Consider the following 72,089-nt stretch of genomic DNA (forward strand, 5'->3'; position numbering starts at 1 on the left):
GACTCATCACTAAGACGGTCCTAAGCGAGCATTGCTAGATGCCTTACACTAAAAGGAAACTACAAACAATGGGAGATTCATCTCCTAAATTCTTGTTTAATAGTGGCAAGCACCATCCCTCATCTTTTGTTTTAGCCAGGGGTTGCCACCATGTGCTACTAGAAGAGGAGGAAGATACTTTTATGGTTGGAGGTTGATCCTAATATGGGGAAGGTGTGCCTAATATGTTAGCTCTACCACCCTTTATATAAACACACATCAAACATGCCTCGCAATCCTAAGCGAGCATTGCTAGATGCTTTACACTAAAAGGAACTACAAACAATGGGAGAATCATCTCCTAAACTCTTGTCTAACAGTGACAAGTACCATCCCTCCATCTTTTGTTCTAGCTAGGGGTTGCCATCTAATATGGTATCTCTTGCTTGAGCTAGTGCCTCTCGTGTGAGAGGATCCAAGGGAAGGTCACAGCATGTTCCAATGCGGGTGGCGAAAAAAAAATAGGATCTGTTATAAACCATACTAAAACAAGGCATATCCCTTGGAAACTAACATATTTGGGTAGACCAAAATAATGATCCCATGGATAAAGCCTCCTTGTGCATGCTCTTATGAAATGTTGGAGGTTTGATGGACCAGTTCGTGCACCACCACACAAATTTTTTATCACCTACCATTGATCATTCAGACAGTTCTTGGAAGAAAGAGAACTCTAATAGGAGGGCCCTGTTAGATCTTGTGGTATAGAAAATTAGTGAGGGTCTATACCACAAGTTCCCATTGTCTCTCTAACTCTAGTGTTAGGCAAGGTAGCAAACCCAATGAGGGACTCTAATCCCAGAGAGCTATCCTATTTAGAGAGCCTCTGGGGGGTTCTAACTCGCATGTCTTTCTCACCAATCCTCTACAATGGTTGCATCAATCTCCTTAATCCCTCGTCCGACTCTTGACATATGCCTTAGATTATTGAAGCACTTTTTTCACTATTGAGGTACATGGTTCCATGCCCCATGGTCTAGGTTGGAGCTGTCCCATTGTGGAGTGCCTAGGCCCACCAACCAATGTGCTTCTTGGCCCCCAACAACCTGAAATCATTCAAATCTCGAGCCTCACAGTTCGAGATAGGCAATTGTTGCTCAATTTCCTCAACACCACATACTAGCAAAAAGATGCTTTCACACCCTCATCACAATTTACACAATCTAAGAGCCCTAATTAGTTAGGATTGTTTTTCTACATATTCACCTATGAGAAGGCTAAAAAGGAGACCCCACTATAGAAGCATCCATGGATTAAACTTTGGGTGAGGTCTTGCACAACTTATTGGCCAGCCCAGGTACCAACACCTTCACTTTCTATGAGGATCACCAAGCATAGCTATATCTCATAAACTAACCATACATTGACATGGTCATCAAAAGGATACAACATGAGCTACCTAATTCTATACTCTTCCATATCAATATTGCACCTTATTGGTGTTTGGAAATTATTAGATATTCAATATCAAGAAGGCTACCCTTAGAGCTAGCTAATAGAAAGATGATTATCAAGGTAGCATTGTCTTTATTAATTGTAGTGAAATTGCATAGAATGGGGAAATATCTTATCCTTTGTAGACGCTTAGTGCCACATGAAACCAAAAAACACTATGAAAATGTCAAGAAGCGATCGCAAAAACCTCCAAGAAATGGGAAATTGATTATGTAGGACCATTACACCTTGTAGACAAAGGGACCCAATCCAGTATATATATGTGGCCATAGACAAGCCATTGACCATAGTAGTTAAACATTTAGATGTCAAATGCATGATAAATTTCTCCTCGAACAAATTATTACTAAGTATAGCTATCACTTATGTGATTAGGAAATGCACTTCATCAAGAATGTAATCCACCATCTATCACATGTAGCCTCAACAAGCAACAATGATGATGAAGTATCCTAAGTTTGTGGGGTAGCAACTAGATGATGTTGATGCTTATATTATTCTTTTTTAAAATGCTTGGTAGGTCAATGTCCTGGCCATGGTGCATGCTGATCAAGTGAAGAAAGCGACCTTTGTTTTGACACTTCACGGAGCAGCAATGGTTTGGGTAGCACAACATGGCAACACCTATCTTGCTACTTATGATGCCCTATGAGATGCATTTTTGGTAAGGTATCGGGAGGAAAAGTTTATAGTCCATGTTCTAGCAAATTTAGGCTAATGGATGAGAAAGATCTCATGGTGCATGAATATAGCCAAGTTTTGGGACCTCCTACACCATTTACCTCAAGCAAATTGACCAAATCTGGAGGTGTTGAATTCTTACTTTGTTCATGATCTCTCAAAAAAATTTACACATTCCATGGCCTTGGCTGATATCACAAACCTCACTCTGGAGGAAGTAGCTAAATCGGCCATTCAAGAAAAATAAGTATTGGTGCATAAGGCCAATCATACTTGCAAATAAATTGAAACAACTGATGAGTCAGCTCGAGTGACAATGATTTGGAAGATGTAGAGGACAAGCACCATGAACAGAGACAAAGGAGCAGGAAAGCTAAGAAGACGAATTTTGAGGCATGCCTCACTAAAGCTCAAATCTCTTAAGATGGCACAGGTACCACACAATTCTTTGACCAAATGTCTAGTGTAATCAATGCCTAAATAATGTAAAGTGTCTCTAAAGAATGTGGACTTAACAAACTATGGCATGCAATCTGCAAGACAACAATGACCACATCAAAGTCTTGTTAATAATGCTATGCATGCACCTCAATAACCTATTAAGGTTGTCATCCAATCATAGACATGGCTTTGGTACCGACACCAGTGGCTCAATCTGACAAGGCATGCCAATATTACCTTTATAGCATTCAACCAATGGTAGCATGTAAGCACAGGTACCACACAATTCTTTGACCAAATGTCTAGTGTAATCAATGCCTAAATCATGTAAAGTGTCTCTAAAGAATGTGGACTTAACAAACTATGGCATGCAATCTGCAAGACAACAATGACCACATCAAAGGCTTGTCAATAATGCTATGCATGCACCTCAATAACCTATTAAGGTTGTCATCCAATCATAGACATGGCTTTGGTACCAACACCAGTGGCTCAATCTGACCAAGCATGCCAATATTTACCTTTATAGCATTCAACCAATGGTAGCATGTAAAATGGCCAGTCATGGCCTTTATAAGTTATCTACTATTATTGCTAGGTTTTGGGACATTAAAAGTTAGAGTATGAACTATGGATGAAGCATCAAGTTGAGAAAGAGTGGGGCCAAGCTCAACCTAAGCTTCAATGGTACCAGCACCCCAAATCAACGTGGTGTGGTCCTTAAGTTGAGTAGGTGTTGGAGTCTTTAGATGATGTCCATCAATGGTTATGATGGAGGTGTGAAACCTTTTGCCGATTGATTGGTAGGAACAAGTAGTCTTCGTGCCAAGGTTTTGGAGTGGGTCCAGGAAAGGCATTGAGCAGTGTGTAGAGCTAGAAGAGACATGAGTTTGATACTTGGTGTGGTCTCTACGACTCCTTGATGAAAGATTGAAAACACTCGATGAAATGACAAAACACCCTAGTTTGGGGGAAGAATCCTATTCCATATCAAATATGATCTTTGGGAAGATCTAAAAAACTAACCCATTCACATGACAATTGATCAATTGCTACTATCACTCATTCCAAAATTTTGTTACCAATTGTGCCAATTGATTTTTGCTATGAGGTAGCCTATGGAACCACTATTCAATGTCCTTGGGGTAGAACGCATCTATTTTTCTTAGGTCAACTTCTTTCGATGGGCTAGAGGTAGTCATCTATAAGGAAAATATGTGATTATCACATCAACATTGCATAGACAATCAATAAATTGCTCACTGGAGGTTTAAGAGGCAACATATTTTCTGATCCTTGTAGATGTCATCAAATACATCATTTGACCATTGCTTGCTAGATCTAAAAATGGGGCACTTGTTAATTTTTAAATATTAATGCATAGTCTCAATAAATGTTCTTAGAGGTGAGTTAGAGGTGTGACATCCAATTTGGAACTACTCCAATTTGGAGTCTATGCATCTAGTTTTAAAATATATCTTCCCTTGTTTACTCAATCTCAAGACCTAGAATGTAATGTAAGAATCCAAGATCATGCATTTCAAATTGTCTATAAAGACTTCCTTTGATGAATTTATCCACATTTAAGATCATTTCATTTCTCTAACATGCACCCATGATCACTTCTTGTGGACTATTTTCCTTGAAATAAGTGTCAATAATGTTGTACTAGTCTCGTGTTGGCTTGATTGAGACCATAGAGCTCCGAGTGTTCAAATCCTTTATCATCCTTTGGGTGCTTCTCTCACACAATTATCAATTAAGAAAAGTAGACTTGGCATCCAATTGATGCAAGTGTAAACCCATATTGCATGCAATCTCTCTTGAATGAGCTTATGACTCTGCACGCTTCACACATAGACTTGCTCAGTACATTAGGCTAATCTCGAGTAGTTCTTTCAAAGGTACACTAGGAAACCATAGGTACCTAAGAAGGTTTGGATCACATAATGCATCTATTCCTTGGTCTCTAATGTATACTTGACCTTTTACAAATGTTAACAAGCCATTTCTTTGACTCTGTCTCACACGTATATCACGTTGATCATTATATACATCCTGATGTTATAGGTCCATCATACAAACAAAGATTGACTAATGTAGCCATTTAACCCGATAATATAAATAAGGTGTCAATTCTACTACCAAAAAGGGGGAGCCCATATTCATCTTCACAAGCCATTAGTGGTGAAATCAAAACTTTCAAGAACATCGTGGGGATAAGTGCATTCCAAAGCTTGTTTCTATTGCTCATGGCACCCTTAAAATGCTTGATCTCACTTTTGGCTATTTATGATGATAAATTTAGGCTCTCATTGGATGGCATAATCAAATTTGGTCTTCCATTTTTTAATACCATAATTGCCACCATATTATGCCCATTAATTAGCTATGTAAATACCAAGTGGGCTTGGTAGAACTAACCATGGGAGTTCTTGACTTGGAAGAGGAAAAAGAGTGTGTGAAAGAGAGAGCCAGTGGCAAGTATGGCGTGTCTCCCATTTTGGCCCTCGGGCCCATCATCTCCCTAATCCTTATTGGTCAGTGCTATCTAGATGGAAAAACACTATGTGATCATGCTTTGAGTTGAGTTTGTCTATGCATCCACATCTCCCTTGTGTGTCTTAAGTCGATTTCCTCATGGATAAAAGTCGTGAGGCATATAAATAGGATAAGAAACTAGATAGCTGTCCAAAATCATCCTTGAGAAGAGAATGTTAGTGACCTTGGATCACATTGTATGTAGGGCATCTAAAAGCAAAATGCCCCTCCAAGCTGATCACGTAAGGTGTAGATGCGACCCTCTCTGGAAACTCATTCACTCTTAATGTGATATCCTTAAGGAGGGAGGGAGATGGATTGTGTATCGCAATGGATCAATGAAGTCCTCTGCTAAAATTTGCAAGCAATGTTAACTATAGTAGTTGAGCCTCATAGGAAGCTCAGGAGGTGCCAACAGGTCTTGAATGTGTGTGGTTGTACAAGATCCTCTCGAATCACCTATGATATATGAGTGGGATGGAGGGAGCCCCAATGTTGTACTCAAAGAGGGGTAATATAACTATGTGAAGCTCCCATGCTCCCACCACCATCTACACATACATGCATACCAACAGCTTTGGTCACCCTCAACTACCAAAGCCATGGATGAAGATAGGACCAACCACGGTAACCTGCATCACCTCGTGGTGCAAGATCCATACTCTTTAATGTACTAGAGGTAAGTGATAACCCTGAACATTGTATCAAGCTGTAGTGCAGATGCTTTGAACTCATTACTCAACCAACCACAACTATTTGGTGTGGGACTGAAGACTTACTATGGATCATCTGCAAAAGAAAGGGAGTTTGAAGCCTCTCCACTCGAGCCCACCAACTTATCTCTGATAGGTCTGGCCCCCAAGAAGGGTTTCCATACATACCCATTGGGTGGAATAAGAAGTCAAAGAGAATAGACTTGGTCTGAGGATCCTAAAAATGAGAGTGAAAGCACTGCCACTCAAGTCTAACAAGTGTAGCACATCACCTAGGCAAGACTAGTCACATCGTGAAGATCATGCCGAGCGAAGGACCCCCAAGTATGTATAGGATGCAACCACCTCCACAATTAATTAGTGTGAAGTGCTCTTTGTGCATAGCTACCGGGATGTATTGAAGATCATGACCTTGGTGTTTTACCAAGGTTGAACTTCAAGTGTCTTGTAAAAAGTATAAAGTGCACCCAAGTGTCGTAGGAGTTCCTCTACTGAGGATGAGTAGGACCACATCATCTACATATAGAATAATATGGACCACTGATCTTGCTAGAGGGCAAGCACTCCCAATGAAAGTCTCATGCTCATCTATATAGAGGCCAAACAACTCTAGAGATAATGGAAAAGCTTGTCTGACCACAATAGTACTCATAATCTCCTCTGTCCACCCTACTCAAGACTTTCCCCTGAAGTTCCATAACTGGTAGATGATGTCCTAATCATACCCCCAAATCTTGTAGATGTCTGATGACTTGAGCTCTCAAAGGCTTCACAAAAATTAACAAAGCAACAATAAGCCCTCTATCTTAATAAGTAGCATGTGCAGATGGTGTCAAGGTTTGTGTCATAATTCGTGGGATTGATATACTCAAAAACAAATAAATAAACTATTAAAAAATTTTGGACTTTCTTGCTTCGTTCGAACTTCTTTTTTGGTCTGGTCACCTCCACTCAATATCACTTGGTAAACTCCAAAATTGGGTATTTAAGGACAAGGGTCACCTCCACACAAATATGGCCTACTAAGGCTAAAATTTCCCAAAAGTTGTAAGTGGGGACCTTCACTTAATACATCATGGTAAAATTGTAACTAAATGGGTCAAGTCCACATAAACAGGGCCTATTGAAGCTAAAAATTCACCAAAGGTATAAGTGGTGATCTTCACTCTATAATGATATAGTAAGCTCCAAAGTTTAATTCCATTATAACACTATCTAGCTCATCTCTACCCCTTTCTACAATGATTGATAGTGAAAATATAACATATGGAACACATTTCTTGAATTCAACATATATAGGTGGTGTATAGATACACCATCTAATTGAAAAATATATAAGGGAGTACAAAGATACACCATTTCTTTGGAACAAGGCATAGAATATGTTATCCAAATTGGCTCTTGAATCTCGTTCATAGTCATTCAACTGTGATTTTGTACTTTTACCATTGAATTTTCACCTATGATATTGCATTTTCACGTGTTAGGTCTACTAGTACATTGTTCCCATATAACACCACATGTAAACCCTCTGTTAGGGTGAATACCTATTTTAGAAAAAATAAATTAGCAAATTTAAACAAAAATCCCAACAAATCTCTAGTTGTATTCTTTAGCCCTAGAAATCCTCATTTTTGTATCAGGTTGAGAAAAAAAAACCTTCTCAAACCCTAAATTCTAAACTCTAGACCCTAAACATGTTGCTTAACCAATAGGTTGGGGATGCACACAACCTGCTACTCAAATCAACATATTTTCTTGATTTGAACAATAGGCTGTATGGACCTTAACATATTGCTAAGCAACAGGTTAGGACTTTTCTCAACCTATAAGTTGGGTGCAGCACAACTTATTGCTCAAATCTAGAAAATATGTTGCTTTCAACAAAACCAGTTGGGGGTGCACACAACGTATTGCTCAAACCAACATATTTTTTTGATTTGAGCAACAAGTTGTGTGTACCTCAATCTAATGCTTAAGCAAAAGGTTGTGACTTTTCTCAACTTGTTGCTTAAATTTATTGGTTTGAGTAACAGGTTGTGTTGCACCCCCAACCTATTACATGAGGAACAAGTTAGAGTTTCCCCCAATCTATTGTGTGAGGTTGGGGGCTATTGCTCTAATCAACATATTTTCTTGATTTGAGTAACAAGTTGTGTGCACTGTGTACCTCCATCTATTGCTTAACACAACCTATTGCCCTAATCCAAATATTTTATAAATTATTGCTACTCAGTCTAGTATTAGCTAGGATTTAGGATATCAAGTCTAGGGTTTAGGGTTTAGGGATAAGGATCTAGTGTTTAGGGTCTAGATCCAAGGTCTAAGGTGTAGGGGCAAGGGTCAAGGGTCAAGGGTTTAGGTTCTAGGGTATATATAATATTTATATTAATTTATAGATTAATAATATATATTTTTAGCAAAATTATATTTTAACATTAGTTAATAAAAATTTATTGGTTTTGGGCATAAAGCTTACTGTCTACAGTCAAGAGTTTAGAATTTAGAATCTAGGGTCTAGTGTTTAGGATCTAGGATTTAGGTTCTAGGGTCTAGTGTTTAAGGTTTCAGGTCTAGGGTTTAGTGCTTAGGATAATTTTATAGAGTATAAGATAGTAAAATATGCATACCAACCTATGAAACTGATATCTGATGGGTATGATACTTTGTACATGCCTTAAACTAAGTAGTTTTAAGGCCTATAGAAAGTATCATACCCATCGGAGTTAAGAACATAGGCTAGAAGCACATATTTGTCAACACCTATGCATGATGCATGGTAAGAAAGGAGGAAATATGCATTGCAAACTATACAAATGATATCTGATGGGTATGATACTTTTTATAGGCCCTAAATTTACTTAATTTATGTCCTATACAAAGTATCATACCCATCCAAGATAAGAACATAGGCTAGAAGCACATCAATGCATATTCTTAACACTCATGCTCCATGCATGATAAAGTATAAGGAAATATGCATTCCAAACCATGCAAGTGATATCTGATGGGTATAAAAATTTTCATAGATCTCAAAATAATTAGGTTTAGTACTTGTGCAAAATATCATATCCATTGAAGACAAGAACATAGGCTAGAAGCACACTTATGCATATTTTCATTATACGCACAATGTGTGGTAAGAAACAAGGAAATATGCATTCCAAACCATGCAAATGATATCCTATAAGATATAATACTTTACACAACCCTTGAAATTATGTACCTTAAGGCTTGTGCAAAGTATCATACCCATCAGAGGAAGCACATATGCTAGAAGTACACCGATGCTTTTTTTTAAAATCACCCAAGCATCATGCATGGTAAAAAACAAACAAATATACATTCCAAGCTATATAATTAATAGCTGAAGAGTATAATTGATATATGAAGGGTATAGTAATTTGCAAAGGCCTTAAAATAAGTAACTTTGAGACTTGTGCAAAGTATCATACCCATTGGAGATAAGCACATAGACCAGAAGCACTTTAACTTAATTTTTTCCAAGACTCATGCATGATGCATGGTAAGAAACAAGAAAATATGCATTTCAAACCATGAAAATGATATCCAATGGACATTATATCTTGCCTTAAACTAAGTAATTGTAAATCCTTTACAAAGTATCATACCCCGAAGACAAGTGCATAGGCTAGAAGTGCACTGATGCAATTTTTTAATACCCAAGCATCATGCATGGTAAAAAGTAAGAAAATATGTATTCCTAACCATCAAATTATATTCAAAGGGTATTAGGCCTTAAACCAAGGAATTCAAAGGTCTATGCAAAGTATCATACCCATCGGAGAAAAGCACATGAGCTAGAATTCTAGCACACTGACTTAATACATACTCCTTAGTTTATGTTTCACCAATATTCTTTAATTAGTTTACGATTTACATATTTTTCAATTGTTAGTTTATTTATTTTAAATAAAATAAAATAATATTAGATAATACTTTAAAATTAATTTAAATTATAATTTATTATAAATTATAGGTATTTAAATGATTCGTATAATTTAGTACATTGATAGATTTTAAAGGCTTGTTTTTTCACACTAACCCATCCATGGAGCACACATGTCAAACTTATGGTTTTTTCGTACTATATCTACGTGTTTTATATGAATAATTTATAATTTTAAAATAATAGTATTCATATATTTTTAATAAACACATTAATTATTTATATAAGATCATTTTTTATATAATATTATTAATCATTTATTTTTTATATAATACTATTTTATTATTAAATATTATTTAATTTTTTCAATATGATATTAGTTTCATGCTTTGTGACAAATAGAATTGGAGCAAGAATGATCATCTTGTATATTTTATTATATTTTAAATAAAAATATTATATATACATATTTTTATATTAATAATATTATTTTTATAATGTTGTATGATTATACAATTTTTTGAATTTAAAAATTTCTCAAAAAGCGCTAACCAAAGCTTTTGAAAATTTTTGTGTACGTACGAGGTTGGAGAGAGGACTTTTTGGGAGAAATCTTAAAAGTTTTCAAATGTGCAAACAAGAGCAAGCTTATGGAAGTTGTTGCTTATGCAATAGGTTGGGAGAGAATTGACTTCTTTGAAATTTTTAAAAAAAAATCAAAGAGCAGAATAGGTTGGAAGTTGTTGCATACGCAATAGGTTGAAAAAACCAATCACCTATTGCCACATTTGGAAAATTTTGTCAATTCGAGCAATAGGTTGAGATGAAGAGAGAACTAAGACAATCGAAGAACATAGTATAGAATGAAGGGTGGACTAAAGGTTATGCTACTTATAGTGTAAACTAAAAAACTTACCCTAAAGCTAAATTTTTTCCACCTCTCCCTTACAATCCCTTCCTCCTTCAAATCAATCCTCCTTTGCTTCCCACCTCCTCCTCCTTTGCTGCTTCCCACCCGCCGCCGCCTCGTAGGCAATCCCTCTTCCTCCTCCTGCCGCTTTCCTCTCCTTCACCTTAGTCGTATCCTCTCCTCTACCTCTTCCTCCTCCCCCCTCCCCACCCTCTCTCCCTCTCCCTCCCTCCCCCCCCTCCCCTCTCCCTCCCTCTCTCGGCATCTCCTCCTCCTCCTCCTCCTCTCTCTCTCTCTCTCTCTCTCTCTCTCTCGTTCTCTCGTGGGGGGTGGGAGAGAGGTGGGGAAACCCCCTCCCCACCCAAAAAAGCATGTTGCGCACACAACATGCTGGAAGGTGGTTCAAGAGCTTTGAACTTCAATGTAAAACAAATATTGGAATGAAGCAATCTACCTTTGGATTTCATTAATGTGTATGATCAAGTACATTGTTTTTAGTTTGCTGTTTTCACTAAAATTTGGCTTAAAAGTTAGCTTTAAAAACCATATTAGCAGAGTATTCATCATTTTGGGACTTGTCTTAAGTCCAATTCTGAAATTAGATTTTATACAAGTCCAAAAATTTTGAGTAGTGTGTTGATAGTTGTGATTCAGGGTGGTAGTAAGACAGAAAAACAAGTAAAGCCAAACCAGGGCTAGGGATCCAAGCTATCATAGATCTAATAGTGCATGCCCATAGGATGTGCTTAGAGATCATCTATCGATAGAGGTTTGGGACATCCCAACCTCATCTAGATCAGCATCTGATAATAGAAGAATAGAATCATCGCGAAAATCTAGAATTGATACTTGGTGTGTACCTATCCTCGCATTGAAGTCCCCAACAAGGAGAACTTCCTCACAGCTTCAAAAATCCGAAGTCTCAAGCTCCTCATGCAGGTCTCGAGGAAAGTTTGAGGTCTCAGGAGGAAAGTAGCAAATTACTACATGAGCTTGTCACATCATCAATCGGAGTGGCAGGTGTGCACTCATACTCTCGCACTAAGTGTCGTATTAGCTCTTTGTTGTTGCTCTCCTTCGCAAGCTCTTGTTTTGCGACATCTACGCATCTAGACATCTCTGTGATCGCGAACATGCATCTTGCATGGTGATTATCTATGCCTATACTACTGGGGCCTATCACTACAACTACCACCTCTTTATGGAGCTGTGATCTCTCCTGACCCAGGCTATGAATGAGACATTGCTGCTCTGCCTCTTGCGTACAAAGGCGATGTACCTCCACGATAAGGTGTTCCCAAGTGCCAGATAGGATTGTGTGGCCATGGAGCGATGAGTGGAGGTAGGGCCTAAATGGAGTTTGAGGGACAAAGGGTAGGGACATGGGGGCAGAGGACTGAGAGTGGTGAGGGGACATTTGGAATGTGGATGTGGTGAGTCTAACTGAGGAGGGAAACGGTAGTTGGTTGTAGTGTAAGAGTGACACAAACATGGCATGCTGTGCGGTAAGGCACAGGGTGGTACGATGGCAATCAAGTTTAGAGGACATGTCAATGCCATCATTGGTGTCGGTGTCGAGACCAACCCTGGTGGTACTATTGCCATCTTAAGTAGGGGGAGAAGGATGATGATGACAGAGTTGAAGCTGAGACTGTAGCTAGAGTTGAAGCTAAAGCTAAAGCTAAGGTTGCAAGTTTGTATGTGAAACTGAATTCGAGGCTGATAGGAATGTGCTCGCTCCCTTCTTAATAGCAATGCTATCTATCCATTGCAATGGTTATCTTGATCTCTCATTTCAACATTAGTTTGATGTGTCTTTTCTGCTTGTCTTTCTTCCTGAGGTTGCCATCAATTGTTTCCATGCCTTTGTTTGCTAGAAATCCCTTTCAATTTGTTTTTCTTATCCTTTGTAAGTCTACCTTTATGGGGAGACATACTCTCTCAACTTTATTATATTCCTATTTGTTTTGGATCATAGAGGTTAATTAACCAATGTTTGTCCATGGATTAATTGATTTATTTGGGTTAATTAATTTATTTTAAGCTATGTCTAAGAAGAGTGCACATTCTTTAAGAGGGTAGGACTAGAACCCACAATGTTGTCTTTCCCACATGTGAGCCCTACCACTAAGCTATAGAGTGGAAGAGTATACATAGCGCTATCTAAAATATTATAAATGGTCCCTCTTCCCCCTCCCCCTTTAATAGTGCCTTCTCTTTAAATCCCCCTTCAAATGGTCCCCATTCCCCCTCCCCCTTTAGAAGGAGCCTTCTTTAATGTTCCCTTCTCAAGTGGCCCCTCTTATTTGAAACTTCTCCCTCCCCCCTTATCCCTTAGTTTAATCATGCCCTTTCCCTCTTCCTTTTCACCCCTCTTCTCATCCCAACTCACTAATGGGAATTTCCCATTTTTCAATGTATGGGGGGACATACTCGAGGGGAGAAGAGCATGTATCCCTCACACCTTCCATTTTTTAAAGGGGGCCACGATGCTAGCTTCAAGGAGTGCCTAAGACGAGTATCCTGAAATAGAATTCCCTTGAAATTGAGCCGCCTATTTGGAGCAAAAAAAACTCAAAATGAACCAAACATTGGGGGCTTGCGATAGGCCCGCAACCAAGCAAAGAGTGGATATGCTAGGCAAGGAGGCCCCTAGGGTGGGAGAGCTAGGTGAGGAAGCTAAGAGAGAGAGAGAGAGAGAGAGAGAGAAAGAGAGAGAGCACTTTAATCATCCCATAAATGACCTCCAAGATTCGAGTTCACCCTTTTACCCATTCCACTATTGCAAGCACCTCTATTAGCATTGGCAAGGATTGGTTTCTTTCCTTCTCGTCAAAATAGTGATGAGATTGCAAGTGATAGCAAGATTGGCATATGTAGTACATCACTCTTTAAACCTAAGGGCTGAACATGTAGGTGGGAAGCAAAACAAGTGCCAAAATACAAGCAAGGCCTCCCCCAACAAAACAAGTGCCAAAATACAAGCAAGGCCTCCCCCAACAAGCTAGCAACCAAAGAATCTGAAGTGAAGGATTTTGAGCTATAGTCACTTGCTCAGCTATTAGCACTCTACATTCCATTTCAAGCTCCTTTGTCTCAATGTACTCGCTCTAGTCATTTACCACTAGACAATTTCAGCCAAGCTCACAAATTATGACTTATATCCACAAGGATCACAATCACACACATGCCCTTGGTCAAAAGCCTCCTCTTCAAAAATTTAATGTCCAAATGTACCAGCTTTTCTCCACTGTTCATTCGTCAAAGAAAGATTCCATTGCAATCATTCCCATTTAGCATGCATTGGTCTCCATTACAATGTTTTGCATTACTATGACAATAGTTGAGACTGCGAGCAAACGACAAGCCAAATCAGGTTTGCTTGTGAATATTTGGTTGCAACTCAACCCACGATCATTTATAAACATCCACCTGCAAAAAATGATAGTTACCTATGCCATCTATTCGTTATCATAGATCAGCATTCGCACATCCCATGTGAAACCTTTATAAAAAGCACCAATTTAAGCATGAATACCAATCTCCATTCTAGTAATCCTTAACCCTTGAGGTTTCAAACATAGTTAATGCTAAGGTGAATCAAATTGCTACCTGGCCATTGCATCCAAATATGCATAGCATTTATTTCTTAGAGGTCCACTCAAGCTAACCCAAAATCATGCTAGCTAGCCTATTGCAACATGCAAAGGCTGCTAACCATGGTTAAACCTTACACTAATTGCACTTGAGAGATCTAGCGAGATAGAGAAAATGTATATCTGACAAAAGACACGCGAATTGGCATGCAATGCAATGTGCAATTACTAAATGAACACTATGTACTGATTACAACGATTAGCCCCTATACGTTTGGGCTATGACTGACTCCATATGCTGCTGCTAACACTGATGAAGAGGCTGTAGTGCGTGTTGTTGATAGAGGGAGGCCTGCTGGATCTGAGAAGAAGCCTTCCCAATGCTACTCCTGACTGCAGGACGCAAGACTCTAGATGAATGTGGGACTTGTTGTATGTTGATTGTTGAGTGGTCTGATTGCTGAAGACTGAACTGCATGAGCTGAATGCTGAAATGAATGCTCCTTTTATAGTCTTTTAGGGCAGACCGGCCGACCCTGGCCAGTTGGTCAATGCCGACCGTTTGACCCTTGTTGACTGGTCACCATGGAGAGTTGACTAGGTCAATCAGAACTCTATGGACCTGCATTGTCTTTTGCTGCCCAAAACCATGCGAATCTGCTGTTAATTGATGCTAGGAAATGATGTCTGTGCAGCCATGTGTCACTACCACCTGCGCCTAGCACTGACACCTACATGAATGGATATCAACAAGAGATGGACTAAACTAAAGGCTGTTAGACTAGACGATCAAGGCCTCACATCCTTAACCAGCCGAAAGGGGTTTATTTCCCACCTAGAGGAATCGGGGGGGAATTAGAGATGAAAAATCAGACCGAGAAATGCCCATGCAAAACATAGAGATCCCTTATTATGTCATCAGTTCCACATAGTCCCTGCCTTTCACCATTTTTGTACCAAAATGCAGATTTTTAACTTCTTCTTCAAGCAAGAAGCAGACCATGTGGCAGTAAACAGCATCGCTTATTAAATACATTTATATGAACTCTTTAAACATCAGCATGGTACAAACACCCTTACCTGATGTGACATTTGCTGGCAGAATTTCCAAGAAATATAATTAGAAAAAGTAATCCTTAAAAACATACTACAAAGAGTTGGCATGAACAGCAGGCACAAATTAATGAAATAAATTTGTGCCATCATGAGCACAAGCCAAAAAACGACATTGGGCTGTACTGTACAACACACATAAGACCAGGTTTAAATTGCAACTGCATCTTATGACAGTTTAAACACTCACCAATACAGTTAACATGGATTTCTCACCAATACAGTTAACCTAATCCTTCTAAAGGTATATAAATTCTGACGGGTTATGACAGTCATTTCGACTTGTCTTACAGCCTTGTTTAAATTCATCAGGCAATCCACTGCTGAAAATAGACAACTTTTTTGAACTCTCCTCAGACATACAATTGAGTACCCCTAACAAAAGACTTAGTTTGACAGCCATTTTGAAGGCTGCATTGTTTGTTCCTCCAATGGATTTAAGCTGATGTGTCCTAGTTGTACCTCATACAGAGGCATTGTCCTGCGCTCCATAACCATCAGAAATCAAAGCAAGGCATCCAAGCATGGAGCTTGGAAGAATTCATGTATACAAATATTATGAAACACTAAAGGAATAAGCTGAGGGAAGAATATGAACATGATTTGATGAGTAATGAAAGTCAAAATGCACTAGCAAACAAGAAGGTTTACTTACTACAATATATTTACAACAGCCTCCCTCCAAAACTTCAGTCTCTCACCTGCCTCATCTATCTTTCTCCACTATACATCTTCCATAGGAAGAAAAGTAGTAAAGGATGGCAGGACACGCTGCCACAGCCACATCTATAACTACACAGTTGTTGACGAAGTGTACCGCAAATGTTTCTCATAAAATTCTATCAGCTGAAAACCCAATACAAGTGGTTAGAGACAATGCCAAGAGGATGTAGACACAGTTAATTGAAGTGATCTAGTTAAGACATAAGGGCACTACAAAAAATAATGAGGAGGCCTTAGCAATCGTCTCAGTTGTTCAACAGTGGACACCTATGGTACTTTTATCATCAGTCTGTAGGTTTCGCTTTTCTTCGCTTGAATCAAGATACATAAAAATGAAAAGACATATACACATATAGTTTCATTTGCTAGTTGGCTCGTGTGTGTGCATGTGCATGTGCATGTGCATGCATGTGTGTGTGTGTGTGGGTGTGTGTGTGTGTGTGTGTGTGTGTGAGAGAGAGAGAGAGAGAGAGAGAGAGAGAGAGAATCCCCATGTTACTTTCCAATGCATGTTCAGTGTCACATCAGAGTTGTGCATGATGAAGGCCAATTAAACACTGGCAAAATCCGGGATAGCCAAAGAAAGGGAATTTTCTATATAAAATAAAACCTTGCACAGAAAATACTTACAAGTATTGGGTAGTTCAACCTCATAAATTTGTTGTCTACCAACACCTCACATCCATCCGCCCTGTAAAACATCAAAATCGTTAGCAAATCAGCCCGCCCCACTCCCAGGAAAAAAAAGGGAGGAAAGTAAAAGGGGAAAAAGGGATTAGAGAACTGGCGAACCTAAAATGCCAGGTGAGTGCATGTGTTCTATTAAAGAATGTGCAACTATGGTAGTAAGATAGACCAGGTATCCAAAATTCCCCCCCCCCCAAAAAAAGAAAAAGAAAAAAACAAACTAAACAAAGCAAAACAGAACTAATTACCAAGCCCGCCTCCCATGATGAAATGACCAAATATTCACTAGCAGCAAGGCAGCAGTTGGAGAACTCAAGGACAAATGAGTGGTTTGGAAAATATTGTTGAGGCCCACACTGCACAGGAGTATCCAACACCGGATGTTGGAGCGTAGTTGCAAAATCAGATCTTGGGTGGTCAAAGAAACGGATACTGTAACAAATCTTCATTTCCACAATTTCCATTTTTGGTTCAAAAACTTAGTATTGCTTACTGTGCACATGCTTACTAATTGATACGTGCATCGTGAGTTTTTTGTGTGAGTTCTTGTTACAAGGCTTCACAACCCAGCCGGTCCTCTTCAGCAAATCCTATGATAAGTCATCATCAGTATTAGTGATGCCACTTTGCTATGGTTTTCATATTGCTTCAGTACACGGTCTTCGCTATGGTGGCAGCAACTTTTGTGAGGATAGCCACAATTGACACTTTGTATAGTGCACAGCCACTCCACTTGACCATTGACTATCATGTTGCCGAGCTAGAGAGAGTTCATTCACATTTTCACAGGGTTTCTGTACCCAGTAAGATTTCAATTACCTCCTAATACCTTCAGATTGGGCCCTCAGGGTGAGACTTGGTGTGTTAGGCAATGATACTTGACCTAATGAGGATAGAGTGAGAACACTTAGTTTAAATAGATCCCTGACCACTCACATGCACATTACATATAATACATCAAGACCTAACCGCCGGTAAAAGTTTGGGTAAATCCAAGTTTTTTAGCACATGTTATGAGCTTAGCAAGCCTAGGCTAATTTATGTTCTAGGCCTCGTTTTTATTAATTGTGTATGGAGGAGGGGTCATGGGGCAAAGTTGCCTGATTTGCCTATTTCAATTAGATAATCTATTTTAAAATTACTATCAGATTAATTTAATGAGTCCTAAATTATTAATTCAACTTTTGATTTAATTAATATTAGCTTTATCTTTTGTTAGCTTTTCCATAGAAGCAGTGTGTACTACAAAGCCAAAGGGCAGATTCAGTCAAGGGAAAGGAGAGAGCACAGAAGATGCAGGATTGAATTATGATGTGTATGAGAAGGAGATCCTTGTAGTGATCCATGCTTGCTTGTCTCGAAGCATTACCGTTCTGGGATTGACGTGGTACACTTCGAGCTGCCTTACACACTCACTTATAAGGGAAAATAAAATGGGTAAATGCTAAATTTCCTTGTCGTGTCTAATTTTCAGATCCAACCTACACCAGGCAAAGAGAATGTGGTTGTGCAAGCATTGTCTCTCCGCCACACATTACCTGCATATCATGAGGAGTTTGCAGCCATGAAGCATGTCTAAGAGGGTCATCTAACCTTTTCCCAATTTTCGATAGAGCTCAGTAAAGGGGGAGGTCACAAGGATTACTATCTACGAGATCGATATTTATAGAGCCACAAATAGATCCGTGTGACAAGAGATATACAGTGATTGATACAATATTCCAAAGACTATTGCTTCTAACAGAGAAAGTAATTTTTGGTGAGCATTGTTTGACAGTTTAAATATCAAGTTAGAATTATCATCTACTTTTCACCCCGAAATGGATGGACAAAGTGGACAGCCAAATAAAGTATTGCCAGAATTTTTATAACAGACTGTCCATGATCACCGTCAAATGTTACCTTATGGTTAAAATTTGCTTACAAGAATACCATACCATCCACTCATCCACAGCAGACACAAATCAGCCCAATGCTGTGGGACAGTGGCCTGGCCAGTTCTTTCGGAGCTTTCCCATTGAGGGAGAGGCGCGAGCAAGAGCCCTTTCCCGCATGAGGGGGACAGGCACGTGGATGCTTGAGATAAGACTCCGCCATCGCTGAGTTTTGGAGGGATGGACTTCACAGACTCTCAGCTCCCCCACATTGGTATGGGCAGTTCTCCATGACAGAGTGCCCCTGAGGATTCAGTATTTGCACCGAGCTCTTAAATCCTTCCATTCCATGTATTATAGAGTGGGGCCGGGTGGTTTCCTCCAACCAAGATTTGAGAGACTTGCTTGTGTGGCAAAGGACCAGAGTATTGGGCAAGGATTGGACCATTGACCCAACACCAGCCAATTTGGAGCAGGACGGGTCACGGTGGCGCCTCTGGCTACAGGAGGATAGTGAGATATTCGCTGGATACATAACCACCTACCCTGGTTGTTGGCCCTCTTTCAGAGATTCCCTGGGCAGCGAACAGGGTTCTCTAAAACTAGGCTGGTCGAAGTCAATTTCCCCTTTGTTTCCCACGATCAGCACCTCATAGATTGTAAGCATTAATACAAAGTTCTCTGGGGGGGAAAGGATCACACTTTCACTGTGGTAATAAGCAAGCATACTACATCACTTGCAGAAAAGACATTACAGCACCTCAAACTACTAAGCTCTTCATTCAAGAAATTGTTACCCTTTATGGCTTACCTAGGACCATTTTTTGAGAACTTAGAAACCCAACTGCAATTTTTAATTGCCTTCCATAGCCAACCTAATAATCAAAGTGAGAGTGGCAATAAAGTTGTCATTACTATGCTACGAGCCTAGGCACATGATCAACCTAAACATTGGACCCAATACCTTTCTTTACAAGAGTTTTCTTAAAACAATTCTACTCACACATCTACCAACAAGTCTCCTTTCAATGGTGAAACCCTTTCATATTCAATCACACACACCTGGTAAAGGCTTTTGCTCCTTATCATTCAGCGAAGGATATGTCACAGATACTTTTAACACATTAAAGAACAATTTAAAGGTCAAGGCTCTGATAGAGAATCAAATCAGTGTGGGCCATGGGCCTACCCCTCACAAGGGCCTACTGGCTCACAATAGTTAAAGGGATAAAATAGCCCTATGCAAGTGGAGAACATGTGGTCATATAGGGGATTTAGTATCATATTCAAAAATGGCCCTAAGAAGGCCTTGTGTATAAGGACTCCTTCACCGTCTCCCCCTAGCATGATTCCGTTCGCCCCCCTCCCTCCCTCCCTCCCCCCCCCTCTCTCTCTCTCTCTCTCTCTCTCTCTCTCTCTCTCACAGACAGGAGAGCTGCTTAATGGCTAGGCAAGGCTTTCGTCCATGTGGCGCCCAAATTATGTGCCAATAATGATAATGGTATTAAAACTAATAAGGGGCACCCATACAAGCAACACGTGGTGTGGCTCATGTTGTGGCAGACATGGGACCAACAACAAAGCATGCAAAATGTGCAATGCACAGCCACACTTGACAAGGCACAGCAATCAATAGTGGCGACGATATTGGTCGTTATTGCAACAAACAACATGCGTGTTAACAACGCGGGGAGTGGAAGCCCTTGATAATTTTCTAACAATGATTTTATAAGCAGCGTTCCTACAAATTTTCGAAGTCCATAGCAACATTATCCATTGGGGGGATCGATCCTCCAATAGACTCTCAACATTATCCATTGGGGGATCGATCCTCCTATGGTGACTCTCAATGGCTAGAGTGACAAAAGGCATGCCTCATGAACATGGCTCTGACCAGGCAACTAAGGAGATCCTATTGGACTTGAAATTGACGGTCAGCTATAGCCATGATATTGATATGGTCGAAATGCCCCTCAAGGGGCAACTACACACATGGATTTGGCAGCCCTTGATAATCTCCTAACGACAGTTTTGTCAATGGCACTCGTCCACAATCTGGAAGCCCATAGTAACATCATGCATTGGATTAAGCGAACATCATATGGCGACTCTCAAAGGCTGGAGTTACAAAAGGGCCAAGGAGGCCTCATGATCATGGCTCTGACAAGGCAACTAAGAAGATTTGACTGGATGTCAAATTGGCATGCATGGCACAGCAACAAAGGCGCCTCTTGGAGCAGCAAATGGTGGGGCCTGTGGACTGCATCAGCAGCCCATGTGCTGGGCACATGGGCCTTTATATAGGCCTGGCCCAAGCCAGCCAGATCAGCCTCCAAGTGGCCGACCATCCTGGTCGGTAATGGAGCCCATCAGGTCGGTGCTGCAGCAGGGGGCCGACCCCCTGCTGGTCAGTTTTCAGAGCCCAGCAATGGACCTATAAAAAGCCCCCACTCCCCCCCTCATTCCTCATCATCTGCAGAGACTGCCTTGCACAGGCAAGCGCGCAAGGAGAGGATTAGCTTCAGATATTGGTACAGCATCTCTTTGCTATTTTGTACGCTCATCTCTTGAGCTTTTGACAGCTCACTCTTGTGTAAGAATATATCAGAGTTTTGCTATCTTTCTCTCTCCTTCTCTTTGAGTGTTGTTTGAGCTGCGATCGGGAGTGTGAGCACTGAGGAGTGAGTGATTCTATCCGCATGGTATCAGAGCAAGGTTTCCAGCTCTAGAACGGAGTTCCTCAGCAAGAAGGCGATTCCAATCAACATTGAGGTTTGCTGTGTGGTCAAGTTATCTACTGCAAATTCATTTTTCAGTTTGTTGTTCACTATTACAGCAAGGATGGAGGACAAGGATTCAATTGTTCCCTCTTCAGCCCCTTCTCTTCCTTCCTCCTCCTCCTCCAGATTTCTCTCATTCACCATCCCGAACTTTGAAGAGTCAGGGAAACTAGATGGGTCGAACTACCCAATCTGGAAGGTGAAAATCCGGAGTCATTTAGTGGTTCGGAAGTTATGGAAACTAACAACGCGGGTGGAGGCAAAGCCAGAAGATATGCTGGACAGCAAGGGGAAGATTCTCATTCCAATACATGGAGAAGAGCTTGAAAATTGGGAAGACAGAGATGCCTACGCCCTAGCATTAATCATAGGGACCACGGCAGACTCTGTTCTTCCGCACATCCAGATGGCCGAGACGTCTGTAGAGGCATGGGCTATTCTGAAGGATCCGTATGAAGTAGACAACACATCTCGTATCTTGCTTCTTCAACATCAATTGTACAATCTGGATATGAACGAGGGGGGCAATCTTCATGACCATCTAACAAAAGTCAAGGTGGTAAGGGACCAGCTCACTGCAATTGGTCAGAAGGTAGACTCAAGTCATCTAGCATTGCTGACGTGACACAAGCTACCTCACAGTTTCAAGAGTTTCGTGACTACGGTCACTGCAGGACAGAGGACCAAGCCTCTCACCTTCGAGGAGCTTGGCCCTTTACTATTGCACAAAGAGGCTCAGGAAAAGCTATTTACTCAATCGGACGAGAGCCTGGCAAGGGACAAGCACGGCAAGGGTAAGTTCAAAGACTCCAAGAACAACAACAAGACCGAGGATGCAGAGAAAAAGAGGTAGATGAAGTGCTTCTACTGTGAGAAGCTTGGTCTTTCTGCTAAGGAGTGCTACAAGAAGAAGGCACACCTCGAGCAAAAGGAGTCCAAGTCCAAGGAGGAGCCAAAGACCAAATCAGCAAACATCACGACCGGCGCTCTCTTCATCATCACTGAGTCTGCTTCACTTATGCAGTCAGTGAAGGAAAGGAAGGTTGGTACATGGACAGCGGAGCTTCAAAGCACATGTCCAACAAGGAGGAGTGTTTCAAATCCATGGAGGGTACGCATCTCGATTCCAAGGTCAATGTGGGGGATAACCGGACATGCCATGTGAAGGGTGTTGGTAGTATTTCATTCATCATGACTGTGGAAAACAAGGAGCTGATTTCCGGTGTACTGTATGTACCGAACTTGTGCAAGAACCTTTTGTCTGTCTGTCAGATGGACAAGCACAATATGTCGGTCTTATTCGACAACGGCAAAGTCATTGTCACATCCAAGGCAAACGGAAAGGTGGTGGCTTAAGGATTCGAGGAGCATGGGCTATATCGGCTCAACACTTTGTTGGTGCACGGAGACCATGGCAGATCCAAATTGTGACATGATCGGTTCGGTCACGTCAATTATGGCACCCTCGCCGAGATACAGAAGTCAAAGATGGTGGATGGACTTCTACCAATTGCAGGCAATGATCGTGTTTGTAGGGCTTGCTTGGAGGGCAAGCAACACAGGGACAAGTTCCCACAGGAGGCCTCATCACGGGCCAAAAGCAGCTCGAGTTGGTTCATTCCGACATCTATGGCCCAATGTCAACAAATTCATTCACAGGTTCGCGGTATTCTCTTTATTTGAGGATAATTTCAGCCACATGACGTGGTTATTCTGCCTGGCCAAGAAGTCTCGGGCTTATGAGAACTTCAAAGATTGGAAGATCCAGATAGAGAAGGAGAGCGGCGAGGTAAACAAAGCCTTCCGCACCGACAGAAGGGGAGAGTTCACTTCTAGCGAGTTCAATGGATTTTGCAAGAAGCACGTGATCAAGAGACAACTCACTATAGCTCGCACATCTCAGCAGAACAGAGTTGCTGAGAGGAAGCACATGACCGTCATAGAGACAGGTTTGACCATGTTGCGAGGGAGGAATCCCTCAAAAGCTTTCTTGGGTGAAGCCCTGAGCACTGCCATTCACATCCTCAACAGAACCAAGACCAAGGTTGTTGATGACAAGACTCCATATGAAGCTTACTATGGTAAGAAGCCCACAATATCTCATTTATGGGTTTTCGGTTCTAATGCATTTATTCATGTGCATAAAGATGAGTGGACAAAGCTTGATTCCCATAGCCGAAGATGTATCTTTGTGGGATATAGTGAAGAATCCAAGGCCTATTGCCTTTTTGACCCGGAAAAGAAGAAGATCCTTATCAACAAGGACGTGATCTCTGAGGAGTCAGAGCCACAACCTGCAGAAGAGGTTCCTAAATTTTCGTCATTACCCCCACCCAAGGTCACCATCCAAGAGGTGGAGACGACTGAAGACCCCGAGGAGGAGAAGGAGGAGCATAATGTTCCAAAACCGGCTCCCAAGGCGACTCCAGCAAAGACACCTCCATCAGAGAAGAAGCTACCTAAGTGGTATTTGAAGACTTTAGCAAACTCACGGGTCACAGACATTCCCGAGAGCAGTTCCAGAGCACGGCGGTCTCAATGCAGCATGAAGACTCCCTTCGTGAGCTACGCTATGGTGGCTCAGCTTGAGGAGCCCCATTCCTTCCAAAAAGCGAAGGATATTCCAGAATGGCAGAAAGCCATGCAGGCGGAGATGGATGCCATTTTTAAAAAAGACGCCTGGGATTTAGTGCCCAAACCAACCAAGCAGAAAGTCATTGGGACTAAATGGGTGTACAAGCTTAAGTTCAAGTTAGATGGGAGCTTGGACAAGTACAAAGAGAGATTGGTGGTGAAAGGCTATGCACTATCAGAAGGACTTGACTTCGACGAGACCTTCGCCGTCATAGCTAGGATGGTGACCATTCGGACAGTCATTGCCTTGGCTGCTCATCACAATTGGCCTAATTTTCAGATAGACGTCAAGTCTGCATTTTTTAATGGAACCCTGGAGGAGGAGGTATATGTGGCTCAGCCACCACGATTTAAGATTCCAGGATCCCCATCAAAAGTCTGCAAACTAAAGAAGGCCTTATACGGGCTCAAATAAGCCCCCAGAGCTTGGTACCAGCGGATAGATGTTTCCTTTCAAAAGATCGGGCTTTAGCGGAGTCCATCAGAGGCAAATCTTTATCTCGACACAGATGGGGATTTGTGGCTGGTATTGATTCTATAAGTGGATGACCTCATCATTACAGGGGATCGTACGAAGAAGATTGCTCAGATCAAGAAACTTCTCATGGAGGAGTTCGAGATGACTGACTTAGGCATACTTCACTACTTTCTTGGGATTGAGGTAAATTTAGTAGGTCTTTATTTCACAAGAGAAATATTGCAAGGAACTGCTCAAACGCTTTCACATGGAAATTTGCAAAGCAGCAATGACTCTCATGGAAATTGGTCTGAAGCTGAGTATGCCTGATCCATCTCAGCCGGTTGATTCATCACTGTATCGACACATGGTGGGGAGTTTCCTTTACCTCACCAATACCAGACCGGATATTTCCTTCGCAATTGGATTGCTCTGTCAGTTCTCCGCCACACCCAAGAAGGCCCATTGGGACGCAGGTATGAGGGTGCTAAGGTACTTGAAGGGTACCTACACCTACGGCATCACTTATACAAGAGGCATTGAGTTGGGAGGTTTCTGCAATAGTGATTGGGCAGGTGATATTGATACCCGGAGATCGACCTCTGGATACTGTTTCTTACTCTCATCAGGAGCTGTGTCATGGCTGAGTAAGAAACAACCAACTGTCGCCCTTTCATCTACAGAGACAGAGTACAGGGCTGCTTGTACAGCGGCATGCGAAGCATTATGGTTTAGGTGGATCTTGGAGGACATGAATGTGGCCCAAGAAGATGCGACGGTGGTTACGTGCGACAACCAGAGTTGCATAGCGATCGCCAACACCCCCGTGTTTCACGCACGGACGAAGCACATCGAGGTCCACTACCACTTTGTTCTTGAACTCATCGACGAGGAAGTCATAGAGTTGATGTACTGCCCGACTGACGACAACATCTCGGATGTCTTCACAAAGTTCAGGGAGCAAATGGAACACCTCATTCACGCATGGGGATCGGCCCACAGTTGTGTCATTGAGAGGGGGTGTTAGAATGTCACTGCCCCACCTATGAACCCCCGATTTGAGGGGACAAGGGGGCAGGAGACTCTAGGGGCCTGGGGGAAAGCAAGAGGACCTACCTGGCCTGGAACACGCTGCGGGCAGACATGGCACAGCAACAAAGGCGCCTCTTGGAGCAGCAAATGGCGGGGCCTGCAGACCGCATCAGCAGCCCATGTGCTGGGCACATGGGCCTTTATATAGGCCTGGCCCAAGCCAGCCAGATCAGCCTCCAAGTGGCCGACCAGCCTGGTCGGTGGTGGAGCCCATCAGGTCGGTGCTGCAGCAGGGGGCAGACCCCCTGCTGGTCGGTTTTCAGAGCCCAGCAATGGGCCTATAAAAAGCCCCCACTCCCCCCTTCATTCCTCATCATCTGCACAGACCTGCCTTGCACAGGTAAGCGTGCAGGGAGAGGATTAGCTTTAGATGTTTGGTACAGCATCTCTTTGCTGTTTTGTACGCTCATCTCTTGAGCTTTTGACAGCCCACTGTTGTGGAAGAATATATCAGAGTTTTGCTATCTCTCTCTCCCCTTCTCTTTGAGTGTTGTTTGAGCTCCGATCAGGAGTGTGAGGAGTGAGTGATTATATCCTCTATTTCCAACAGGTGGCATCTGTTTGCGCCACAAATGGTTTACTAGGATCCACTATCAGTAACATATGTTTCAATTGCTTGAAACACACATCAAGCTCCTCTGTCCACACTATGGGTCTGTCCTTATTGTACTTATCCTTCTCCAACCCTTTCAACAAGTGGAGAGATCCTCCTAAGGAGAATCAGCATTGACATGTCTCGATCAATGGAGCAGAGAAGGGGGTATTGAAATGTGTGCGCACTTGAACTTGTGTACATCCCCATGTTGTGAGCTCCTAGAAAAGACAAGTCCAAAGATAGGTTGAAGTCTGTGTGTGCATGGCTTAGGGGCCAAGGTCATTTGAGTGATTAAGGAAAGGCTCATGTGGACCATAACTTAATCTAGTCTCATATGCCACTTTTCTAGGTTGGCCACCCAAATCCCTATAAATAGGACCCTATGGTCTCGTATTCATCACTCATGAGAGTCGTCTCAGGCTGGAGAGAGAGAAGATCTTGTAGTCTGCTTGTTCTTCAGCAATATATTTCTCGATCTTGTTGCAATTCACTCCGTCGTTCTATTCCAACAAATGTCCCACCAAAATTACAAGTGACAGAAGCCAATCTATGCTCGGAAAGTCTTAAGTGAGGGATGAACTTCAAGGACCCCATAATCTCGCAACAAATCTGAAACTTGGGAGGCCTCTAAAAACACATTTTCTTTCTGAAAATTGACCGGAAAAGACGTGGATAGACTTTCTTTGCTTGAATACACAATGGAGGACATCTCAAACTCAAAAACCCCAAAATGCAATAACCAATGCCCAAATCTATGATGATCCAGTGAGCAAGCAACAGGAAAAGTGGAGGAATCCTCAGCCCCTATCCCTAAGTTCCCCAGAAGTTTGTCTCCACATGGCAGGCCTCACATGGTCCTCAAACAAGATTCAAAGCTAAGCCCTCAGGTCAAGTGACAGAAAAACAATAAAATAACCCACAAAGGAAAGCATTTGTTTTTAGAAGCTTAAGCAAAGAAAATAAGTTTGCCAACTGCCCTAAAAAACTTAGCAAAATTCCAGTTGGACCTACCAATCAACTGCCAATGCACACCCATTTAGAACAACCTTGTACATCGAAGTTAACAACGAAAAGGTTTATCACCAACGATCTCTCCTTAGGTACATACAATCCAAATGATCTGACAAGGATGTATGATAAAATTAAAGGCAATCATGACAACTATTAGAGAGCTAGTGTAACAAAGGCAGTTTCCTAAGTTAGCTACTGGTTTAATTAGCCTCTTTAATGGCTTGTAAATAAATAGTTCTTTTAAATAAGGGGAGCCATAAGTTGCCACGTCGCATCATCCCATAAGTAGATTTGTAATTGATGCCAGGCCCACAACTATAAAAGGGGGCTCTGCTGTACTCGATCAATCATCATCTTTGGAATAAACAATTGCTTTGTTGTTCAAGATAGCTGAGCTTCTTGATGTGCATAACCAAACAAGGAATGTTCATGTCCTGTCCCTGTACAGCCCCCTACAGGCTCCTGTGTAAGTCCAGCCCATGACTACCACTCCCACTCTTTCCCTAACTCATTTCCCTGGCTTAGCTTTCCAGCTGTCTTTTTATCCTAGATTGCTACGTTAGTGGTAACTATCTTCAGTTAGAAGCAGTCTTGTTGCATTGGTATCAGAGCCCTTTTCTTAGGATTTGGTGGGTGAATTTTCATCATTTCTACCTGAAAATTGGAGCATGGATTCATGAGCCTCATCCCTACTCCTGTGCAAAAACTTGTCGCAAGAAGCTGTCTCTGTTGACAGCTGCCACGTGTCAGACTGTAAGAAAACCTATTTTTTATAAGTGCTCAGAATATGGGGCTTTTTGCATCAGTGGATAGCCCTTGCTTCCCTGATCATTTCTATGTATGACAATCCTAAAATGGTGGAGGATTGAGTCGACATTCAAGGGGTTTCCTTTCTGGCACAAGAAAATGACGACCTGCTGTTTCCCTGCACCAAATTATGTCATTCTTGGCTTGATCTGTTCGCCCTAAGCTCTTGAGGCTGCTCCCGAAGTTTGGTGGTGATTCAAGATTGTTTGGAGGAGCTGTGAGCAATTTCGACTGGCTGGCATAGGAGAACTGCTGCAAATTTCGGATTTACAGCTCCATTTCGGGTCAGCTTTAGTGCATATGGTCGCCCGGCTCCATGGATGCATGAAGTTTGATAGTGATCTGGTTTTTTGTTACTAAGAAATTTGAAATTCAGTTGCTACAGCTAGCGCAGGACAGTTATTTGCCAAATGTTCTAGCACTTTCTTGCAATCCAGGAGCAATGTTATGAATTTCTACTCTTGATTGGCTCTATGGTTCATTCTTAGCATAAGGATCGCCTAATCAAGTGGGAAATTTCAAGTTTTCTCTCAGAAAGTTGGCCTGCGAAATTAGGGCAAGACTGGCATTTGGGGCATACTTCCCAATCTATGCGAAAGTTGACCTGCTTTTGGTACTGGTTCATCTGCATACTTGCTAAATTGAGGGAGACTCACTGATTTCGACCCTTATATGGACAAATTTTGGGTATCCTTGATTCCATCTCAGAGAAGGAAGCAATTGATGATCAGACTGTCGTTTCTAAGCCCAATGATCCTAATGTTGGCAATATTCAAGGGGATTTGGAAGCAACTCCTCATGTACAAATGCCCCTTAGCCAGGAGCAGATTATAAGGAGCTGTATGGATCCAATGATACAGATATTCGGAGTTAACCAATGAAATTAAGGCCAGTAATCAGAGGATTGACCAAAGGATGCAGAACATGTCTGCACCCTTAATAAACGTTTTGATCAGCTCAAGAGAAATCAAATCTATGATGGTAAGAGACCTTTGGACCCCCAATTTGATGGAGACTTGGATTCAGATGAGGATGATGATCATGTGCGTGTAGCTGACCCCGTGGGTTTTATGGCTTCCGCCTGTAAGAACTATCACACCAGTGGAGTGCACATATGGTCAAGGATTCTGCACATAGTAAGGCTACTTACTAATGGTGACAGTGCAGCAGCTGATGAGTTATGTCTGAGATTCCATGAATACAAAGCATTGCCAGCAGACCTTACGTCAGCATTGACATTCCAGCAATATATACAAACAGTTAAGATCAGTGCTGTTCTTCATCTTGAAGATTATGCCCACTCTTGGTGGAGGCATCTACAGCAAGAAGGAACAACTTTTAACTCTTGGGATGAGTTCAAGGCTAAAATGTCTAGAACTTTTATATCTCCTTTTACTAGAGATCAATATATTTGCAGGTGGTATAATCTGACTCAGCAGGAAGATGGGTATAGTTGTGGGTGGAGAGTTGCCTATAATTGCATGTTGATTTTCAAAGAAATTTTCTCACTTGAGCCAGTGAAAAGTTATATCAAACAGTTCTGGAAACTGGCTTTACTTGTTCATGGTATTGATAACAGGGTTAGAATGCTCAAATTCATCCATGGGTTACACCCTAGTATTGCTTCAGATGTGGCAACTCAAAGCCCATTTCTCTTAAAGAGGCCATGCAATTGGCAGAGCTTTATGAGCCCAAGTACAATGGGAAAGAGAAGACTTTGGGTATTGGTCACTTTGGAACTAAGCCTACTGTCACAGGTGTTCTCACTGATGAAAACAAACTTCCTGCACCTGCTACAACTCCTATTCCTAGATTTCCCACAGTGTATGGCAGTGGCCTGGGACATACTAAGGTTTACAAGGCTGCTGATGCAAAGTCCTCATTTAAACCTACTCCAAAGGAAGATCTAGGTGATAAAAAGAACAAGTTGGTGAAGCAGTTATCTCAAGCATGAAGGCTCAAGCCAGGATGAAGGAGAATGCTGACCATCATAGGAAGGATATCCATTTTGAGGAGGGCGACTTTGTTTTCCTTAGACTCCACAAATCTCGTTATGCATCTCTGAAAGGGAACACTCATGTCAAGCTTGCTCATAGATACTATGGTCCCTACATGGTGTTGAAGAAAATTGGTGAAGTGGCTTATCAATTGGAGCTTCCACCTTCTACTCGAATGCATAATGTTTTCCATGTATCTTTACTCAAGAAATATCTAGGACCTGCAGAGCAAGTTTTAGACGAGTTACCTCCCATGAATGAGTCTGGATTCATTGATTATATTCCTAAAAGGATCCTCAGTTTCAGAGATCATGAGCTCAGGAACAAGTCATATGTGGAGTATTGCATCAAGTGGAAGGGCCTCCCTGATGAAGAAAATTCTTGGCAGCCAGCATCTATTGTTGAGCAGTACCCTTATCTCCTCAGTTGATGCAGACATTGATTCACTTTTTGGGCTTGAGAATAACCCAGTGCATCTATCTTCTTTCCTTGTTTCAGTCCATCTGTAAATTTGAGGGGACATTTATTTTAAGAGGGGAGGACTGTAACAAAGGCAGTTTCCTAAGTTAGCTACTAATTTAATTAGCCTCTTTAATGGCTTGTAAATAAATAGTTCTTTTAAATAAGGGAGCCATAAGTTGCCGCGTGGCATCACAGGCTGGCCATCCCATAAGTATATTTGTAATTGATGCCAGGCCCACACCTGTAAAAGGGAGCTCTGCTGTACTTGATCAATCATCATCTTTGGAATAAACAATTGCTTTGCTGTTCGAGATAGCTGAGCTTCTTGATTGTACAGCCCCCTACAGGCTCATGTGTAAGTCCAGCCCATGACTTACCACTCCTACTCTTTCCCTAACTCATGAGGTACTTCCCTGGCCAAACTTTCCTGCTGTCTTTTTATCCTAGATTGCTAAGTTAGTCATTAGAAGCAGTCTTGTTGCAGCTAGAGCCAACTTTGTTACATTGCCAATACCACACTTTGCACACCCTTTGAACTCGCACTTTTCCTCCTAGATTCCAAAACCACCTACTTGCCTTTCACCTCGTTCCATGCAATCAACAAGAAAAACAAGTGTCTGTCATGCATCTAAAAAAGCATTGCCATGTACACACATTTCAACATTGCAAACAATGTATAAACTGTATTCTCGTTTTGCAAACAGACTCTTTGAGAGTGAGTCTTCGTAATTCCTCTTTCAGAAGGGGATTCTAAGTAGATTATGTTTTCACCCTGACAGCATTGAACCAGAAAAGACAAAGTGAACTGGGCAAGAAAACACACCCCTCTGCTTCCACTTTCCACAAAAAGGAGTTACACACATACACTTCAATAGAAAAAAAAAAGGCATGTATATACCTTAGCGCCTTGAAAAGAACAGTTACATCCTGATTTCCATTTGCAGACGAATTGCTGTAATTTACAGCCTTGATTATTTTTGTAATATCGAGAGAAGGACCTGCTCTTGTATCAAACTGGGAACCCTGTAATGACGAGGGAGAAGTGTGTGTTGATGCTTTTCCTTCATGGCCTTGCAGTTTAGGAAGCTGGCCACCCAGATGATCTGCTGTTCCACCTTCTTGCATGCCTAGATCAAGCCCCTTGGAAGGGTTTCCCTGCTCGTCTGCACTATCCTGAAGTTTTTCATCATCAAGCACTGCTTTGGTGTCCTGTTCTTGTGTATCCAAACTCTGTCTGACCCGCCGAACAAAACCCTGTTTCCTCTTCTTTGCTCCAGTGCACTTGTCATTACCAATAACCTTGCCAGGCTCTCCGCTCATGGTCTTTTTCTCAGGATGACTACTGGAAGAATGACCACCCATTTCCTTGTTGCATGTTTTTTTCTCCAGCATAGCACCTTCGGAAGTTGAGCTAATTGGCCGTTCATAGCATCCAATTTCAGTCTGCATCCTTTCTTCTCTGACATCATGATGACCATTTGCCATGATGTCACGTGGAGATGGCTCATTACAACCATTGACTGTTTCTTCCGCAACAAGATGTGAGGGAGATTCTATTTCCTTAGCAACTGAGGGTGAGGGTGGCACCTTATTTGGAGCGCCATCCATTTTTAACACAGTAGCACTTGAGGAAACATCCCTTGATTCCAGATGACTGACAATGGCATCAGACATGACTGCCTCATGGCCTACTTCCTGCTGCAGTTCCTCATCGTTCTTTGGTCCACAATCTGGAATTTCCTCGTCAATAGTTTTGGTCGTTGATTTATCTTGACTGGTCCTCCTCACTGTATCAACAGGTTTTCCTCCAGATAAGGTTTTATGCTGCTGGCTCTCAGGACTCTCTTTGCTAACATGTACAGGGTCAACTCCTTGCTCTTTACCAGCCTCTTCACTTCCAGCATTGTTCAATCCTGGCTTAGCTGAGCTACCCTCATCTGTATTAGATGACAAGCTCCGTTTTTTCTTTTGTGGCAGTAAATATGTTCCAAACTTTCTTTTGCCTCGTCCTTTCCTACCTTGTTTGCCACTGTAACTACATAAACATGCTCAAAGATAAGGGGCCAAAGCCAGGCTCTAGCAGGCTGGAACCACTGGCAAGACACAAATTTAAAGAACGCATACCTGTTCTCAAATTCTTCTATGATGTCAGCACAAGCCTCGACATTGTGAAACGGTTCCCAAGTATTCGCTGACTCGGGCCATCCTCGCCTGAAATGCAGACCTCCATTGTAAAAAGTGTGCCTAGAAGTAATCAATTTAATCGAAGCGAACTATACAGAAACGACCGCCACAGCTTTTAGAGTGAAGTCTCACCATTTTATGAGGTACTGCACCTGACCCTGCAAACACAGGCAAACATGCGCACACAATCAAAAAGGGAGCGATGGGTCGCGCAATACACGAATCATGTGCTCGTTCTTAGCGCACTCACGGCAAGCTGCCCCACGCCATAGCTCAGTTGTAGAGAATCGGAATCCTCTGGGAGTACAAACCATTAAAAACGCAACAAACGTGACATCGATGCAGCGGGTTAAACAAAGGCCCCTTCCAGAGCTAGAACAAGTAAAAGCAGGGTAACTTTGGAAAATCGAAGCGACAAAGCATGCATGCCCAACCACGGAGAAAAAACCTAAAGGAAACCAGCGTCTCTAGCACACGAAAACAAAGAATTCGATGCCACTCACTCTGCGAACTCGTTTCCGCCTCACAGCTTCCACCTCGTAAAACCCTTCTCCGAGAGTCTCCCCGCTCCCACCACCCTCCTCGTCACTCTGCTCATCTTCACCGTCATCGTCACTTCGACTGGCAACGCCCTCGGCATCATTGTCAATGTGGGAAGGAGCAGGAACCGTGTCGATCTCCATGGGCTGTGCCTGGAGATCACCGTGGCGTTCTAAATTGTGAGCTTGTGGGAAAACATGGTGGTGCGAGTATCCTTGCGTAGTGCGTAGTGGAGGATTCAGGCTAGTCGTGCTCTTCTTGTTGTAGAAATTCGCTAGTTTTCACCATCTCCATTTACATATTACCTTTTACCATGTGCATTTAGCTTGCTTACTACATCCACATTAACTTGTATGAGTTGTATTCAGCTAGTATAGTGCATGAGTACATCCTTTTTTTTTTTCATCGACCAATTTGGTCGACCAGTTTGGTCTCACTCTCAGTCCATGCATGAGTATGTCCATAGACCGGTTTGGCCTCAATGTGAGTATGTCCAAAGACCAGCTTGGTCCCACTTTGAGTACATGCACAAGTACGTCCATAGACCCGTTTGGTCTCACTGTGAGTATATCCATAAGTACCTCCATAGACAAGTTTGGTCTCACTATGAGTGCATGCACCAGTATGCCCATGTTTTGAGCTGTCCCATAACCCAGTTTGGTCTCATTGTGAGCACATGCATATTTTGGGTTATAACAATGGTCCCATGTACGAATTTGGTCTCACTTGACATTAAGAGATCTATCCTTAGAGATATATTTCCAAATTTATTTCACAAATGGTTACATGGCCACCAAAGAACTTGAAACCAATGTGGTAGCTCAGAGTACCCTCATCCAAGATAGCCACAATAGTAGCCCTTTGATAAGACCTATGTGAGCCAACATTTGCCTCTCTCTCTCTCTCTCTCTCTCTCTCTCTCTCTCTCTCTCTCTCTCTCTCGACTATTCTTATGTAAAGCTACTTGTGAGTTCCCTTAAGGCAAGACCCAAGCAAGACCCAAGATGCTTTTTGCCTATATTATGTAGGCAGTGGTCTATTTTGCCCCCTCGCAACGAATTTTGCACTTTTTGCATGCATCTTTGCACTTCTTCATTTACGATGTGTTGCTTGTTTATTGGTTGGTTGCCTACTTGCTAGTTGTGGAAAATGTGGCTCTTGCTTCAATACATGCTCATTGCTTGTGGCGATTGTGGCTACTACTTTGTCAAGTGCTTTATCTCTTAGAGACTATTTTCCTACTATGCCATCACACAACCTTATAGGTAGTGACAAGTCCACTCTCATATGAGAAATATATGTGATATTGTTCCCAAAGTTATTAAAGTTTGAATTCTTACAACCGATTAAAAGTGCTAGCTTGTAATATGAAACATTGAGAAAAAGTGGAAAGAAGTAGGGAAGTAGGATTTATTGTCGAGGAAAGGAGATGAAAGTGTGTTTGGAAAGTTGCGAAACAACAAATACACGTGAGTCAAAAATTAAAACCAACTAAAGAGTGACGATTTAAACATACTTGCACTTTTAAAGACACTTTGCTTATCTCAAAAAACATATCGTTAGAGCTAATAAAAGTATGACAATGATGCCATAGAAATATCAAATTGTGCATTTCATGGTGCACTAGTAAAAGATGATCAACCCAAAACATGATGGAGAAGTAAATATATAGTAAGTATGAAAGAGTCAGCAAAGAGCAAGGGTAGGTTTTTCTAAACCTAGTCTTGTTCTTTTTGCTTGCCTTGTCTAAAAGTTTCCATGATGCTATCATATTCCTACATTGCATTGTTATAGGCTTCTAGAACGTCCTAACAAAAGATAACTCTTTTAACAAAGTAAAAAACCCGTTAACAACTAGTCTTGCACATGTTGTCAAGAATGAGGATAGTTTGTGATCATCAAAGCATTCTTAGACAACTATGCTTGGAAGTTCTACACTTGCAGTCACAAGATGCATAGGACTTGACTATGGATGATCTGGTGCTTCTTTGGACTAAATGGTGAATTACATCCAAATGTTTTCAAATAGCCCATATTATAAACATGAGCCATAGTGTATCTTTCAAAATCTATGTATCTTCCAATTTAGCCCTTGTATTAGTGCTTCAAAGCCTTGCTCCATCCAAATTTTGATGGTGACTTTTATGCTTATTTCAATGTTTAAATATATGCTTATGCTGTCAAAAATATTGAGTTTTATTTTGATGCCTATCATCAAATTCAAAAAATATTTTTACTTTTCTAGTAAGAAGCATCAATAATTAACACCATAATGGATAGTGTTTTGTAGCAGTGCTGCCCATCTTTTAAAGATTCCCCTTTTAACTTTTTCCTAGCTATGACATTTTCAATTTTTTAGCAAGGAAGATGGAGATTTGCATTTACATTCAAGGAGATGAGATATCATATTAGAAATGTACAAGATTCAACTATCTTGGGTGAGAAACGAGAGATTTACAATATATAGATGCAAAAGCTTCATGGGAGAAAGAAGATTTGACAACTTTACAATGTTACATACCATACATCTTAAAAGGAAACATGTTTGACACTCCCTATTGTGCCCATAAGGACCCCTTTCACTTCTTTGGACCCATATTATGCTATGGGGGCTTGCCACTACAACCCATAGGTTAATGTGCTAGACACGGGGTGACATGTCTTATTGTCTAAAAAACAATTCTTAGTAATTACCTTCTAGCCTTCCAAATTTTGAAGACCTTTGGAAATAGTCTAGATTTGTGTTTTATAGAGGTGCGTATGACATGACAGGAGCTTTGATATTATTTTCATTCCTATTAGACTATAAAACTTAGGGATTTGTCCCTTTGAGCATGGATAGGGTTACTCAATTGCCTTAGGCTTTTCCTAATAGAGAAACTTTTTTAAAGGGTTGCTTTATTATTAAAAAACTAATCTATTAATCAACCTCTACTTTCGTAAAGTCAAGTGTGAGAAAGGAGACAAAGGATGTCTAAAGAGCCAACTAGCACTTCATTGTTAAGTCAGTTAAGATTGGCCTACTCTTGCTCTTTGTTGATGCTCTTATTTTGGGTATATGTTTACTCCTCCATCATATGTTGTGTCAACCATGTTTTCGCAAACCAATCTAAAATCCACAATTCATGCTTCTTGACATCTTTGTCAAGTATTTATTCGCTTCTAACAATATGTCTTTTGCAGTACCGAAATATATTTACGATGCTTAAACACAATTTAGTGTCTTGGCACTCTTTGTGGAATGAGAAATCATTAACTTAAAAGATGTTTCAAAATCTATTAGGGAAGTCAAAGCAAATGGTTCAGAAGCTTGAGCATAACTTGATCCTAACTCATCTTGCTTCCTTTCTAATTTTCTCACAAATCAGTCAACAAGTGCTAGAGGAAGAGAACGGACTTACTTATGATCATATATGCGTTGTGGATTTTGCTTCCTCAAACTACCTTGCTTTTCCTACATTGCACCCAAATTACAACCTTGCAGGCAGCCGAAATCAACCAACTCACATTGAATCTGTATGGTGATCTGGTTGTTAGTCAATTGGGTACTTCTAGCGATATCTACTCCTTTGGCTATTGTTGCTTGTGTTTGTTAAACCAGTAGGTGATCACATGCGGTACAACTGTAGTTTTTGCATTTACATTTGGGTTTGGATCGATATTTCTCTATCTTGCAACCCTTTTGGAGGATCAAGTGTAACTTCTCAATGTGTTCCTCCCACATTGTTGTAAGCTCTATTTGAATGGTGTCTGATAGTTCTTATAGAGTTTTGGCATTGATCATTTGGAATGTGACATATAAGCATGGACTTGTGCTTCTAAGAAGTATGTTGGAGTTCAGCTTTCCATTGTCTAGATCTTCTTTCCATACAACCCCTTATGTCCTTTGCTGTTGCTATCGTGTGGGCATTTTGAAGTAGTGCAAGCTCATTCATGAATTGGTCCACTTGCTCTTCCCAATTTTTTTCTGTGAATCCACCTCCTGAATGGAAATGGTGAGTGTAAAAGTGAGGTGCACAATGTCCACCTTCAGCTATGTGACCTCAACATGGGTATTAACTTTGGCTCAAAGGAATCAGGAAAGGTAGGGAGCACATTGTTGGGCAATAGTACAATTAAGTGCTTCATAGCTAGAGAGACGGGTTAGTAGCTAGTGGGTTCAAGGTGCCATTAGTGATTTATCGGAGTGTTTTTCCTGCCAAGGCAAATTGAACCTGCGGCTTCATGCATGCTTTCTTTGAGTTTCCTATCACATTCATGCTAAATCCTCACTTTTTAGTTTAGTCTAGTTAGAAGCAAGGAATTATACATTGTCTGCAGTAGAGTTTAAAAGAAACTTTTCACAACAAGAAAAATTTTACTTAATAAATTTCATTGTATATCAAGCAAAAAATTATCCTAGGGCATAGGTGAGCTGGTTTAACCCAAACAAAATTTACTTCTTCCTTCCCATGAATAACTTGAATTGATATCATCTTTGAATGAGAGATTGTTTGTCAAACCTAGCTAGTGAACAATTATTTCTCTCATGTAGCGCACAAAAATTAAATGAAGAGATTGCAAGATCAATAAAACAATTCTATTACAACAAGGACGGAATAGGATTTTCTCTTCAATGTTGAAGTGTCAAAACTTATGGTCCCTAAATTGTTGTATAGAAACCCTAGGCTAGGATGTTCATCTTAAGCTTTTATATATAGATCAAAGCATAGTATACTAGGTATATCCTTTGTAGGTTGCATCAAATATTTATCCTTTAAATGATGCAGGTATTGAGTAACAAGGAAATTCATTTGATCAAATCTCACCTTCATGAAAAAAAAAAACATTATTTGAAAGTGCAAGGTGTTAAAAAGTTTAACATTATTGTGAATCATTCCAAGTGAGAAATGGGTGTAGAAAATGCCTCATAATAGGAAGATTAAGAGGTGGTTAATATCCTTAATTCATAGAAAAAACTGTGATGGTAAGGAAGGGGGTTATAGTCCTTAATGAACATTGAGGTTGTTTTGCATTGGAATCTATACCTTAAATGTTTTTTCTTACTCCTTAAAAAATATATATGATTATGGACTATATGGTCAATAAGATCGCCAGCCAATGGTTAATGATCCTCACTAATGGCATCCCTTGAATCTTACTTCTCATCCAAATGGCCACAATGGCTCATGAGTCATATTAAATCTCCATCCATGGATCAAGATGGCTATGATGGTGAACCTACAATGCCTCTTCTAGGCCATAGGATCTCATTCATAGTATGCAATGAATGCATCCAAGTGGTGTTGCTCTATCATAGGAAAAATTGTGATGGTAAGGAAGGGGGCTTATAGCCCTTAATGAACACTGAGGTTGTTTTGCATGGGAATCTACACCTTAAATGCTTTTTTCTTATTTCTTACAAAATGTAGGAAAAAATGTGATGGTAAGGAAGGGGGCTTATAGCCCTTAATGAACACTAAGGTTGTTTTGCATGGGAATCTACACCTTAAATGTTTTTTTCTTATTTCTTTATTAAAAAATATGATGATGGACTATATGGTCAATAAGATGGCCAACCAATGGTCAATGATCCTCACCAATGGCATCCCTTAAATCTTACTTCTCATCCAAATTGCCACAATGTCTCACGAGTCATATTAAATCTCCATCCATCGATCAAGATGGCCATGATGGTCAACATGCAATGCCTCTTTTAGGCCATAGGATCTCATCACATCTTATGGATGTGATGTAATTTATAGTATGCAATGAATGCATCCAAGTGGTGTTGCTCTATCATCACAATGGTGGTATAAAGACGAGAATGTGTGAGTCTTCCACATGGACATGCTTACTCTACTGACAAGTATACATGTCTCCATCTTATATGTGCAAGTGAATACCTATTTTGCCCTATTCTTTTTTTTTTGAAAACCTCGTCCATCAGGTGTTTGTAAAACCAAATATTTCATTTCAAAAGTGTCTTCTAGGTTTCTCTTGATATTTTCCATCAACCTTAAACTTTTACTACTTAATATGATCTCATCTACATAGAGCATAATAATATCAAACTACTTAACTAAAAAGAGTCGGTGATTCAAAACTTATTCCCTTCCACATATCTATACAGACTCAAACATGCATTCCCTCTTCCAAACTAGCTTTGATTAAAAAACTATCTATCTTCTCAAACTAGCTAATACATACTTGCTTCAAGCCAAACAATGCCTTCTTCAACTTGTAAATAGCTCTCATCACATTTTAAAATTGCCTGACTATATTAGGTATATTCTTCTATTGATTCCCCATTAAGAAATAGTACGAGCACATCCATTTTGTCAAGTTTCATCTCCCATTACTAGCACTTCCCAAATTGTTGCAATTTGGGATCAAGCGGTAAAAGTTTGTGCAATCCATGGCCTCAAGCTAATTCAATCCCCTTGTAACTAGACGAGGCTTGTACATCTCAAAGCTTCCATATACACTCAGTTATAGATTGAAAAATAGATCATTTGAATTACTCACACTCCTTTAGCCATGAGGCCATCTCTCATGTCTACTCTTGGTAGCTTGAACAATACATCTTTTGAATCACTCACACTCCTAGCCATGAGGCCATCTCTCATGTCTATTCTTGGTAGTGTCATCCACCTTATTCTAGTAGAAATACATGGCTCCTTCTTTATGCCTAGCCTAGTAGTAGTGAATATGCTTGGTACCTAAAAATTGTATGAATTCATACCCAAAAATGCCCACATTAATGCTTCCCAACAATGATACCTAATAGAGTATATGGATTCCCTTTATTATTAAGTTTATGCTTCTCTAGCATAGTCATAATATTCTTGGTACCCTAAAGTTTGAATGCAATTATACCCAACAATGCCTAAATTGATGCTTCCCCTTGTGTATCAAGTTCATGCTTCCCTAGCCTAGTCATTAGACAATATTCTTGGTACCCTAAAATTTTAATGGAGGAATACCTCTAACAATGCACACATTGGTGTTTGGTTGTGACAATGTAGTACTTGATGATATTTATTGACTCCACTTATGAGAGCTATGCAAGACCTTTTGAGGAGGAAGCCTTTTGGACGTGTCATCTTGTTTGCTTTTCTACTTGTACATTTTGTGCTCAATTCTTGAGACCATGAATTGGTGTTGAATCCCATGCATTTTAAAGAAAGAAATGGACCCCAAATGAACTTATCACATATGTAATCACATTATTCATTTTTTGTTTGATTGTCAAGAGTTGTTGAATCCCATGACTTTAAAAGAAAGCAGTGGACCCCAAGATGAACTCATTAAATATGTAATCCACACCATTATTCATGTGCAAGAGTTTGATTTTATTTCGTATCTTGTTCTCCACTAACTACTTTAACACTTTGAGCTTTGGAACCCCACTTAGTTTTGGTCTATGAAGTCCATGCTATCTTTCATGAGTTGTAATTAGTGAGAAAGTATGTATCCCTTCCAAGTGATCTCACCTAGAAATCTCCATGCAAAGCTGAGTGTATGAGTTCTAATAAGCCTTTAGCCCTCCTTAATGGCCCAATGCACCCTCTACACAAATATGAGTAGCTACTTTTTTTGTTTTTACCGATTGCCTTTCCACCATCATCTTTAGATACCTTGCACTCATGTGTTGCGCTCTTTGCCCTAAGATATATTTTTCATTGTTGGTTTACCTCACAACTCTACAGACACCTTTCCCTCCAACATGTGGAGTCCCCAAATCCTTCTTGCCTTCAACAAGGCTTTTCCTTTGTTTACCAAAGCAATACCTCCATCTATCAAAATTTACCTCTCAGCATTGATCAGACATGTCACTAATTGAAAGTAAGTTGCTTGCAACCTTGGGGACACAAATAAATCCTTTTTACTCTCATCTAGCTTGAGAAATACCTCCCCAATTTCTATGGTGGAAATTAAGATGTCTTGCTTGACTAGGATGTTCTTGCAATTGATGGTGTAGGATGTGGTCCTTGAGTATATAAAGTGACTCAAATAAATAATATATATCATTTGGAATTATTCCCATGATGTAAATATTATCCCTTATTTCCTATCCATCTTCATCCCTAGACATCAAGTTAAGCTTTAAATAATTCTTGAAGTTTGTCCTCTTGATCTTGGTGTTCATCTTCTTGAATGTCTATAGCCAATTCATTTGCATTTGTGGATGTAAATGCAAATTTTCCATATCATGTTCTTTTGAAAAACCATTAGGAGAATACCAACTACCCTCATTTTCAAAAAAACTAGGAGGAGATGTATCAAAAGTGTCGACATCCATGTCATGTATTTTATTGTTTTCTATGTTGTGCCATTCAAACATAATGCATGTCACTTGCAATCAGATTTGTATCTTTGGCACTAGTTTGACTACCTTATGGAAATTTACAGTGTTGATAGCATAGCATATGTGAAGAGTATATAATGGAAGATAATCCAATTGGAACTCATTCCAACTTTTGCGATAGCCACCTTACTCCATATCATTCAACTTCATTTGGCATGACCACTATCTAGAGTACTATCCACTAAATTAGATATGAACAATAGTCTAGGTAATGAAGCTAATCACCATTGTTTAAGTAGATATATATGTTCATCAAAACTAGCTAGGGAATCAAACAAGCCAACTATCTAGTTCCTTAAGGAGACACTATTGCTTATAGCATTGCATACGTAAAGACAATAATGGGGTACATGACCCTAGCAACTAGCTACAACAACATTACATTCCCAAAGTAATGCAATGTATAGTATTGTCCAACAAGTTGGCTCCTATATCCAACAACATTCAACTTAACATCACTAAACATAGGCACTAGCTAGCTAATTGCATATTGAATCAAATATGAACAATAGAGGAAATGAAAAGATATGGGACATGAGCCATTCAACTAGGTAGAACAAATTTACATATCCAAAACAAGAAATATCCACTAGCAAGGTAGCATTGGCTCCATTCTAAGATACATTGTGCATCCTAAATTCAAATCACATGCATAAGCTACCTTAACAATATACTAAAATGAACCGAGTAATAGAGAAAATGAGACTAATGGTCTAGTCCTTATGTCATGTATGGGACATGATCCAATTGACAAAGCTAAAATGATATTGCATAATACAATGTATAATATGCACAAGAAAATTGTTTCCATGGCTCTAGAACCATTCAACATACTACATATGTATTCCAAATGGGAATCATAAGCACAAGCTAGTAATTGGCTATTAAGTCAAATATGATAATAGAGAAAATGAAGGGAATGGTGCGACTTGCATTGCTTACTTTATGCCCAATTTCTAGAGTCATGGTGTTGTAATTAATGGACAAGTTGTTGGAGTCATGTTGATTCTCTTAATGAATAGGTTTCTAAATTTTCATTGACCTTTATGTTCACCTTGACTAGGCCCTCTCTCACATTATGAAGAATTGTTCTTTTTAGCATGTAGCAACAGAGTAGTAGTGAGTGCATCAATTGTCCTTTACATCAAATAGATGCTAGTATTGACAACATTGCATATGTAAATAGTGTATAATGGAACATGATCCAATTATAACTCATTACAACTTGTGTAATATGATGAGTGAGCTAGCCACATGGCTCCAATATCATTCAATTTAATTTCAACATGACCTCTATCTAACATACTATCCACCACTGAAATAGATATGAGCAAATTAATGAAGTTAATCACCATATTTTTAGTGGATATACATATGTGTGTGTGCACATGCACGTGTGTGTGTGTGCATGCATGTGCGTGTGCGTGCGTGCGTGCGCGTGTGTGTGTTCATCACAACTAGTTAGGGAATCAAACAAGTCAGCCATCTAGACATCGGTATTGATAACATTACATATGTAAAGGCAATAAGGGGGGGACATGACCCGAGAAACTAGCTAAAATAACATTGCATTTCCAAGGTAATGCAATTTATAGTATTTCCCAAAATTTTGGCTCCATGTCTTTAGCATAATTCATCTTAACATCGATCAACATAGACACTAGCTAATTGCATATCAAATAAAACATGAACAATAGAGGAAATGAAAAGAAATGCAACATGATCCAACCAACTAGCTAGAACAACATTACATCTCCAAAATCATAAAAGGGGCAATCCACTAGTAAGGGAGCAGCAACTCCATTTTAGGATATACAATTGTACATCCTAAGTTAAGATCACAAGCATAAGCTAGCTTAACAATCTACTAATAGACTAAGTAATAGAGAAGATGAAGCTAATGACCTAGTTCTAATGTCATGTTATGGGACATGATTCAATTAACAAAGCTAGAATAAGATTGCATAATACACTATATAATATGTATACTTTACTTTTATCGCCATGGCTCTAGCATCATTCAACATAGCACATTATGCATTCCAAATGGGAATCATAAGCATTGGCTATTACATCAAACATGATAAACATAGAGAATGATGTGAATCACATTGTTTGCCTGATTACTAGACTCATGCTAGTCCTCTCAACGAACAAGTTGCTAAAATAATGTTGCTTCTCTTAATCTTCTCACTGTTTATTGACATTTACTTTCACCTTGAGCATGGTTTTTTAGCATGTAAAAATAGAGTAGTGGTAGAGTGCATCAATTCGTCCTTGGATCCAATAGATGCTAGTACTGATAACATTGAATATGTAAAGAGCATATAATGGAAAGATTATTGATGACATTGCATATGTAAATTGTATATAATGGAACATGATACCATTTCAAATCATTGCAACTAGGCAATATGTCCAAAGCAACAACCTAGAACAACATTGGTAATGCAATGTACGATATTGCCCGACAAGTTGGCTCCATGTCTTCAGCATCATTCAACTTAACATTATTCAACGTAGGCATTACATGAAATTTAGACGTGCTAATGTTTGACTACTCATTGTTGTTGTCCTTGAACGCCAAGTAAGCTTGTGCTTCACGTTTTTTCTTTGAGACATCCTTTTTATGGAGATGCTTCTCTTGCTCTTCCTTAAGTGCTTCACCTGCTTGATGTCTAGAGAGATGGCTTCAGAGTGTTGGAGAAGTCCCGTCGAGAGGGTGACAAGTGCAAGCAAGCAATGTAAGAAGGGTTGGAAAGGGTAAATGCTAGTAGCTATGTAGGGAATGGTTTTAGATGACAAAAGCCTTATGTGAGTGTCGCAAATAATGTATTGAAGCACTAGAGAGGGAGAAGGCTTAAATAGGGTGAGAAGGAGGTTGAAGAATTTTAATGGTAGCAAATTAGGACAAGTTATAGAATGAAACAATAGTAGAAGATGGAAGAGCCTAAGCTAATGATAGAAAAGAGCCAGAGTTGATGAAACATCAATGTAGGAAAAATAGATTAAAAGAAGTAAAGGTTAACTATAAGTATTTGGAAATTATAAGAGGTTAAGGTTCAAACACCATAAAGGGTCAAAATGGAGGTTGTTATGAGAAGATTTATAAAGATGAGAGACAGAGAAGTAAGTATATGTGAGAGATATTTAGCTTAAGGTTGAATGACTAAAAAGGATTGAAACAAAGAACCTATAAGTAAATTAGTATAAAGTATGAGAGAGAAAGCAGTTGAAGGGTTATACATGAGAGGGCATAAAATCAAAGTAGTGTCATGCAAAATATCAATCCATACATCGCAAAAGAGTCGGTATCTATTGTACTAATACTTCACATAAGTGCGTTTTTAGTCCACATTTATCCTCCAATGGCAGTGGGGCACATCTATATCTTGGCAAAGTTGTATTGTGATCCATGACATCCATGCACCATTGACTTAGAAGGGAAAATATAATTTTGTGTGTGTGTGTGCACGCGCGCGTGTGTGCGTGCATGCATTTGTGTGTGTGCATGTGTGCATGCCCGTGTGCATGTGCATATGCCCACTACTTCCCCCAGCATAGTACAACACACTAGGTGAGATAGTAGGTCATCACCTAGTGTGATGACCTATTTTCTACCCATAAGGAGTAGGAGTTTATGTAAGTCCCATTTCAAGTGAGGGAACTAACTAAAAGAGATGTAGTCTAGGATAATTTTTTTAAGAATGTAAAAACTATTATTGTGGTAGAGGTCAACAAGGATTCCAAGGTGTATAAAAGCTTCAAATTCATAGAACATGAATTTAAAATGGGAAGAATGAAAGTGAGAAATAATTTATAAGAAAGGTTAAGTGGTCATATGAAAACTAACAAGTGAGACTGAATTTCTTTTGTCCAGAAAAAAGTTGAAAAAAATTCCAAGAAAGGGGGGTAAGAGAAATTATGGTATTGAGAAAGGTAATGGTCAATTTTTTGTAAAAGGATCATCATCATTGAGGGGTCAAGGAATTTGATGATGAGAGGGTTATCAACATATCAAAATGTGTGGAAGTGGAAGACGATCTAGTTTCAATGCCCAAGCTAGACAAAATTTTTATGAACTTAAATTCAAAGACAATTAAGCAAAGGTGACACAAAAGAGGGGACAAACAAAACCCCTAGGGATACCTTTAGTTTGAGTCCAAGTTGGACTACACATAGATCAAGAAGTGAGTAGTTGTAGCTTATAAGGTGTCAAGAGGGAAAATATTTTTGACATGCTCATTTTTTGTGAGATGAAACTTTTAAGGTAGAAGCCTTTGAAGCCAAGTTTACCAGCTAGTTTATAGATGTCGGTAAGGGAGGACATGAAACTATTATCACCATGGTGAGGAATAGCCTCATAGTAATTAGCAATGTCTATTGAATATAAAGAGTGGATTTTCAATGAGGATATTGATTAGGAAGTTAAATTAGAGTCGATGCAACAAAGCAAGTTGGTGTTACTATTAAGGAATCTTTTATAGGTGCAATGGAGTTTTTCCCCTTCAAGAGTGATCATAGTTTTAATTCCTTGAGGGCCAGAAGAGATGAGGTTGGTAAGGGATGTAAGTAGAAAATTGTGTGCATTAGTGAGCTAGAAAAAGCTATGTTTATGTGCTTTGTAAATGCACATGAGAAAGGGAAGATTGTTGAAAGAATCAGGTAAGTCAAGATTATCAAGGGATTTAGCAATGGAGGATATACTATTAGAAGGGGAATCTGAAAGAGGCAAAGATTCAAGGGAGCTTAATGTGTTGAGGGATAGTTTTTGGATGAAGAATTTACAAAGGATGATGAGACTGTGAGAAGCTTTGTTCAAGCCGATATTATAGACATGGTTCAAGAGCCCATTTATTTCATCAAGGAGTAAACCATCATCAAGGTTAGATTTTCAAATTGTAACTTTTAGGAAGAATTTGAAATTGGTCCCAAAAGAAGAGGAAAAGGTGATTAATGAAACATGGTGGTCTAAGTTTAGGTACTGTAGAATTTTTAGAAGCATTTGCTGAGGGATTAGAGGGCCCATTATGAATTTACACGGACTAATAGATTGAGACCATTACACAGACTAGTCTACAAATGTAAGTAAGGGAGGACATGAGACTATTATGACCTTGGTAAGGAATAGCCTCGTAGAAATTAGCAATATCTGGTGAAGATAAAGAATGGATTTTTGGTGAGGATGTCTGACTAAGAGGTTAAGATCAGAGTCACTGGACCAAAACAAGTTGGTGTTAATGTTAAGGAATCTTTTATAGGTGCAATGGAGTTTTTCACCTCTAAGAGTAATCACTCCAGAGCAAAATCCAGTCGCAGAAAAGATGAACTGTACCATTCAAGAAAGGTTGCAATGCATGTTTTCCAATGCAAGTCTTTCTGGTGGTTCTTGGGCTAAGGCAATGAAGTCTGCAGTGCATGTGATCAATAGATCACCTAGTAAGAGTTTGGATGGTGGTATTCGTGAAGAGGCATGGAGTGGCAAGAAGCCCTCTTACTCTCATTTGAATATATTTGGGTGTGAGGCATATGCACATGTTGCAAAAGAGCTTCGAAAGAAGCTAGATCCTAAGTCTAGGAAATGCATCTTTTTGGGTTATGGTGAAAGTGGAGAGATGGGCTATTGTCTCTGGGATCCAAAAGCAAAGAAGATCATACACAGCCATGATGTAGTCTTCAATGAGAAGAATATGCATAAGGCACCCATGAGGGATGTGGAAATGAGGAGAATGACTTTCCAAGATGTGAATCCACCTACATATGTTGATAGACAGCAAGCTGTCCATGCACCAAATGTGCAAGAAATGGTACCACCAAGTACTCCCACAGGTATACAATCAAGGTTAGATGATGGATCATCTATTGGTGGAAATGATGAGCCAAATGTGGCTGATATGCAGGTGGGACAGCAAGCTGAAATGCCCTTGAGAAGATCATCTAGAGTGTCTAGACCACCTGATAGGTTTGTTCCAAGGGTAGACTATGTGATGCTTACTGATCGCGGGGAGCCTTCTTGCTATAGAGAGGCTATGATACGTGAGGACCAATGCAAGTGGGAGTATGCTATGAAATCCAAAATGAGTTCACTTATGAAGAATAAGACTTGGGACTTGGTTTCTTTGCCACATGGAAAGAAAGCATTGGCATGTAAATGGGTCTACAATATTCCATGAGGCTGAAAGAGATGAGGTTGGTAAAGGGGATATAAGTATACACTTGTGGGCATTGGTGAGCCAGCAATAGATGTGTTTATGTGATTTATAAGTGCAAATGAGAAAGGGGAGAGTATTTAAAGAATGAGGTAGGTCAAGATTATCAAGGGATTTAGCAATGGAGGATAGAGTATTAGAAGGGGAATTTGAAAGAGGCAAAAATTCAGAAACGGCTAGTTTTTGGACTAAGAATTTATAAAGGAAGACTAAAGTAGTTTGAGAAGCTTTGTCCAAGTCGATAATGTAGACATGGATTAAAGAGCCACTTGATTTCATCAAGGAGTAAATCATAAACAAGGTTAGATATTTGAATTTTAACTTTTGGGAAGAATTTATAAAACTAGTGCCTGGAAGCTTTTGCTACCTATTGCTGAGGAATTATGGATTTAAAAGGACTTATAGGGATATTATTGAGAATATTTTTAATTTGTAGAGGAATCTATGGTGAAAGAATGTGAGGTCTAAGGTGCATATATGAAATTGGCCATCAAAGCATTTGAGAAAAGGTTTGACTCTATGAAGTGAAGTGCAAACACATTTAGAAGTAAAATTTTAAGGGGAAAAAGGGAGTTTAGGTTTGTAAAGGAGATTTTTAAGTGGAGGAGTATCTCTACCCAAAAGTAAAGGAATTAAAAGTTAGGACAATATCCAAACCATCAATAAAGTGCAAAAGTAGTGTATCTCTAAACAAAGATTTAGGGGAAATTTTATTGAGTATTTTATTAACAAATAAACATGAAATATTTTCTGGTGTTTGGTGGATTGTAAATGGGAGATTGTAAATGAAATAAACCATTTCTCAATGGTTTGGTGATATGTACTTCTAATGGTTGGGAGCCAAGTCTCTGCAAAACCAGAGGTCAAAAGTAGTTAGTGCTTGTCCCAATCAATGGCGAGGTTTGAAAGTCCATTGTCTTCAAGAATTTTTTCTTTTAGTATAGAAGTAATAGAGTGCTCTGGTTGGGATTCTTTGACATGGTTAGAGAGGAAGGAATGGTAGAGGGAGTGGGGATAATAACAATTTTCTGAGACATGGGGGAATATTTAGGAGGGGGGATGATAGCAATTATTTGATACTTGGGGGAACATTTAGGAGGGAATTTATATCTTTTCTTTGAGGAAGAACCAGGTGGAATATTTAGGAGGGGAGGTATATCTTAGGAGGAACTAACAACATTTGTAGAGGGAAAAGAAAGGATATTGAGAGAAATGGAGGGACCTAGAAGATTACGGAAGGAGGAGGAAAGTGTAAAGTCAACTAAGGGGGCAACGGATTTGGGTGGTTTCAAGTAAGATGACTCTAAAATGGTAGAAGGTAATAAGGTAAATAATGAATTCTTTTGAAAGTTCGAAAACCCAGTTTAGGAAGGCAAATAACTTAGCTTGGAGGGAACCTAGAGGGAAGAAGGTTTCAAGGTGGTTAAGAATGTACCAAATGATGTGGTCTAGCTATGGGATGGAGGATTTGCAAGGTGTATTTGTTTTTTGGATGAGGCAAGCATATTTGTTGACATAATTGTAAAAGACATTCCAACAAATTTCAATGTAATTTTAATGGTCTTTGTTGGAAGTAGCTGAATTATTGCGGTTGGTATCCTTTTAACAAATGAAGATTTCTTTATTATGGGGACATTTGAAGTGGTCAATGCCTTTAAGAAAAGAATGGATGTTAAAGAAATAGCTAGAATTGAGGTGCTATCTGCCATGGTAAGCATCATGCTTGCATTGCTCAACATCCTTGGAGGAAAGGTTGAAAAGAAAAGTTAAGGTTTGAATAGTGAAGGGAGCTAGAAAACCCAAATTATCTAAGCACCAAATTTTGTGGCCAATAGCATCATATTTCATTTCAATATGTCTACGTGAGAGAAGGCATATGAAAGAGAAGATTTTTTTTAGATCTTTGCAATCCAAAGGTTTTGGAGAAGGAGAGGGATTGGGAAAGAGTTTCAAAGGATTTCTTATTATTAGGGGAGAGGAGATCAAACTAATAAAACTATGGATGTTGTCATGGATGGAGCAAGGCCAGTTGGTATAGCGAAAGGAAAAGCCCTATTGAGAGAATGACACAAGGTCGATGTTGAAGATGAGATGGAGGATGGCAATGGATTATGTGATGTTGATGGATTTCACCCTCAATCTAGGTCACCCCTCCTTCCACTCAAACCAGAGTATGAAAAGGTACTTGAGATTCTCATGGAAAGTGATGGTTTAGTGAGAGATGTACTTCCTCTATCACACTTTGAAGATGAGCTTACTCTGGTGGATAACTAAGTTCTCTAGCCCTGTCTACTAAAAACAAAGCTTTCTTTTCTACTGAGGAATAGATGTCTATCAGGGTTGAAAGAGATATCACCCAGCGAAATGGATCTAGAACCTCAAGTATGCGAGGTGGTAGAGGAGAACATGCACATCCCACTTATGTAGTTGCAGCTTAAAAGACTAGAGGGGGGTTCTTCTCCATTCACCCAAGAGCACATACTACTTCTCACTTTTCCAACGAAGGCTGGGTTGAAGCTGGAGGACACGGAGGTGGAGCGAGGTCACCCAGAGCCTATCTTGGAAGTGAGAATGGTAGTACATGGCTCTACTCAATTAATAAAACTATCATAGGATGAAGTAGGAGTAAAGGTGGAACCCCTGGAGCAGGTGCTGTTGAAGTTGGAGCCCAAAGAGGAAGTTCAAGAAAACACAAAGCTATAGGAAGAAGTAGGTTGATAGGGGTTGGGCAGAATGTTGCAAACTCATCTCATTCAATCCTGAAGGACCCCATGCCTACAATGCAAGCGACAGACATGCATGAGATGTGCATAGTGTAGTTGAAGGAGGGCACTCTTCTAACCCAAGAGCTGGACATGGAAGAGGATAAACTAAAAGCTCCAAGTAGGGAGGAGCTTACAAAGAAGATGGAGGAAGTTATACAATGACTTGCAAAGGCAAGGAAGATGTCTTGGTTGGACCTACATTTGCAAGGCCTTTAAGGCCATGTAGCATCTATCAAGGCCTTTATGGCCATGCATCATAATCAAGTTTGATCACAAAAATATGGTGTTTTCATGGTCAATAGTAGTTCAAAATGTCTCTTAGTTTAAACACCCAGCATCATCACAAGTTATGGATGATCGTTGGTGGAAAATATAATTTATAGGGCACATCACCCCTTATAAGTGCTTGTCGAATTCTGGATTGCCATGCAATACAAGCATTTTTAGTCTATGGCTCCCAACATTGAGTAATTATACTCTACGGTAGCAACTACCTTTCTTTTTGGTTATCTCTGTGTTCTTTTCTGTTCTTTCTATTCTACATCCAATATCATGCATTTAAACAGTGACCTAAACCACATGCGTTGAGTTTTAACATTTGTTAAACATCTTGGCAACCATGTTTAATCTTATGGTGCATATCTGCATGCAAAACTCGTTATCTTCATCATGAGCAACGTCATTGTTTTGATTCACTAGACTCTTTGGATTTTGAGGAGGCTTGTAGTGCTTCTCTACCCAATGAAACTCACTTTGCGGGTGCACTCGCCTCATTCTTGCATTTCGCACAACCTATAGTGGGTGTCATTCTGATACCGCCACCATTGTATCCTCTCTCACTACCTCATTTTTGTGATTTGCACAACCTATAGTGGGTGTGATTCCTATACCACCACCATCGTATTTTCTCCCACTGCATTTCCACTTGTATGTTGCTCATGCCTGCATACCTTTTCACCAGCCATGATAGTTAAGTACCCTTTGTTCTCTGGGCATGGTACTAACAACAATAATGCACATCTTATATTGTTTGAGAATGCTTGGTAAGCTAATGTTCCAGTAGCACAATGCATCAAAGCACTAAATATGTCCACGTTCCTTCTGACACTCTAACAAAATGTGTCACTTTGGGTAGCCCAATATGCTGATACCCCATTTTCTAACTTTACGCCTCTCTACACGGCCTTCCTTCTTTACTACCATGAAGAAAAGACCACTGTCCATGTCCTTGCCAAGATTGGCTACATGGACCAGAAGGATCTCATGCTCGATGACTATGTGGCCAAGTTTTTAATGCTTCTTAATGAGCTCCCCACCACAAATTTCCCCATGCAGGAAGTATTGAACTTGTATATGTGCATGGTCTTAACCAAACACTAAAACAAGCCATGGCTTGGGCTTCTTAGCCTACCACTTTGTGGCTCCCATTCTAGCTACAGCTCCCCTTAGCATGGCCACTAGTCTTCCATACCACCCTCGCTAATGAACCTCTAACATGGTCCCCTTGGGTAGGCTATTTGTTGCTATTGTAATGTTGTTGATCATGAGAAGGCCGTATGTGAACTGTTCAAATGTCATCAAATGGAGAAGGATAAATTTTGTGCCTAGATAGCCATGACTCCTATCACTGTGTAAGTGAATGCGGTTCATATTGTGGCTCTAGATATACTAGATGGAAGGTCTACTGATGATGCTACCAAGATGAATGTTGTGACAATTGTGACGAACATTCCATTGGGTCCTACATTACCAAAAAGGCATTCCATCAAGAAGGACAAAGAGTCAATTGACAGATAGGCATAAGCAAAGTTTACACCAGAGTCTCATCCTGTTTCAAAGATATGTAGCCTCCAGTGGGTGCGCTTTCATATTATCAAAAATTTGCAAGATAAAGAGAATGCATTATTCATCAATCACAAAAACAAAGATACTCCCCTAGCATGGGTTGAAGGATAGGATGACATGGAATAGGAATAAGCGTAGAGTGACAAGGGTGCCAAAGAGAAGGTGCAAGAACAAACACTAGAGGGGAACACTAGTGAGGTCACCTCCAAGGAAAAGACACAAGAACAAACACTAAAGGGGAACAATGGTAAGGGCATTGCTGAGGAGCTAGGACAAGAAAAAACCTCAAAGGGGAACATCGGGGAAAGGGCACCTCTGAGGGGCAGACGGCTCAATAATCTACAAAGGGGGAAGAAGGTAGTGAAATGCCAAGGAGCAAAGGGAAGAGGAAGCTACCAAGGGAATGAATAAAGATAACATTGAGCAGCCCTTGTAGACACATGCTAAGTAGCAACCCAAGCAACAATGTGGTGGTATGATGGCAACTTAGGCCACCACTATTGTACTATGTTTGCCTCCCTCTCCTCTACAAAGTTTGCCAAGTGTAGAGCCATTTTCCCTAGATCCCTTGCTGAGGTAAAATATGGTGCATGTAGCATAGGCCATTGACTACTTAGCTAATCATTGGCTCCTCACCTAGACCTTAAACACAACCTCTTTTCCATAGACGCAATATGGAGAAGAGATGGCTAAGATTTTTAAAGACCAAAGAGCTAGCTTGAGACAGTAGGCTGAGGCAAATTTAATAGCGAAATGCAAGTCTCCTATAGCAAGAGGATACTAGGAGAGAAATCACGATGAGCTACTCTAGAGATACTCCTAGCTGAGCCAAACACATAGCAAGCTACAAAACAAACTTTGGCAATGTCCAGTGCAAAGTAGATAGATTGAAAGTGATCACTGCCAAATCCTGGAGTGAGCTCATGGGTATTGTAGGGACCAATATCCTGCTACAACATGCATTGAAGAATATGCAACAAAGGGTACCCAAAACTCTATCAAGCGGCCCAGGCTAAAATTGAGATGTTCAAAAAGGAGAATGCCTAGCATGACAAGCAACTACTAATGTTGACGATCTAAGGGAGGAGAACACTCAACTACAAGTGAAGTTGGAGTAGTATGCCCAACTTTAATCACTTATTCATCTCCTCCGAAGACAACCACCAAACCAAGATGATGCAGTAGGTTAGGTTGGTGTGTGTAAGCTTTCATAAGCAAACGCCCAGACAGGTACCTTGGAATCAAAGCCAGTAGAAGGTGGACGTACATTAGGGTCTAAGGAAGTAGAGGTGGTAATGGCCTAAGCAATATTATTGCTTGATCTAGTGGGCCAAGTAAAGTGTAGGAGCATGGCTATGTAAACTTCCTGCAATTTTGTAGATGTCATAGTTCAATTCAAAATTTTGACAAACACATGGGATATGGGAGTCCAGATCACCGAGTAGGTTTTGAATGCCGAACCAAATTTGTCGAGCTTGAGGCTATGCCAATTCCTAAAGTTTTGCACTAAGTGTCGGCAGACTGAGAGGAGATACTTTTCAGATATCGTGCATGGTGATAGATGGAAGAGATTGAGTTCAATGCTCTCCCATAATCTATGCATTAATGTGTACTCAGGCTAGCGTAGTCCATTATATCTATATATGACCAGGCTATGAAAGACTTTAACCATTTTGTAGAAGAGCGTGTCTTACACCAGCATAATCTTTTCAAGTCTAAGCACTGGTTGATCGCTACTCGCATCTGCCAGCTACCCAAACCGACAATGCCCAATATTCAAAGTTCCTACTATTCCAAGATTTTATGGGAGCTTGAGAAGCTCATTAAGACATGTTACGAAAGCACCAATGATGAGAAATAATGTATGATACTTATGTAAAGACTTGCATAGTAATTGGCAAGAGAGGATGACCTTGGTTCTCCTTTACACTATAAATTTTGAGACGGTGGTGCACATCACTGATCCACATGAGGATTTAGTGCTCGAAATGTGGAATGTTGAGTGGCTCACTAACCTCAAGTAGCCTCGCATTGACATCAGCTTGTTACATCTATGGCCTCCCCAAGGACGACAAAGTTTTGAAGCCAAGCCTCCAACCCCTCCTCCTCGAGCCTCACCTACAAAAGAAGCTAGCCCTTCTAGCTAGCTATCGGCACATATGTAGATCCCACTTGTAGCATTGTTTAAGCATTTAGATTCTCGTCCCTAGCATTGCCTAAACTAATGTATATATCTCTTTAGATCCCCTTAAGCATGTGACTTCACTTATGCCTTGTTATAGTTAGGTGGATTTCCACCCATCCCTTGGGTGTGCTAAAGTGATAACCAATCTGGCCAATTGTCTCTGATAGGTCCATCTCTGATAACCTTGTAGTCTTTGACCCTTTAGCCCAAGTCATGCGACTCTTGGTTGAAACCGCATCAGTCAAGCCTTTAAGGCTAGGTGGCATTTGTCAGGGCCTTTATGGCCATGTTGCATAATCAAGTTCGACCATTGCCATAGGGCATTCTCATGGTGGTTAATAGTGTAACATCTCTTAGCTTAAATGCCCGGCATCATCAAAAGTTATGGATGACCGTTGGTGGGAAATAGGATTTATATGGTGTATCGCCCCTTGTAAAGTGGTTGTTGAATTTTAGATTGTTCTTGTAATACAAGTATTTTCAGCTCTATGTGGCTCCCAGCGTTGAGTGGTTAGACTCCGTGGTAGCACAATAATCATATTCCTCATACAAGCATCTAGATTTTCTTCCAGTTATCTCTACATTCTTTTCTGTTGTTTCTATTTTGCATCTGACGTCATGCATTCAAATTGCAACCCGACCCATATGCATTGACTTCTGCCCCAACTCGTTTGCTTCATTTTCAACTCACAACATTTATGTTTTTTACGATGTTGTATCAAAAAGCTGGTTAGTGAAGTAGAAATAAACGTCCATTAACAATGGCTAATCATTGTTGTTTCTTCTTAAACTCCAAGTACAACTTGTGCTTCAAGTTTATTACTTTATTTGGCTTGTCCATTGATGAATTAGAGGAATGGATGAAGACACACAGTGGGACATGAGCTCAATTATAGGCTACACACTCCTTTTTCTTGTATTCAATGTTCATCTGGCAAAATGGATATGGATTTGGGATAGTGATTGCAAATATCTAGTATAACTTGAAACATATAGTAGGCCCTGCAATTCTCCATTCGGTTTTTGTGGAGGAAGGACAATTATTTGCTTGTTTTGCTCAATAACCTAAGTAGTGTAGGTGTTGTGGCATTCATGAAACGTATGGATACATCTATTAGCAGTTTTACACTGATTGTTTGAGTGAAAATCTCATCGCAAAGCCAAGACTCTTGAGTGATTGCATCCTCTATCCTGTATGCACTTTACACACCCCTAATCCCTTCTATGCATTCCATCTTCATAAAGCATCACTCAGTTCCATCTTCATAGAGCATCATTGTATGCAATTGCAAAAGTAATGGTCTATGGGGAGCATGTGAAGGGGTTAAGAGTGGCAAAGTACTGGCTTCACCCTTGGAGGCTTGAGGAATATTTCTCAGCAGGGGAGTGGCTCGTGTTTGCTTGGCTAAGCAAGGCCATTTTTCACAAATGAGTTTGCAAGTGGGCTGAATAGAGAGTGATGCTATGCGTCATTTGTTCCAAAAACTAATTTGGGATGTGTTTAAGGTTCCCACATCAAAATCCATAGACAAACGCTATATAAAAAGACTAATCTTGTGCTCACAGAGGCCTTAAAGTTAGGGGGGCATAGTACCGGCCCCTTTACCCTAGATTCTATTGAAATGGTCAGTTCTAATGTATTTTCCTTAGATTATGATGATTCCCCTTGCTTAATGGATTGCTAAATCTATTCAGGCATTGCCAATGCTAGAGCTTTACACTTTAAATCTCTTGCAATTTTAGTAGCTAGCTCCTTTTGATCCTTCCAATCAATGTCTTTATTTGAAGAATTTGTGTCTATAGTGGTTGTAATTGATACTTTTGACCGAGTAATAACCACTTGGGCATCAATTGCATCTGGCAGCTCGGCTACAACTGCTTGGCATTCTGGATCTACTTCCTTTCTTTCCATGTTATTTTTGAGAAATTTCATATGTTCATCCCATATTGGACAATCAGAATTGTAGATGATTTTCTCCACAACAAAAACATTTGATCTTAGATGTATCTACATTCTCCTTACCATTCTTACCTTTGTCCTACTCAGGATGTGGTGGCTTACCGTTCGGTGGCCGAGCATTAGTTGTCACCTGGTTCGCTAACACTTGGTGATTTTTACCATTGAATCAATAGTCCAAGTCATCCTTTCCAAACTTGGTACAAGTATTGCAATACTTAGTTTTGCATTTATCTTCTAAGTGTCCAGCCCTAGAACACTTACCACACCATTTCTCATTGTTGCCTACTTTCCTTATGAAGAGGTTGTTATTTCATTCCCGCTATGATTATGTAAGTTGTGTCTAATCCACACTAGCTTGCCTCTTGTCATACATGTGTGGCTTATGCTCATTATATTTCTAGTTGTTCGGTAGTTCCAGTTGTCCAGTTGTTTGATACTTTCGGTTTTCGGATGCTCGAGTGTTCGGATATTTATGGGCCTTCCTCTTGTGTTGCTATGGCTTTCTTACACTATGCAAGTGATGAACTAAATAAGAAGTTGGTCAGTAAGGGATGCACTAAATAAAAATTAACTTAATAGATGTGAAGCATCATTGGCTTTTACGTTTGCAAAAGCAGCATGAAACCACAAGTGCCAAGTGCCCTCAAATGCCCAATTCTTTTAAGGCCTTCTTCAACTTGGTTTTGATCTTATCATTCTTTACTGGCATCTCCTCAATGTTGATGTCAGTTCTTTTTTCTTTGTGTTGTATTTTAAGCCTTACTCTTCTCCAAAGCGATAGCTCGGTCTAACAATTCTTCATTAGACTTAGTCGGATTGACTATCTCTAGTCTACACTGCAAATCTACCTGAGTGTGACCTATGTGATCAATCAGGCTCGCATAGACTTGTCATCTAAAATAGTGCTCAACCGATTGATAAGACCTCACATTTGTTCTTGCTTGGAAGTTAGGTCATTAGCTATGTAAGCTGGCTTAGGGTCCTCTCTTGGACTGGACAGGTTCACTTCCTTGACCTCTTCAGGTTTGCCATACCCATTTTGGTCTCCGAGCTTGGTAGACCTCCTATTCCAGTAGTATCCTATGGTCTTGTATGGTGTAGGATTTAAAGTGTTTGGGAACTTGACGCAGGTCAGTGTCCTCATCCTTGTCATCTTCTACAACTTCTAGGACCATCTGTTTCCCATTGCAGAATGTTTTAGGGTCCTCAGCTTTTGAGGCCTTAATTTTACGAGGTGTTTTGTTCTTTGTAGAGCGCATTTGTGTAGCCTGGGGCCTCCTCTGCTTTAAGGGAACCTAGGGGGGACCTTTAGCATATTCAGTCGGGCTCCCCAGTTTGATGAGAATTGGGGATGTGCCAAAACAACACCCACATATCTTAGCCAATGAAGGTCTATTTTGACTTTCCTTACCCCTTGGTCTTCTATGGGGGATCTTAAGACATTTATCATATTCAGTGGTACCACTTATCCCAGCCCCTTAGGATCATGAGCGGACATCTTCGTTCCCATCCTTTCAACCATGTCTATGGTTTCCAAGACATGCATCCAACTTTGGGAGAACTCAGGCTTTGGCAACAGAGCATACCAGTGCTCATCCTAATCCCACTTTTATCTTCTTCATTGTAGGCTTGGAACACATTCACAAGGGTGGTTCTTTGAGTCATATCTGACATAGGTGCAAATAGAGAGCAAATAGATTGCCAGTCATAGGGTGTGTCCTCCAAGTGTGTAGGTTGACCCTCACAATTTGCTCGTCCTTGCATAGATAAATACAATTGGAGGACAAGTCACATACTAGGCATGTGGTGCGCATGAAGGATCTACCTAGGATAACATTGTAGCCATCCGGTTGCCCGTGGGAAATCCATCACCACAAACCAAAATCAATAGATGTGACTGAAGGTTTTGATCTTTATATCCCTTAGAACCCCGACTGGCTGGGTGGTCAGACCATCGGCTAATTTCACAACCAGGTTGGTGCTCTCCATCTCAAGTTTTTCCCATTTTGCCAAGCACTACTTCATGATGATACTAACACCTACTCCACCATCCAAGATAGCCTTCTTGTTGTGACAAAAAATTGAAATCATAGCATTTGTGTCATCGCTCTCAAAGTATTGACCCAGTTTATTGATAGGTATTTTGAGCACATTTGGCTCTTCATGCAGGGCTTCGATAGCATCAATGTCCACCTCTTCTAGGTTGACCATCCACCCATTTATCCAATCAGAGAGATCTCTCCAAAGGATGGGATTACCTTTGAGCAGGGTTGCTATGGACATCTTTATCTCTATGGATAAGAATTCATTGAGCCCAACCACATCCCGTGGTTGGCCAATTGGTGCTCTACCCTCGGGTATGGATTGGAACTTGCACCTATTACTTTGAGTTCTACCTAAAGTTTTAAGGTTAACCTAACATGGATATTTCAAGTTGTTTTCTCACGTTTTAGATAAAATGGCCATACTTCTTACTTAAAATGAGTTTTCTTAGAGTTTGTAGGTCCTAGAGTCTAAGGATAAATATAACACATATGTTTAAATTTCCTTGGAGCTAGATAATCATATTCATTATGATCTATGGCCTTAAATGTAATTTTAGTGAATGCTGATGACAAGGCAAAAATTGATTGTTAACATATTCTTTAACATGTCTAACAAGTCCTACACTCAATCGTACTTTGTATATGTCGTCAATAGGATATTATGGAGTAGCGTAAGTTTTTAGGGGACCTAATGTCATGTAGAACACCAAATTCAAATCGCATATTGATTGTTCCTTATGCTGTAATTCACGCTAGATTCAAGATGTAAGGGTTAATGAATATCATAAGAACCTTCATATGTTTAAATTATACCCTCTTTCCTCCCCTTCTCATCCCCTCTCTCTTCCCCTTTCTCTCTCTCTCTCTTCCCCTTCTCCTCTTCTCTCTCCCTGCCTTCCTTCCCTACCCTTTCTCACTCGTCTCCCACCCCTCCCCACCCTCATTGCACTATCATGATGGTAGTGCAAGTGGCTGCACCACCATTTTTTTTTTTTGATGCAACAGTAGCGCGACCCCCTCCCCCTCCCCCCCTCACCCATCCCTTCCCTCTCCTCCTACCTTTTTATTTTTATTTTTTGAAAATTATCTCTCCCCTCCCACTTCTGTCTCCCATCCCCCTTCCCCCCTTTTTATGTTAAAATTCTTGTTGCCATGGTGTGAGAGACCCCCTCCCCTCTCTCTCTCTCTCTCTCTCTCTCTCTCTTCCTTTTATTAAATTTCTTGCTGTCACAGCAGTGTGAGAGCTACCCTACCCTACCTCCCTTCCCTCTCCTATCCCTCTCCCCTTCCCTTTCCCTCTCTCCCTCCCCTCCGACCCCACCCTTCTCTCTCTCTCTCTCTCTCTCTCTCTCTCTCTCACTTCCTTTTTTTTAATTTCTTGCTGCCGCGGCAACGTGAGAGCTACCCTACCCTCCCTTCCCTCTCCCTCTCCTCCTCCCCTCCTCTCTCTCTCTTCCTTTTTTTTAATTTCTTGCTACCATGGCTGCGTGAGAGCTACCCTACCCTCCCTTCCCTCTCCCTCTCCTCCTCCCCTTTGACCCCCCCTTCTCTGTCTCTTTCTCTGTCTCTATCTCTGTCTTTGTCTCTGTCTTTCTCTCTCTCTCTCTCTCTCTCTCTCACTCGCTCTCTCTCTCTCTCTCTCTCTCTCTCTCTCTCCCCCCGCTTCCGTTCCCTCTTCCCCTTCCCTTCTTTCCTTCTCCCTCTCTTTCCCCCTCCATTCAATCTCTCTCTCTCCCTTCCCCTCCCTTTTTCTTCTTTCCCTCTCTTTCCCCCTCCATCAAGATGCATCATTTGAAGGTGTGTGCTTCACTCACTGCAAACACATCTTAAAAGACCTTTATAACTATTGCAAGGTGTTGATTGGAACCGTTCAAAAGTTCTTTAAAATTTTACCGCTATTGCTTTCTGAAAATCTGAAAGGTGTTTATTGGCACCATTATTAAGTCTTGGAGATTTTAGAGTTCCAAAAATTTGAAAGATGTTTATTAACAACGTTATTAAGATTTAGAGACTTTAGAGGACTCTCATGGTAAATTAATCTCATGAACCTTAACTATATATACATATGTATGTATGTATACATACACACACACACACACACAACAACAACAACAAGGACACCTTTTGGGAAAACATTTTCCCAACCTACTATAGTTGCTCCTTCAAAGCATGTAGGTTGACATGTTTGAAGCTGCTTTGTAGAGGTAAAAGGTAGCTACGAGAGCTATGACAACAATGGCTAGGTTGTGTAACATATTTGTGTTAGGGTTTGCCTATTTTGTGTAATCTATTGTATATCTTTTATATATTCTACTTCATGAGGATGCTCAAGTTTGTATCTATGAGCTACATCAATAATACTTGTGTGCACAAGAGACGGAGTGAGATTTTTGTGTGTAATCTGTTATATATCTTTTGTGTATTCTACTTCATGAGGATGCTTGAGTAGTCAAGAAGGCATTAAGGTCACAAAAGGTCTCCTCTCTGGGAGACGCACGGGTAAGGAAGATCAGCCCGTCATTCTCTAGACTAAGAGGGGTTGAGCTTGGACCAATTAGGAGAACCGCTGAAGGGAGATGAAAAGCCATCCAACCTGGTCTATAGGTTAATGGAGGGGGAGTCGTGGGCCGGCTTTTAAGCCAACAAAAAAGCCTTAGAGAGAGGCGGGGTATGATGATCATGAAGTTTGTATCTATGAGCTACATCAATAATACTTGTGTGCAAAAGAGACGGAGCGAGATTTGTTTATGCAGTGTGAACCATGCACATAGCCTTCTGCCTACTATAAGAGTGTTGGATACGGTGTATTTAGAGAGTGGGGCAAGAGGAATAGAGGGAGCAGCGAATGGGGGGGGTAGGGGGTGAAAATGTTTTCCCTAAGGGGACAGAGAAGAATGCATAAGGGGGACAGGCCATAGAGGGGAGTGCAAGGGCAAAGGGGGGAGGGGGGCTAGGGGGGGAAAGGGGGGGGGGGGATCGGTCATAGTGACAAGAGTAATAGTGAGAGGACTAAGGATAGGGCAATGGGAGAGGGTTCCAAGGGGAATGGGAGAGGGAACATGAAGGGGTTTCAAGGCTATGAGGAGAGGGTTCCAAGGGGGGTAGAAGGAAGGTAGGGAAATTGGAGGGGAAGCGTGAGGGGCTTTCCTTTCTTTTCTCTTGTCCATGTGGGCTTGCAAAGGAGAGGGGGGGCAAAGAGGAAGAGGAAGAGGAAAGGGTGGCAGGGGGCGAGTGGCAAAGAGGAAGAGGAAGAGGAAAGGGTGGCAGGGGGCGAGTGGTAAATGAAGAGAGGAATCACAAAGAGGCAGCAAGGAGCACAAAGGGGGGGGGGGAGAGATGGGGTGCAAAAATCATGAACAAGGAGGGTGTCCAAAGGGGGAGCAGATGGGGGGCTACACAATTTAAATTAAGTTGCACTCTTGCCTTCACAATGGCTAATGGAAGTTAGTATATAGATTTCTAGAATTGGTTTCACATGATAATGTCACATTTATTTTTTATTGGGTTCAAAATGAAAGCTTTTGGTGTCCTCAATACTATTTTTACATTTAGGTGAGACAAAAGTCAATCAAAATGTGTACTTTACCTTGGTAAGTAATTGGGAATGTGCATGCTCTGTTCTTAGCCTTTACAAAGGAATATATAAGATAGAGTTTTGTTAGCTTAAATAGTCCATGCACTATCACAATCTTCAAATCCATAACTTAAGTAAACTATTCAACTATTTGCTAAGTTTTTTATATGTAGTTCTAGGATTGGATACACCCAATCATGCTTTCACCCATGTAGTCATGTTTATTCTTTATGGGGCTCAAAATGAAAGTTTTTTGTATTATCTCCTAAGCCTTGTGAAAGTCAATCAAAGTTTAAAGTTTGCTTTGCTAAGTAATGGGAAATGTGCATGTTGTATTCTTATTCTTTATATAAAGTAATAACATGGCCACCAAATCAAACTAATAATTTCAATATCTTTTGGAAAAAAGCAATATGGTGTAATTTTTAGTATCCTTACTTAACTTTTCAACCATCCATGATAAGAGTTAATAAAGTTTTGTCTGGAATCCTTAAAAATATGTAGCTCTAGCATTTGAGTTCAACAAGATTTTACAAATACCACTTTTACATGAAGCTTGCATACATAAGGGGCTTAATTATTCCCCATCAATTCACCTTGGGACTTTCAAAGAAATTTCAATGCAAGTGATTATTTAGAAGATTAAGGCATTGATGTGTACATTTGAAACGATAACTATTACATGTGAGCTTGAATACTAAGAAATCTTTAGGAGGTTTCCATAAAATAATTGTTAAGATTGTTAATTTTCACAAAGTTTAGATTTTTCACATTTTTTGGCATAAAATAAAAGGTCTTAAAGAGAACCGATTCAAAGTTTCAACCTCCAAGTTCATAAGAAAACATCTTGAAGAGAGCCAATTGAAAGTTTCAACCTGCAAGTTCATATGATTGAGGGAACAAATGATTGAATGTGTGGTAAAAACAAGTGGCAAACCAATAAAGCCCTTGCCAATGGTGACAAATGTGGATGGTTGAGAGGAAGAACACTTGAAGTTGAACTTTCAGAATAGAACAAGAGAAAGAAGGTGGCTACAACCACAAGGTGTCCTTCTAGGATGGATTCTAATTTCTTAGAGGAAATTGTCATATTAGTATCTTGAGGGACGGGTCTCTGTTGTTATTGTTGACCAAGGCCCTCACGTGAATGCAAGAGTCTTGCCAATTGCAAGATAAAAATGGGTCATCGACATGTAAAGTGGTCTCCCGGTTTGAGGCAATATGGATGGTAATATGTGGTTTTTTTAACTAGATCAGTAGGAAAGCATATTTAACCATTTGTGGCCATTGATGAAGCCCATTCCAAGGAAAGGTCGTGCTTCCACAAATGAGAGCTGTCTGGACCAAGCAACTCGCCATCGGGGCTGCGCTCCAGGACCCCAACATTTGTACTCTCCAAAGAACACCGTCCTGAAGATAAAGAAAGAGAGAGAGAGAGAGAACAGGAACCACCCTCATCAGTTCAACGCCAAAACATCTACGACGTCTTAAGACCACAATACTCTTCAGGAGATCGAGAACGAGAGAGAGAGAGAGAGCTCATTGGGATTGGGCTTACTCTTCGCGACTTGTATCTCCCCAATCGTACCAGCCATCGGGAATGATTATGTTATCGAAGTAGCTGTATGCGAACAAAATTCTCGCGTATTGACCCCAAGCACGCCCCAGATATAGCAACCCCGTGCCCGTTATCCTGCATTGAACGAATGAAAACCCCGTGTTGTCATCCGGGGAGTTTCTCTGGGACGCTGCCACTGCCCCGTACGTCACCGCATTTGCGTGTAGTTCACAGTTCTGTTAAGAAGATGGGAATGTGTGCATATTAGGACCGCTAGCGTAGGCATCAAACCTTTACAAATTGTACGCAAGAGTCTCTCTTTCTCCCCCTTCCCTTCTAAGTCTCTCTTTTTCAGTCTCAAGGAGACGTAAAACTGAAAATTCCAGCATGAGCTGCCACCCATGTCGAAAGTCCAAGCTCTGACAAGTAAAATAAGACTCTTTTTGAGCGCGCAGGCGACTAGCAGCATGTATAAATACCAGGTAAAGCGATCTGCCATCTCCGAAGATAAAGTCAATCGCTCCTTCGATGTAGCAACGTAGAAAAAAATGCCTGCCCACGTGATCGAAGAGTGTGTCCTGAGCACCCAACATTCTACAGTCTATGAACGCTGCTTTGTCTCCGGAGATCCGCAAAGCCACCGCTTGCATTCCTTGCGCTCCCGGTAGGGGAGATGGGGCTGTGTTCTGAGCACCAGTCCCTCATTACTCAGATTAAGAATAGCAATAAACGACAAAAACAGTAGCACGCAGCAGGTCAAACCAGGTTCTTTACGCCCATGTCCGGCAAGACTTGTGACAAACCTGAAATGTGATATCTCTGGCTACGAAATAGTCGGAGTCAACAGCCACAGACGCGGAAGCGAATGTTCCAAGGACGTCCCCGGCTTGGCCCTTGTCACCCGCTTTTGCATTCCACGTTAAAATGGTTACTGCGCTACCCGAACCCTGGAAGGTAATGAAAGGTTTCCTGTAAGGCACGTACACTTTCTCTCTGCAGCACATGCAGTTTACTGGTGAGCAAAATTGAATAGATATTGCGACTATAAACCATTGAGATGGAAGAAATAATGTGGGGAAGGAGAGAGAGAGTGGGGCTTGAACCTGTAAACACCTGCATGGATAATAATCTTAATCCGGAACTTGTTGTCTTGTCGCACCATGTCTACTGCCCCTTGGACAGTTCGTGAATCTCCACGACCATTCTGATCCACGACTATCACTCGAACGGGGCGAGTGTGTGCGCGAACTCGAGAATGAGTGAACACAAACAGAGTTTCATACAAGTGGCGGAGCATATTCTTGGAGCTTTTCTTGCCTGCATTGTTACAAACAACGCCTGTGTCGTTGCAGCTCCAATTCAGATCACCTTGGGAGTAATCACCCAAATTACGCGAAGGTAGGTGAGCGTCACGTTCTTTCAGTGTAAGTTGAATTTGCGGAAGGCCGGCTACAGGCGAGGAGTAGATTTGAGGGGCAAGAAGAGTTACAAGGAGAGCTCCGAGTCCAAAATGCAATGCCGTAGCGAGACGGGTGTTCTTGCTAGGGGACATGTTCAGGGTGGTCGGCAAATGAGTTCCCGAGAGCAGGCTACAGAGAGGCTGGCCTGGCGAGTAAAATTGTACTCGGAGAAAAAGTGGTGGGAAAGCTGGGAGGTAGTGGGGCTCGCAAAGGCAGTTGTGTGCCGTTGCAAATTAAAACACAAGGAAGGAGGAGTGACAAGAAATGAAGATCAGCTGCCGTGGTGAAGGCAGCGGCATGCAAACGTATACTAGTTTTACTGCAAGAGCGCCCTGTAATATGTATCTATAACGTATCTACTGAGAGAGATTACAAGAGGAGGTTCATTGTTGTTGTTGTGGTTGGGGTGGTGGGTGTGGGTGGTTGGTTGGTTGCAAGCCCATGTTAAGTTATCGAGTAGTAAGCAAACGGGAAAAGGCCACAAAGTTGCTTGCACCTTGAGATTTGCGGGTTTTTTCCCCCCAATTTCAAGATTCCCTTGGATCTCTGCCCCCAACATCAAGATCCTCCCGATAACAGATCTCTTTTTTCACGCAAAGAACAAAAAAGAAGAGAAAAAGTTCCTTATGAGACTAAACCCTCTGCTTCAAAGCGCAATGAGCGAAATCAAGCTCCTCATACTTAATGCCAAAACATCCTAGTATAACTAATATTTCCGTCTGCAATTCCTGAGCTACGTTACTCGGAACCGTCCCCTGTCAAGTACGAAGCTTTCGTAAAGAGTGTTCTAAGAATCCACTTACATTCTGCCTATGATTTTTCACATCTGGAAATTACTCCGTAATTTTGTGACTTTTGAGAAATGCAAGAGTAGTTTCCGTAATTTTGTGTCTTCTGAGAAATGCGAAAGTGCAGGTCCCTGGATTACGCCACTGACGTCAGGATGAAGTGTTGACTAAACTTGATGAGGAAAGAAACATTAGCTTCTAATTAGCTCGATGGTGGATTTTGGAAAAGTAAATGATTGTACTTGCCTTCCATCCAGTTAACTCGGAACTTTAGCCTGGTGGAAGAACTTATCCTACGCTGTTCCTTACCTTCCGTATTCGATAAATAGCAGATGCTCGTATGAGATGCCAAATCTGTAATTGGGCTTCGTTGAGTTGGACCGAGCAAAGCTTGCCTGAAGCTCACACGAATCATTAGATGCACCATGATGCAACCATCTCTGAAACTCCAAACAGCTTTAATAATTGCGCATTCCCAGAACAGATGAGGAGGAGTTTGTAGCTGAATATGACGGAAGGGGCACAGCGTCCTTGCATTTAGAAACTCCATCCTTTGTGGACAGTGTGAACGTAAGCAGCTTCGACAGCAAAGAATTATAGCGATTACATGGGGTGGCATTTCGTACATGAATAAGGCTGCGAGCCCAAATATCACGAGAATCGTATGGGACATACTTTTGCCATCATTTTTGTAATGAAGAGGATGGTGTGAGTCGCATTGCTTAGTGAATGCTTGATTGCTAGAGTCATGATTTAATCCACAAAGCTAGAACAAGATTGCATAATACATTGTATAATATGCATAAGCAAGCTATTTCCATGGTCCCACCATCATTCACATACTACATGATGCATCCCAAATTAATGGGAATCCATAAGCATAAGATAGATAATTAGCCATTAAATCAAATATTATAAAGAGAGGAAATGAAGAGAGCGGAGTGAGTTGCATTGCTTAGTCAATGCCCAATTTCTAGAGTCATGCTACTCCTCTAAATGGAAAATTTGGTTGGAGTCTTTTTGCTTCTCTTAATGGAAAATCTTCTTAATGTTCATTCAACTTTCCTTTCACCTTGAGTAGGCCCTCTCTCACATTATCAAGCATGGCATTTTTAGCATGCAGTAGTGAGTCCTTATAGAGGAGATATCAAATTTTTTACTTGGATGCTACGAAAAGCCTTTGACAAGGTGAGCCTTTTACTCTTTTTAATGACCTATATTAGGTATATCTTATAATGCTTCCATAAGCTTAAATAGCACTTGAATTGACCCACAATTTCTTTTGAGAATGCTTTTGTAGGAACGAGAAGGGAGAAGACTTGTGAACTCAAGAGAACAAGAAGTGAACACAAGTGAACTCCAAATGAAATGTTCAACCAAAAGAAGTAGAAGTATTTGGTATATATAGTCCAAGTACTAGAGCACACTATAACTCCAAAATAGACTAACTCCTAGTCTATACTACATCACCATATCATTGTATATATCTCTATAAATCCCCCCTCAATGATATGGCTAAAATGCTCTGGAATGATCTCAAAAGAACCTGAAGTACCTAAAGTACTATGGTTGCACAAATTCATACACATGTGGATATAGCAACCTATGGGAGTACAAAAGAAAACAATGTCATTTTACAAACCCCCTCAACATTGTTTGATTGTCTCATATCCCAATCCACATTGATGTCATGTGAAGAGAGGCACTGAGAGGAATTTAGTGAAGATATTTGCCAAATTGTCCTCAGTGGAACAATGAAGCCATCTGTGATACAATCCCGCACATAATGATAGTGATTTTCTATGTGCTTCATGTGAGCATGAAAGACAGGATTGTTTCCAATAGCAATGCAACTTTGGCTATCATAGAAGATCAGAGTTGCATCACCATCCTGAGCATGATGCAAGTCATGCAAGAGCTTCCTTAACCACATACATTCCATAATGGAGACAAAATATCCGAAGGGGTTGTTGCTAAAATTTAAGATGGAGAACTGTAAGCATGTGGCCACTCCATTAGAGCAAGCTATTGGTGGGCGATTTGATCTACTTATGCTCTACACGACCAGACATTGCGTATGCCATAGGACTTCTTAACCAGTTCATGCATTGTCCCACAGTCACGCATTGGAATGTCGTAGTGAAGAGGGTTCTCAGATATGCTAGATCATAAAGCCTAAAGGACTTGGCTTTCAGTGCTATACCACACAAAGATGCATTTAATTCTTTTATCATTAAGCTTGGAGCAATTTTCAGCTGGTACCAAAGCATATGCAAGAGACCCAAACACTTTGACATGATTCACCTTGGGCTTGTATCCATAAAATGCCTCAAAAGCCATCCTATCAACCAATGCTTGTGTAGGGCAGTGATTCTGAATATATGTGGCTGTAACAATTGCTTCACCCCAAAATCCTTTTGGCATTCTCTTAAATTTCAGCATACATCATGTCATCTCCATGAGAGTCATGTTCTTCCTCTCTACAATTGGATTATGCTGAGGCATGTATGGCATTGTTTTGTGATGCCTTATCGCATGCTCTTTCAGGTATTCCTCAAAAGCATGCGAAGTATACTCTCCCCCATTATCATAATTAAGAGTTCTAATTCTAGAATTGGTTTGGTTCTCTGCCAATGCTTTTAACTCCTTAAACCAATTAAACACTTCAGATTTGCTTTTCATGAGAAAGAGCCAACTGAACCTAGAATAATAATCAATGAGTGTGAAAAAATACCGATACCCTCTATGGGTTGCGACATTCATTGGTCCACAAACATCACTATGCACAATTTGCAACACCCTTTGTGCTCTTACTAAAGCTAGACCATCCTTTTGGAATGGTAGGAGATGCAACTTTCCAAGAGCACAAGCTTCACACACCTCTTGAGTGGATTGCTATAATTTTGGCAAACCTTCATGATGTGTATGACCAAACCTATAATGCCATAAATCACCTAGAGTAGCAGAAGATATAGCCATAGCATGCTAATTATAGGGCTGAGCATCAAGCTTGTAAGAACCCATACTGGCCTCATAAGAGCCTGTAGCCATAATCTCATACCCTTTCTTTGGATCCTTGATCTTGCATTGATCATCCTAAAATTTTGCAAGCATGTGCTGATCATGAGCCATGGATGGAACTAAAACAAGATTCTTCCTCAAATTAAGAACATACCAGACAACACAAATATACTTTTTCTTTCCTGAATCCAGAAGGATGGGAACATCACCCACTCCTATGATGTCATGAGTGCCATCATTGGCACAAGTAACTTGTCTGCCATGAATAGGTTTGATTACTTCAAACCACTCTTCCATGTGAGTTGTGTGCTTCGATGCACCACTATCTAGATAGCAAGTATCTATGGTAGCAAATGAAAAGTACGAGATGAAGCATGAGAGGCATCATGTGTAACTAAATCCCCCCTTGCACCAAAGCTATCCTGAAATGCAGTAAATACATAATCCTTTCCCTCTTGTGCAAAATTTGTATGAGATGGTGAAGCATTGGCATTTTCAATTGGTGCAACATAACTACTACTTGTGCATTGCCTCTTTTTCTCATTGGCAATCCTTTTCTGGCACTCTACAATGTAATGACCAGTTCTTACAATAATTGCATCTGCCTTTCTTCACCTTTGCACTTTTATCTGCATTCCTTGCATTTGTGTTTGCATTCCCCTCCTTCCTGGGTTGATAAGGATGCCTGATCTTTTTCTAAAATTTACCCTTTCCATGAGTGGCAAGTGCTTTCTCACTCTGACTAGAGGAATGGGCTGAATTGGTAGTCCTCATTTCTTCCAGTAAAAGCAAGCCAACTAACTCCTCAAAACTGAGTGGATTAGCCCTAGCATAATGGTCAAGGAAGTAACAAATGTATCATAAGAGGGAGCCAGACTATTGAGGGCAATAGAGACCAATTTATTGTCTTCTATATCCTCATCAATAGCTATGAGCTCATCCCGAATGTCAGTAATCTTGGCAATATGAGTGGACTAAATGTGTATCTTCACAGACAATGCAATCAAAGACAAAGCTTGGGAATCCTTGTGATCAAACCTATTCTGATCCTCCATGGGAGCGGTAGTAGAAGACTGAGTGGTAGTGACAGAATGGAAGATGCACTTGTGCTAGATCCAGCAGGTCTAGCCTTATCACCATTCACGATGTCTATAAGCCCTTTACAACCAAGATATTCTTGAGTGTAAACAACCACAAAGCATAGTTGGGTCCATCCAACTTATTCGCTTTAGTCATGGTACCAAAATTCTCATTTAGAGACATGATTTCAAGCTCAAGAATAAAGGTAAGTGTACCTGCAAAGGAAAAGATAGCAAATGGACAACTGAAAGACCATTGAATGCTATGCAATCACTATAATGGCATTCACTGACAGTGGCTACTCTGAAATAGTAGTAAATATGCCCCAAAAATTTTGCTTAGACCTCAATCCCTTCTGGGATACAAAATGCAATCAAGCACTATATTTCTGCCCTGAAAAATTGTCCTCAACCATAGCCAAAAATTGGTCAAATGCAATGTGCTTTTGCCCCAAAAATCACTCTGTATCTCAACCAAACAATGTCTTACAATGCAATAGCAAACTCTTGCTCAATAGGTATCCAAAAGTGCATCAACTTACAACCAACACTTGGCTTCGAAATGAACAACACCTGAGCAATGATTTGCACTTAATGTGCAGCCCAAAACTATCCTAAATGCACTGACACCTGTGCAATGATCTTAAAAAAATATGCGCACGATGCAAAACGAAATCACCCAGCTAAGGAGTGCTTCTTGATGCAAAATCTCGCAACAAAACTGAATCTCGAGATCACAGAAAGCTCATGGGAGCTCAAGATAGCCAAAAGAGAATTTGACTAGCAAGAACTAACTTCTTTTCCACGAGAGAAGTGCAACAAGAGCACACTGGAGAATGGGGAAGCAAGTGACAAAGCTGGAAGGACTAGCTCTGATATCACATGTAGGAACAAGGATGGAGACAAGAAGTGAACATAAGTGAGCTCCAACTAAAATGTTCAACCGAATGAAGTACAAGTACTTGGTATATATAGTCCAAATACTAGAGCACATCAAAACTCCAACTCAACCTAAGTCCTAGTCTATCCTACACCAACATATCATTGTATATATCTTTATAGATTTCACCAACCTTAAGCCAAGTTTTGTTGTTGTTGTTACTCACAACACATGTAGGTATGCATCTGATGCCAATCCATTAGGACTCTAGCTTCCATGGTTTACTTGCATATGAGATGCTATCCCTTGAGTTGTCTCCCTCAGATGGTGTTGTGATTTTATCTTTTGTTGCCACCTTACTATCGCTTCATCTATGTAGGAATCATATTTACCTTTTGCAACCTCCTTTTACTAGCTTTTCACTACCTTGATTACATTTTTTAACAACCTAAACTTGCAATCTCTATCTTTTTCCCATGCACTCCATGGTGAGCAACATGGGAGAAAGCTTGCTAGCTTCTCTAAAGAACTGAAAGCAAAGGAAATGTAGACAATGTCACACTCATTATAATGACAATATGATTAAAAGAAAAGGTTTGAGTAGAAGCAACATGAGTACAAAAAAAGGAAGTTAAAATTTGAAAAAGAGAAAAAGGATTGCCATCTAAAAAAGTACTCATATATGATTACTTGAGCGACATCAATGGAATTTTTTGAATACTCAATAGGAGGACCCTAAAAACCCAAGGGGATAGACCACCAAATTGGAAAAAGTGAGGTCATGCTTTTTGAAGATCAATGCCAATAAGCTGCCTTACTTGTCACCAATTTAAATTTCTTGATATTACGTATTCAAATAGAATAACTACATAAATGATGGAAAAAACCAAATAGGCAAGATGACAAATTAGTGCATTTGATGGATTAACACTTTGTCTCCCCCTTAACATGCATGTTTAAAGGAAAAAAATGGAAACATAGACAATGGTAAATGCTAAAGACTCAAGAGTGTAGGCCTTACTACAAATAACATTGCACATGCATATCTATTTAATATTTTCTTTTTTACATAAATTTTTTCTCAATAAATTTAAGAACATAAACTAAACCAATCAATTTTCAGCACCA

General features: G+C 40.5%; 2 protein-coding genes and 1 pseudogene across 5 annotated transcripts; all 3 read right to left on the reverse strand.

Moving 5' to 3' along the window:
• Positions 1-15,442: 15,442 nt before the first annotated feature.
• Positions 15,443-33,526, reverse strand: LOC147895502 (chromo domain protein LHP1-like). 4 transcript variants are annotated; one of them, XR_015542005.1, is made up of 7 exons: positions 33,206-33,525; positions 32,835-32,860; positions 32,643-32,729; positions 31,417-32,553; positions 16,753-16,813; positions 16,055-16,245; positions 15,445-15,880 (listed from the first exon to the last, which is right to left on the reverse strand). XR_015542005.1 is itself a non-coding variant. In XM_087383882.1 (6 exons), exons 1-6 carry the CDS (start codon positions 33,383-33,385, stop codon positions 16,192-16,194), a joined length of 1,539 nt encoding a protein of 512 aa, XP_087240008.1. In that variant the 5' UTR covers positions 33,386-33,526; the 3' UTR covers positions 15,443-16,191. The 4 variants fall into 4 exon arrangements, 2 of the variants coding, with proteins under 2 accessions (XP_087240008.1, XP_087240006.1); XR_015542006.1 differs by having other exon boundaries at positions 15,446-15,880; positions 16,101-16,245; XM_087383882.1 differs by having other exon boundaries at positions 15,443-16,245; positions 31,417-32,547; positions 33,206-33,526.
• A 29,553-nt stretch (positions 33,527-63,079) lies between these two features.
• Positions 63,080-65,285, reverse strand: LOC147895503 (putative pectinesterase 53). Its single transcript, XM_087383474.1, has 5 exons — positions 64,837-65,285; positions 64,537-64,726; positions 64,213-64,419; positions 63,734-63,969; positions 63,080-63,585 (listed from the first exon to the last, which is right to left on the reverse strand). Exons 1-5 carry the CDS (start codon positions 65,283-65,285, stop codon positions 63,429-63,431), a joined length of 1,239 nt encoding a protein of 412 aa, XP_087239600.1. The 3' UTR covers positions 63,080-63,428.
• A 540-nt stretch (positions 65,286-65,825) lies between these two features.
• Positions 65,826-72,089, reverse strand: part of LOC147895504 (uncharacterized) — a 14,826-nt pseudogene continuing 8,562 nt past the window's right edge.

Source organism: Dipteris shenzhenensis, chromosome 13 (genome assembly GCF_047967505.1).
Source record: "Dipteris shenzhenensis isolate YYH24624 ecotype China chromosome 13, Dip_SZ_1.0, whole genome shotgun sequence".
In the NCBI taxonomy this organism is placed as follows: Eukaryota; Viridiplantae; Streptophyta; class Polypodiopsida; order Gleicheniales; family Dipteridaceae; genus Dipteris; species Dipteris shenzhenensis.

Excerpts from the sequence above, each read along its gene's own strand:
- LOC147895503 (XM_087383474.1), bottom strand. The coding sequence starts at position 65,285 with ATGTCCCCTAGCAAGAACACCCGTCTCGCTACGGCATTGCATTTTGGA. Across the intron at positions 64,420-64,536 it reads CCAGAGATATCACATTTCAG|AACACAGCCCCATCTCCCCT; the intron begins GTTTGTCACAAG and ends ACTGGTGCTCAG. Across the intron at positions 63,586-63,733 it reads GGAGATACAAGTCGCGAAGA|GACGGTGTTCTTTGGAGAGT; the intron begins GTAAGCCCAATC and ends CTTTATCTTCAG.
- LOC147895502 (XM_087383880.1), bottom strand. The coding sequence starts at position 33,385 with ATGGAGATCGACACGGTTCCTGCTCCTTCCCACATTGACAATGATGCC. Across the intron at positions 32,861-33,205 it reads GGCGGAAACGAGTTCGCAGA|GGTCAGGTGCAGTACCTCAT; the intron begins GTGAGTGGCATC and ends CTGTGTTTGCAG. Across the intron at positions 16,814-31,416 it reads GTTCTTTTCAAGGCGCTAAG|GGCGGATGGATGTGAGGTGT; the intron begins GTATATACATGC and ends GATGTTTTACAG.